Source organism: Lytechinus variegatus, chromosome 16, assembly GCF_018143015.1.
Source record: "Lytechinus variegatus isolate NC3 chromosome 16, Lvar_3.0, whole genome shotgun sequence".
NCBI lineage: Eukaryota > Metazoa > Echinodermata > Echinoidea > Temnopleuroida > Toxopneustidae > Lytechinus > Lytechinus variegatus.
Genome location: NC_054755.1, coordinates 13921127 through 13993215, shown reverse-complemented (window position 1 = coordinate 13993215; position 72089 = coordinate 13921127). Strand labels below are relative to the sequence as shown.

At 35.6% G+C, this 72089-nt stretch overlaps 2 protein-coding genes across 2 annotated transcripts; one reads left to right on the top strand and one right to left on the bottom strand.

Moving 5' to 3' along the window:
• Nucleotides 1-26473: 26473 nt before the first annotated feature.
• On the bottom strand, nucleotides 26474-27106 carry LOC121430241. The gene is made up of 2 exons (XM_041627518.1): nucleotides 26871-27106; nucleotides 26474-26657 (listed from the first exon to the last, which is right to left on the bottom strand). Exons 1-2 carry the CDS (start codon nucleotides 27104-27106, stop codon nucleotides 26474-26476), a joined length of 420 nt encoding a protein of 139 aa, XP_041483452.1.
• An 8511-nt stretch (nucleotides 27107-35617) lies between these two features.
• LOC121430027 (L-ascorbate oxidase-like) lies at nucleotides 35618-60838 on the top strand. Its single transcript, XM_041627298.1, has 2 exons — nucleotides 35618-35883; nucleotides 60170-60838. Exons 1-2 carry the CDS (start codon nucleotides 35656-35658, stop codon nucleotides 60425-60427), a joined length of 486 nt encoding a protein of 161 aa, XP_041483232.1. The 5' UTR covers nucleotides 35618-35655; the 3' UTR covers nucleotides 60428-60838.
• Nucleotides 60839-72089: the final 11251 nt, after the last annotated feature.

The following is a 72089-nucleotide window of genomic DNA, read 5'->3' as shown; positions in this document are numbered from 1 at the left end:
TCACTGGAAAAGTATGGTTGCACAGAAATAAAAAAGGGATCAAAACTCCCGAAATCATAGCCCAAACCTTGAATGGTTTAATTCTAAAGTAAGCGGTTAATGAAGAAATCTATCAACCATCTGACCATCTTAGACATGACTTGACCTCAAACTAAAAATGGAGTGATTAAAAGAAATGAATCATTCTCACTGAAATCCCCTTACATGAGCTCCAATACATAACAACAACCTTATTAGGGACAGCACTTCTTCAAGGTTCAATAGTCTCGGAAGTAGTTTTTTTTTCTTAATATGGCGTTTAGTGGTCATGTTGGATTATTTTGACCTGGAGATGATCCTACATTGCAAAATTATGAACAGAAATTGAATAAACATACCAAATAACTCACGAAAAGAGGGATATTATTCATGATTCTGGGACAAAAATTTGAGAATTGATAAAAGAAATGAGTATCTTACTGAAATCCCTTTACATTAGTTCTAACACGTATAAGCCTCAGACAGTAATTTTTCAAGATGGCGGTTGGCGGCCATCTTGGATTTTATCTGAAGATTATCCTTTGTGCAAAATAACTACATGAATTGAATCAACATACCTAATGACTCATGAATCGAGTTATTATGCATGATTCTGGGGCAAAGGGTTCAAAAATTGATATTTAAAGATGGTGTCATATGGCGGCCATCTTGGATTTGACCTGAAGATGACATTATATTGCAAAATAGAAAGCAGAAATGGATTCTGCACACCCCAAAACCCCTAAGTAGAGGTAGTACTCGTCATTCTTGGGCAAGGGGAACAAAAGTCAATTTTTCAAGATTGCATATGGTGGCCATCTTGGATTTGACCTGAAGATGACCTTATATTGCAAAAATGATTACAGAAATCAGTTCTACACATCTCTAAACCCCTAAAACGAGTCATTACTCATCATTTTGTGGACAGGGGTTCAAAAGTTAGGTTTTCAAGATGGCATCTGGCGGCCATTTTGGATTTATGCAAATTAGCAAAATTGCCCAAACGGCAACTTTTGGCAACCAAGCTGAATTTGTTCTAGGACCCCTTAGGAACACGAATCAAGAAAAAAACTTCATCGGAAAGAACATTTCTAGGTTGGTGTATTGAGCCTATGAGACTGTCAAATCGACTATACGCTGTCTAAAACGCCAAGGTGTGACAGCGCCATTAGCATCTCATCATGCAGTTGTGATCCTTTGATCCACATTTAGCGCCACACTGATGACATTCTTCGGATGTCAATCCTTTGTTCAGGAGGTGGAATGTCATTCAAAGTGGACTGATCGTTGGGCGGTGACGACACGTCATCTTCGATATCTTCGGCAACTTTGGTAACATGTCGGATAAGGGAAAAATGCCTACAAATTATAGAGTTTAATAGAGGATAAATATGTGTAAGTTCATCATGTAAAATATCAATGGGGACATGGCTTTCAGTCTCTCTTTTACGTGCACAATCAAATCCAGTGCGAGTGTAATGCATTTCACTGTCAGTATTTTCGGTAATTTTTATTTCAAGGAACTTGAGCCGGGCTGTCCCTTATATTTGTTCGTTCTCACTCCAGGAGCCATTGGTGGGAGTGCAGTGACATTGAATGTAGAACTGCACAAGTGACCTTATGTTCAAGCATGGACCTATCCATGGTTCAAGAGTACTAAAAAAAATCACAATATTTAGTCTTTAGAACTCACCAGAGATTCTGCACAAGAATGTAGACTTCTTCTTAAAAAGTTACTTTCTTTGAAAAAAATTATGTAATCCAATGAAAAAATCCGTGAGAAAAGTCAAAGCCCAAGTCCGTGTCGACAATATAGTTTATTTTGAACTGTGTACTGTACAGTGCATATAAAAAACTGAACAGGTTTGAAAAGTCTGTAAAAAATTGTTTCAAAATATTATATCTATATTTTGATGTTAATAGATTCTCTTAGATCTTATCTTTTAAATGCCAATTAAAAAAATAAATTTTGTTCATGCTGAGCGAACACCGGACGTTTTTGTCGGGGGTTCAAAATGAGGCTTGCGCCAAAATGGCAGAAATTAGAAACTAAACTTTTGGCTAATCAGCAGACTTTCAATCTTTTCATTATCTTTGCCATAATTTTCGAATTTTGCTGTTAAATTTCTTTTTACAAATTTATTTATTTACCTGAATTATTTTATTTCTCGTTTAAACTTTTTTTTTACCTTTGAATTTTCCTTCATAAGTAAGATAAGAAGACTTTTTGGCAACCCAAGTAAGAAGATTATTAATTGGGAGAATTTGTAATTATTCACATCCTTTTATTATGTGAAACAAATTATGTTATGGTACCTATAAGACATGAATCCTATTTTCAAGGGGTTACTGACTCCTTCACCAAATTTAATTATAATCTAGGTGATTAGTGAAAAATGTACAGAAAATGGTACAAGCATGAAAATTGGGACAAAGGTAGAGTAAGTTATCCCATGGACCTATTCTCGTAATAGGTCCATGGTTATCCCAAACATTTTTAGCAGGGGGTGCTAACGTGAGTTTCCCAAATATAGCAACGGTTACTAGGTAACATATTTACCTTAGTAACCTAGCTTTATTGGGCTTGAGCAACAGTTTTACAAGCAATATGTCACATATTTTTTTATCTAAAGCATATTTCTTGGTATCACAGCAGTTTTGATCCATTTATTCATAGCAACGGTTTCTAAGGGACCCTTTTCGACAGCAACAATAGTTTATCATAGTCCAGATCATTATAATTTACTCAGAAGAGTTCAGAAATTAATTTTGGCCCATAGATTCCTTATGTGATGATTGTTTCCATAGGTAGACCCAATGAGCACCAAAGCAACGGTTGCTAGGTAACATATTTCCTCAATAATCAATACTTATAATGTGTTTTTATAATTATAATTTTGTGAGCCATGTACACCACATCTTTTCTATTTAAGCAATAATATATTAATCACAACAACACAACATAATTATGTAAAAGATCAATCATTGTTTATTTTTTTTGGTGTCTTTCATAGTAAAGGGTTATTTGTTAATGTTTGTTATTACTATATAGTTAGGCTTATGCCGAAAGGGTGGGTGATGTCGCGTTAGGGTGTGTTGACATTAACGCGAAGTTTCGTCCAAAGCCCCCCCCGGCTTGGCCGAAAGGGTGCGCTTGGAGCGTTACGTCACGTCGCGTTCACTGGAACGCATCCATTCGTCCAAAGCCCCTCCCCCCCCCCCCGAAGTGCCGAAAGGGTGCGTTTTATTTTGTTTTTAATAATAATAATAATAATACTAACAATGATAATAATAATAATTACAACAATAATGATGATAATAATAATGGTAATATTATTAATAATTATAATAATAATTAGAATAACAAGAAGAAAAAGAAGCAGAAGAAGAAGGAGGAGGAGGAGAAGGAGAATGAGAATAAGATAATGATGAACGAAAGCAACAACAATAACAAGACAAATATTATCACCAACAACAATGATTAATAATGATAGTAAAAAAATAATTATAATATGAAGGAGACGAAGAGGGAAGAAGAAGAAGAAAAAGGAGAAGTAGAAGTAGTAGTAGTAGTAGAAGAAAATGATGTAGAAGAAAAAGAAGGAGTATACGATAATGATGAAGAACAACAATAACAAAAAAATATCACAGACAACGATAATTGTAAAAATACAAATTTAGTAATAATTATAATGATAGTAATTATAATAATATGAAGGAGAGGAAGAGGGATGCAGAGGAAGAAGAAAAAGAAGAAGAAGAAGAAAAACCGAAGGAATTATTTTAATTACAATAATAATAATAATTAATCCAAATAATGACATGCTACTACTCCTATGGATCATAATTATAATAATAAAAAAATAATAATAAAAATGATGAAAAAAATACTTAATGATAATAATAATAATGATAATGGTTATAATAATGATAATGATAATAACAATAATAATAATAATAATAAAAATGATAATACTAATAATAATATTATGAAGGAGATGAAGAGGGGTGCAGAGGAAGAAGAAGCAGAAGAGGAAGAAGAAGAAGAGGAGGAGGAAAAAGTAGAAGCAGACGAATAAGAATAAAAATAAGAGGAAGAAGAAGAAGAGGAGAAATAGAAGAAGAAGAAGAAGAAAAAGAAAAAGATGAAGAAGTTCGAGGAAGAAGAAGAGGTGGAGGAGGAGGAGGAGGAAGAAGAAGAAGAAAATAAAAAACGAAGGAATTATTTTAACTACAATAATAATAATCTAAATAATAGCATGCTCCTTCTCCTATGGTTCATAATAATACAAATAAAAATAATAATAATTATAATGATAATTATAATAATAATGATAAAAAATGCTTAATGATAATAATGATAATAATTATATTAATAATAATAATTATAATAATAATGATAATAAGAAGCAGAGGAGGAATAAGAAGAGGAAGAAGAAGAAGAAAAGAAAAAAAAACGAAGGAATTATTTTAATTACAATAATTATAATAATTAATCCAATTAATAACATGTTACTAGTCATATGGATCATAATAATAATAATAAAAAATGATGATAATGATAATTATAATAATAATAATAAAAATAATACTTAATGATGAAGATAATAATAATAACAATAATGATAAGAATAATAATGATAATAATAATAATATTAATAATAATAGTAGTAATAATGATAGTGATAATAACAATAATAATAATAATAATAATAAAGATAAGAACGATGATAATAATGATTATTATAATAATAAAATATCAGATGATTATCATCATCATAATCTTCATAATCAACATAATATAAAATAATGACAATAATAATAATAATAATGAATAATAGTAATAAATAAAAATAAAAAGCAAAATCATCGATTGAAGTGAGAGAGTTCGAACATGCAACCACCGGTTTCGAGGCGCCGCTTTCAACCAATTGAGCTATTCGTGCATTGCAGCCATGTCGTGGTCTTTTCTTCTCTAAGTATATATCCCCTGGTATTGCGCAATGCCCGAACGCACGCCGCGCTACATTGTCTCTGGTGACGATAATGTCGAAACGGTGATACGACGAAATAGAGTTCCTTTTCCGCAGAATCATGCATTTTTCAAGAAAGAGTGATGCAAGTACTTGCTTGAAAATATTCTTAAGACATTTCAACGATTCATTTTGATTCGAGGTAAGTTAAGCTTCTTTAAACTCGGATCATTTCTGTCGCCACTGTTCAGATATGCTTCTACAGCGATGAGCGGATCGTGCCGTCGCCCTGCCGCCCGTGGCTAGCCGTCCGGCCGCACTGTACTAGGCCGTACGCCTTCACAATTAGCCGCTGAGTGTACTGAACGCGAAGGTTCGGGAAAAGGCCCCCCCCCCGGTTGCGCCATTTGGCGGCGTTGTCGACACTGACGCGCCCTAACGCTCCCAACATACCCTTTCGGCCAAACCGGGGGGGGGGGGGCTTTGGACGAATCTTCGCGTTAGTGTCAACACCCCCTAACGCGACAGCACCCACCCTTTCGGCATAAGCCACATAGTTACATGCTTATCAATGAATGATAATGGACCACATGACTATTTATCTGAGCTATACAATAAAGGTAGAATTGATCGACACTTGTATCATCAAGAATCATAAGTCTAGATACCGTTGACATTAATGTACAAATTTCATGTACTTTCAACACATCAATTCTAAGCATGTATTTCGTCGCTTTATTAACATAGATAACATCCATCTGGCTAAAAAAAAAGAAACAAAATTCGTAGGTGTATTAAATGACTCTATTTTTACTCGGAATAGCCACATTCGTTATATTAGCACACTTGTTGCCAGAGGTATTGGCATACTATTCAAACTGAAATATTGTCTTTCCCAAAGATCACTATTCATGCCTTACAATTCTTTTATTTTGTCACATACATGTATGTTATATTGCAACATATTGTGGGGGTAATTGCAACAAAACGAAACTAGACTCAATTCTACGCCTCCAAAAGAAAGCACTCCGCATTTGCACCCACTCGTAATTTTTAGCACATGCTGATCCTATTTTTCGGAACCAGGAAACATAAAAAATTTATGACATTCAGACTTTCCAAACTGCCATTTTCATGTACAAGTTCTCAACTAAATCTATACCTACACCCCTTCAAGATATTTTTGTTTACAACATCAACATTCGTTCATATCCTACACGCCTCTCATTCGCACATAAAACGATCAGACATCACGGCCAAGACATCTGGAATGATTTGCCCAATGATATTAAACTCACTGCATCTATATTTTCTTTTAAAGCTTCATTGAAAAAATATCATTTATCGAAGTATTCTTAATATCACACCTGCACGTTCACCCACATACACACACACGCACACTTGATTTCTTCATTTTTCTTCTTTCTCCTTTTCTGATGATTTGTGACGTAAGATTGTCTTCCAGATCTAGACCTATAGAATAACTGATTTCCATGTAGCCCCTTTCCCCCTTTGACTGCTATTACTCAAGCATTTATTTTGCTTATATAGTTTACCACTGCATTTTGTTTTTTCATTCTGTAAATTTTCCAAGGAGGCCCTATCACTTTCAAGACCCTGTATACCTACAAATGACCTTTGAAAAATTCCACAAAATAAACATTTAGCGAGAGGTCACTCTTGTTGAAGAACAATTACATGAGCTAACCGGGGGGTCATGGGTTCTTACAACCTAAACATCTCTGATCTTGGAGAGGTGAAAGAATGACTGCCAAGAATTGATTCAGTCAACTAAGTTCAAAATCATTTCCAATACCAAAATATCGCCAGAGTGTAATTTCCAAATGAGTGCTTGCATGGATACCATTTTATACCTTGCTAACAGTAATCGGTCGTTTGAAAGGCTTTGGTTTTACCCCTCCCTTCCGTAGCCTGCAATGAAGATATTAGTTCTCCATGCTGTTCCATGCAGGAGTTGACTTTGACTTGTCATTTCCGTCTCCAGGTGTTTTGACTTGGATCAATCCTGTGCAGCTCCGGGATCTATCATGTAGTGCAAGATCTGCTAGAGTTGATTTGGATCATTGAGTTCCGTTTCCTGCTGCTACATGATCTATGGTGTCTTCTGCAGAAGTTAATTTTGACCTGTTAGTTCTGATTCCAAGTTTTTTTTTTACCTGGATCAATCCTGCAGCTCTGGTATCTATCATGACATGAAAGATCTTGCCAGAGTTGATTTAGACCGATCAGTTCCATTTCGAGGCATGTTGGCCTGGATTCTGCAGCTATATGATTCATCTATCTCGACTCATCATGCAGAAGTTGATAAGGATCTGTCTATTCTATTTCCAAGTGTTTTAGCCTGGATTATTCCTGAAGCTCCAGAATTTATCATCAAGTCAAAGATCTTGCCAGAGTTGATTTGGAGCGGTCATGTATATTTCAGGCGTGTTGGCCTGGACCCTGCAGCTATATGATTAAACTATCACGACGAAATCCTGCAGAAGTTGATTTGGAACTGTTTATTTTGTTTCCAGGTGTTTTGACCTGGATCAATCCTGCATCTCCAGGATTTATCATCACATCAAAGGTCTCACAAGAGTTGATTTGGACCGGTCAGTTCTGTTTCAGGCGTGTTGGCCTGGATCCAGCAGCTCCGTGATCTATCATGACTTGAAATCTCTTGCAAAAGTTGATTTTAACCTGCCAGTTCCGATTGCAGGTGTTTTGACTTAGATCCTGCAGCTTCAAGATCTGTCATGATTTTAAAGATTTTGCAGGACTATTCGCAGCTGTCTTTGTCACATACATGTGAAGCGCTTGTAATATCAGGTTGTCTGGACGTGATTCATACTCGGCCACAGAACAGTAGCATTTAGTTATGATATGCTTTTTCTTTTCATATACCCCCAATACTTCTTAGCCAAATGATTCTGCTGGTGGCACTATCACTTTGTCTCGCAATATAATGTCCTTATGGGGAGAAATGTTTCTTACTCTTCGATTGATGAAAAAAAAAATCATTTTCCCGTCGAATAGGATGATGACTGTAACTTTCTTGATGTATTCCTGTGTTGCCTCTAATATACTTTGTCGAGCACAATGCATGATTCACAGTGGCTTTGCTTTCCCGTACTTATGATTAACCAAGAAAGTCTTAACTTAATTTTTGACAAAATATATGCCCAAATCTTAGAAGGCATGTGCAGCACAACTAATGTACACTCGATTCATTCGCTATAATCGTACTCGAAGTCCCAAGCTATTGGAAAATGTGCAGTTGTACATTATTTATCTTCAGCATCTAGAAAATATTGTAAAATATCTGTAAATTATGCATATGACTCTACTGCCCAGCATTATAATCAAATAAAACAATACGTACAGTGGCAATTGCTTCTAAATCTGAAGTATACTAGATGCTGAAATATAATGGGCAATGTAAGAAGTAATCTCAAGTAGGTTTGAAGCTAAACCAACACCTTAACACTGAGCTTTCCAATCATACGTTTTGATTACCTGATAAGTAACACAATGTATTGCAGTCTATTGCTTCAGCTACATGATTTGTAAGGATGCGGCGTTAGTAATTAGTGTCAATAAGGCCTACAGAGATCTTCATTTCTCTTAAAAGATTTTGTTGTATAATCACCAAATGTATCCCTTCGTTACATATTTACAAGTCAATGATGCCTGGGCTGTTTCAGGTCCGCTGACAATGCTTCAATGCTATACAGGGGATATACAGTCAATGATGCTTGAGGCTGTTTCAGGTTTACTGTACATGATATTTAAGTCATTCAATAATATCAAAACCTTACTGACAAGTAAGTATGTGAATATTACTCGACAGTACATCCCAATGAAGCGATTAGTTCATATGAATCAAATTTCAGCTTCCTTTTTCCCTCAAAGGTCGGTGTCTTTCCCTGTGTCCCATGCCACATCCACTACAATACCCTCTGTCATTTTCATAGCAGGAGAGATCTGATATAACTTTTTAATAGTAAGCACATTTAATGACACAGTAATCATTTTTTTCTGTGTGTTAGTTGTGTCATGTATGAGTAAAAAAAGTATGAAGAAAAATAATGAAATTATGTACACCGAAATTAGGTTTGTTACCTATTATATACAGATATTATGCAGATATTTTTTTGGACTGCCTCTGAACTCTTTTGTATATATGAGATATCTATTTTAATTAAGTTTTATACTTTGACCAATGTTCTAATCATATTCTCATTAAAACACTATGTCCAAATTTTGTATTCAGGAATATCATCCATAGTTTATATGGAAGATATGTTGCTAAGCAACTTTTGCTATACATGGTTGGAATGTTGCTTGATATGCGATTGTGAAATTGGCGCTTAGGAGTCAAAATATAGTTTTTTAATTAAGATAACACCCCCAAATTGGCTGAGGTAAAGAAGTTACCTAGCAACTGTTGCTATACCAAGAGAGATGAGGTTGGCACCCCCTGCTAAACATTTTCAGCACTATTTACTCTACCCGCCAGCCAATTGTCATCCTTGTACCATAATCTGAACAATTCTTGCTATTTTTTGCACCAATCATCTAGACTATTATGTTCTTGACAGGAAAAACAGGAAAGGATTCATGTCTTTCAATGCAATGGTGCATTGAGTCAATTTTGAAGGAGCAAGATATGGCAGATCGGGTAAAATGTATTAAAAAGTTGTGAAGCGAGCAAGTAAAAACTTTCACTTTAAATTTATTAAAATATCAAATTTTGTGATTTTGACATAATATTCAGAAAATGATATCATATTTCGTTCTCTATGTTCTCTGTTATTTTTCTCTCCACTTTTTTTTCTTGGTCATGATTTTTTTTATTTGGTGGGGGGGGCACCCAAGCCCCCACCCATCCGTATGCCACTGTTCAAAGGAACCATAACCTTTGTAGCACAAAATGAAAGGATTTGGAAAAAACACGCTCTCCCATACTTTGATTTAGTATAAATTGTTCTTGCCCAAAGAAGAAATATTCAAAGCTAAAAGAGAACATATAAAAAAGAACAACAACAGAAATATTCAAGCAAATAAGTAGATTTGGAAATGAAGTTTGACCGGATAATTCGAAAATTATGGCAAAGATAATGAAACGGTTAAGAGGAAGTCTGCTGATTAGCAAGAAGTCCGACCATCATTTTTATCATTTTATGCCATTTTAACGCAAGCCTCCTTTTTAACCCTAGACAAAAACATTCCGTGTTCGCTCAAGCATGAACAAAACTAAATTATTTTAATGGCATTTGATGAATAAGACTTCAGAGCACCTATTGACACCAAAATATAGATATCATAATTTCAAACAAAAATTTTACAGACTTTTCAAATCTGTCCGGTTTTTTTTTTATATACGCACTGTATACTTGGCTGAATTCTTTCATGTTAACGTCTATTAATAATATATCTTATTACTCATTTGTTCACACATGTCGTGATTCCAAGACTGGTGGGGGTATTAAATTTCGGAAAACGTCGAATTTCTTGAAAAACCAGACCTGACTGTAAATAATTTATTTCTTCAAACAATTTGTATTGAAATTGTCAATGTTAAATTGCTGGGAATGTCTATAGACCTCCCAATACAGAAATTGACTCGTTTTTTACATGATATGGATTCTCTGCTTTCTAAAAAAAAATACTATACTTAATGGAAGATTACAATATCAATTTGTTAAATACTGATAGCCACACTAAAAGCAAAGAGTTTGGTGATATTATGTTCTCATGCAATTTATTCCCAGTAATCATCAAGCCTACACGCATACCATATAAATCTGGTACCTTAAGAGATAATACTTTTACTAATGCAATCCAATTTGAATATGATAGTGGGCTACTATATCCTGACATTTCAAATCATTCCCAATATTTTATGTTGCAAATAAGTCTAATAATAATTCAATTTCAAGGGAACTCCGCCTGAAGAGAATAATAAATGATGCTGGAATCGATTGTTTAAAAAAGAAATTGAGCTGTCTAGACTGGAAACCAATCTATGCATCCAACGATGTCAACCATGCCTATGATCTGTTTTACTCATTTTTATGATGCCTATAATGAATGTCTTCCTAATGTTATAAAAACACGGTTCCACAAACCATTGATTTCTTCTCTCCTCATGGAATCTATAAACAAAAATAACATCCTAAATAATTTTTTTTACAGATACTCTGGACCAGAAAAGATTAAAAAAAGGAAAGAAGAAAAATACAAAAGCTATTAAAACTGTTTGGTAAAAGTAATTCGGTTTGCAAAAAGAGAATATTACAATAAAAAAAACAACACCTTAAGAGGTAACATGAAGAAAACATGGCAAGACATTAATAACATGTTGGGGAAACAGATCAAATTTTTCTACCAACCAAAATGTTTTACAATAAAGAATCTTTTGATACCAATCAAATGAAATCTAATTATTTCAACAGATATTTCGCAAATTTGGGCAAAAATCTTGCTCAAGTCATCCTCGACTCCCACACAGAGTTCATTTCATTTTTTAGGAGACAACAATATTAATTCAATGTTTTTTAAACCAACCAATATAAATGAAATACTAAAGATTACTAATTATTTCGACAGATATTTCGTAAATTTGGGCAAAAATCTTGCTCAAGTCATCCCCGATTCCCACACAGAGTTCATGTCTTTTTTAGGAGACAGCAATATTTATTCAATATTTTTTAAACCAACCAATATAAATGAAATACTAAAGATCTGCTCCTCCTTGAAATCAACGTTTCCCTGTGGCTCTGATGATATTATCCCATCTATTGTGCAAAATTTTGTTTATCAATGTATCCATCCACTGTGTCATATATATAATATTTCTCTTGAATATGGTGAAGTTCCTAATGTATTTTAAGTAGCTAAAATTGTTCCAATTTTCAAAAAGGGTAATCGTAAATACATTGTTAACTATAGACCAATTTCTGCTTTACCCATCTCAAAGATACTAGAAAAAAATCATTTTTCATCGTTTGTACAGCTTTTTGAATCATAACAATATGTATATTAATCTAACAACAATTTTGTTTTCGTAAAAGATATTCAACGTACATGCCAATATTTCACATGTATGATCGTATAATGCAAGAAATAGATAAGGGTAATCTCACAATTGGTATATTTTTGGATCTCTCGAAAACATTTGACACCGTTGACCATGACATACGTCTTAAAAATGAAACATTATGGGATAAGAGGTCTCGATCTTGATTGGTATGATAATTATTTATCAAATCGCATGGAGTATGTTGTGGTCAACGGTGTCAGGTCAACTTTCAGTCATGTATCACACGGCGTTCCGCAAGGGTCCGTCCTCGGCCCCTTGCGTTTCCTTTTGTATATCAATGACCTTGTAAATTGTTCTTCAATTCTTAATTTCATACTCTTTGCTGATGATACCAGTATTACTCTTTCTAAAAAAAAAATATTCCTGTCATTAACACCTTAAATATTGAACCTCGTAAGGTCGTTGTCTGACTTCAACGCAATAAACTGTCACTGAACCTTGAAAAACTAACTTTGTACTAATAAATCACAAACTTCAAAAATAGTACTGACATTCCTCCAGTTATTATGGATGGCAAGATTATTTTCCAGGTATCAAATATAATTTTTTAGGTATCAAAATCAATATATTTCTATCCTGGAAACCTCATATTGATGAATTATGCACTCGTTTATCAAAAAATACTGGTGACCTCCGCAAACTGAAGTTTATTTTACCCAGACATATTATTAATTTCACTTTATAATACTTTGGTTTTACCCCATCACATTTATTGCTGTATGCTATGGGGAATGGATTCAAAACACATTTACATAGATTATTATTAAACAATTGATTATTAATCATCAATATGATACATAATATTGATGATTGAACTTCATAAATTATTAGTTTGTTGCTCAAACCCTTCACTCGAGTCAATGCACAGCCTACAATTCGTCGGCATTCATCCGAAACGCGTATCATTCAATTAAAAAAATATCGATTTTGAGATTTTTGCAGAAAATGAAAGTACAAGTCCTATTCTATTCATAACTAAATTTCTAGGCAGTAATATATTTTAGTTTCTGAGATGTGGAGGGATTTTCACGGCGATGCCGTATAAATTTTTAATAAAATGCGCAAATCTCATTGGAAACGTGTTAGTAGACCGGCCAATCCTCAAAAAGTGCTCTAGATAAGGATTCGACGGCAAAATTTGTTAATGTTTGGCATCCCAACTAAAAGTCTTGCAAAAATACCCAGGAATAGCGTACGGCCGGATGCCAAGCGCAATTTTGCGTGAAAATGTCATTTTTAGCGTAAAATCTGAAAGACTGTCGAAAATCACGCATTTTGATATTTTGACGGATTATCAGTTTCAAATTATAAGTCTACTAAATATGCATTTCAAATTTGAATATTACACACACAAATATGGCACAGGGAAACATAAAACCGCGATTTCCTCGAAATAAAAGTTTGTGAAAACTATCAATAGTTTGAAGTTTTTTTACGCAACATAAATTCTTCGATTTAAATGCGTTTATCCATCGAATGTATAGTAAATGTTCTAGTACCACAAATATTAAAAGAATTTTCAAGTAAGATGGTAGATATCTCATTTTATGTTATCCGAAAGGAGACAATGTGCATTTTACCAGGTGCGCATTTTGAAAGAAAAATTGAAAATACCGTACATTATGTACATGTAAAGTACATACTAAAGCGAGTTTTTATTTAAATGTATAAGTCCATAATAAAGCGAGTTTTAATTGGATAGCACAATTTGTCAATTCCTTGCATCCCAGCTAAAAGTCTTTCGGAAATACTGAGGAATAGCGTACGGGCGGATGCCAAGTGCACTTTTGCGTGAAAGTATCATTTTTAGCGTAAAATCTGAAAGACTGTCGAAAATCACGCATTTGGTATTTTTACGGATTATCATCATATTTTAAATTATATTTGATATGGAATTGTTTTCATTCAGAGTTTCAAATTATTAGCCTACTAAATATGGATTTCAATTTGGAATATTACACACACATATATGGCAATATGACACAAAAAATAGTGATTTACTCGAAATAAAAGTTTGTGAACACTATCAATAGCTCTTAGTTTTTTACAACCCAAATTCTTCGATTTAAATTGGTTCATCTATTGAATATCGATCGTTTCTAATGTCACAAATATCAAAATAATTTTTAAGAAAGGTGGAAGAGACAATTTCCGAAATGGCACATGCAAAATTTATCGGGGAGGGGGGGAATTTTGAGTGTAAAATTGAAGATACTGTAAATTATAAACATAATTGCATGAATAAGTACTTAAAAACGAATTACAAAATTTCTGGCCGCAACTGCCTCTGCCCCTCCCTCCCCCGCTGTCTAAGGTCATGTATTGTGTCCGAAAGGATTACATGGAGCTGAATATCCCGCTTTTGCGCTAACGGTTTTGTTTAGTAAGATATTCATCTTTTTCCACATTGAAAACATGTTCAAAATCATTCATTCAATTCGAAATTTTCAGTTCACGCTTCGCGCTCGCATCAAATGCTATAATTTAATACTAATCACTGTTCATGATTTGATGATTTTTATTTTACCTCATTTGCTAAGAAAGCGTGAATGCTTCTAAGCTAGCAACTAGAAGAGCGATAGCTTAAGGTACTCTCCGAGGGACCTATAATGAGGATTAAAATGCCTTACTACCATTACTAGTATAAGGCATTTAAATGCTTTACTTGGCACTAGCGCACTAAGTGGGAATCGAACCCAGGCCACCGGAATTCGAAACCCCCTCACTACCGATTGAGCTATCGCGCCTTAGAATGTTTCGTTTCTAATAAAAAAAAAACGACTCGGCTTGTACTGGATTCTTTTTAAACAGATTATAATATTGTTTATTTCAAAACTTCATCAAAATGTCCAGTTCACGAATTGGAATATAAATATCAGATTGCGTTTCGCGCTCACATCAAAAGCCTATAGATTTTTTTTAAAAAATGTATTAAATGCTCCGTTTTAATGTCAGAATATCAAAAATATTAACATTTCAATTAAATATGAATCATGTTCATGATTACACTAACGAATTGTGTAACTTTCTAACTTTCAGCTATTCATTTCATGGCATGTTAAAAAAATGCTCGCATTATTCAAATAGGACTTGTCAGATACTTAATTGTGCTTGTGAGAATCTATTTTGGCACCCCCTGCAAAATACCAAGCCCCGCCCCCGTACTTCTCTGTTGATAAAATCCTAGCTACGCTGCTTGTGAGTGCAGCTGACTGACCAATCGTTTTAAACAAGGGAAGAATTTGTGTTTATTAAGAAAAAAAATGTTTGAAATTACAATAATTACATTCAATTGAGGCAATAATGAATAAATATATATTGATGTATAAATAACAGATAAAAATTAATGAATAAGTAAATGGCCCCCTCCCCACCAAGCTTTCGATTATTTTGCTTCAATTGTTTATGCCTTTTCTTGATTTTTTTTTTGTTTGGGGGAGGGGGGCAAGTTTCTCCCATCACCTCCATGCATCCTCTATCAAAGGGCTTATGTCAGTGTCCGTAGCTCATTTCCCCAGTTTTGGAATGTAGAAGGCATTATTTCATGCAACTGAGGTCTCTTTAATCAGTTAAATGAACAATTCATTAGAGCAGAAATTAAAATAGATCGGCCAATAACCATTTGCATGAGCTAAGAGTTTTCATCTGTGGAGAATGATGTTTGAAATACCAAAAGAGTAGTTTCTCAAAGGTCAAATCCACCCCAGGAAAATGCTGACTTGAATAAATAGAGAAAAATCAAACTAGCATAGTGCTGAAAATTTCATCAAAATCGGATGCATAATATAAGAAAGTTACGACATTTTTAAGTTTTGCTTATATTTTTAACAAAACAGTGATATGCACAACTAGGTGAGTCAGTCGATGATGTCCATCACTCACTATTTCTTTTGTTTCTGTATTGTTTGAATTATACAATATTTCATTTTCTATCTATATGACAATTAGGACCAACCTGACTGAACCATATATTATAAAACAATGCTAATTCCACAAGCTCAGGGAGGAATTAATCGTTGTATCACTTGACAATGAGGAGAAACTTAGAATAATTCATATTTCATATATTAAAATATACAAAAAATAGTGAGTGGATGACGTCATAGTACCCTCATTTGCTTACCAGCCAGGATGTGTATAACTGTTTTGTGAAATTAAGCAAAACTTTAAAATGTCATAACTTTCTTATTTTACATCCGATTTTAATGAAATTTTCAGTGTAATGCTTATTGGATTTTTTTTTCTCTTTTCAATCAAATCAATTTTATGTTGGGGTGAACTTGTCCTTTGAACTTCACATTTCAATTCTTAAAATAATTTCATCACAGTGTATTGCCATTTTGGGAAATGCCATCGCACGACCATTATGACAAACAAATCTAAAGGCTATAATGACCAGCGTCCAGCGCATATATTGTATGGTCGTACATTTCCCAAAAGGGCATTGGTATGTCAAGGGCTGCAGGGTCGGGCTGTCCGGCCCCCGTCTTAGACTACGATGTATAACAACATGGACCTGTGATAATAGCAAATGCAAAAACTTTGATGAAGTAAAATGAATTGAATGAAAATTATAATTTGCAATGCAAAAGACCAAATAACATTTATTATTCATATTTTAACATAATAATTATAGCAGCAGGACATTGGAAACAACTGAAATTAATAATTATTCAGAAAAACGCCATCCATAGCTCATCGAACCTAAATAACGTATGACCTTGATCATGTGAACTGAAATTTGTGCAAAATAATCGATGATACTTTAATACCCTTATGTTCAAGTGTAATCTTTAACTGGATCAATAAAAATAATTAGTTATGATGACATTTAAAAAAATACCCCCATATGGCCTAAGTTCATTGATGTCATTAATTTTTTTTCTATACGTTCAAAGTTATAATGAAATTTTGAAAAATGTAACTTTGGTTAAGATTTCAAGCTTGATATGACGCTGTTATATCAAAACTACCGTCACCTCCACCGGAGAAGTGGCTCCTTTAGTCCTGCTCTGCTAGTATGCCGGCGAGACAAAAAAATAGGTACTGCCGTGCAACGGCCATTTTTTTTAATATAAACCCCTCAAAAAAAGTTCTGCAACTCAAGTTTGAGTGCTGATAAATTTCTTAGTGTGCCATCATCATATATAAAAGTGGTATCATTGGAAAGTATGAGTATTCCTCTTTACGATCATGCATCATTTGTAATGCTAGTGTTATCATGAAATACACAGACATGATAAATATGCAGCAATGTAAAAAATGAAATTTTGCAAAATTCGTTGCCATGGCATGTTTGAGTTCTGCAACTCAAACTGCAAGTTTGAGTGCTAATAAATTCTTTTATGTGCCATCATCATGTGTAAAAATGATATCTTTAGAAAGCATGATTATTCTTCTTTACAATCATGTGTCATTTGTAATGCTAGTGTTATCATGAAATACACAGACATGATAATACGCAGCAATGTTAGAAATGAAATGTTGCAACATGCGTCGTTTCCAATAGCGAATTTCCAATTGTTTCGAGGATGGACCGAATGCATTCACTGTCACCTGCATGGTGGAAATTCTATAGAAATGGAGACTCTTAGAAATCAATGCATTTTGCAACATTTCACTTCTGACTTTTCTCGATGTTCAGGGTGACTGCATATTCCATGATTTCACAATCACAGCAAATGGCATGTCATTGTAAAGAGGAATAATTCAGCTTTCCAATGTTACCAGTTTCATCTTTTATACTTCATTAACCAAAAAGATATCATCCCCCAAAACTGAGTTGCAAAAATTTTTTTGAGGGGTTTTACTTTGATAATCAAATAAATGAAGTAAAATGTAGATTGACAGAGTGGTTTAAAAATGCTAATTCAATCGCTTTATTCATACATGTATGTTTTCTATGATTTTGGATATAGATATTTCTGTAAAATTAATGCTACCATGGTAACGGCAAATTAAATATCAGACCTATTTCTGAATATCGCCACAGGTAGATTTAAGTTCAGCACCAATTCATTCGCGGATATAGCAAGAACAAACTCTACAAAAGCAAACATAATCCTATATAATATCATGACGAGTATCGCACTGATATAAGCTATGTGCAATATCGATATAATATTGTGCGCTGTTTATTTTTATCAGAAATGTGCATCTGATAAAATAATGTGCATTGTTATATTTCGCATATATAACATAAAGTGATATATATCTTGTATCTTATTTCAATATTTGTTTTCACCATATGTGTCATGACAACAATTATTAAGTATCTATTCGGTTAGCACTAAATCTTGACGAAATTGAGATGCGGAACACAAACATTATACCATTAATAGTTTTTACAAACCTTTATTTTGAGTAAATCACGATTTTATATTTCATATTGCCATATATGTGTGTGTAATATTCAAATTTGAAATGCATATTTAGTAGACTTATAATTTGAAACTCTGAATAAAAACAATTCCATATCAAAGATAATCAAAAATATGATGATAATCCGTAAAAATATCAAAATGCGTGATTTTCGACAGTCTTTCAGATTTTACGCTAAAAATGATACTTTCACGCAAAAGTGCACTTGGCATCCGCCCGTACGCTATTCCTCAGTATTTCCGCAAGACTTTTAGCTGGGATGCAAGGAATTGACAAATTGTGCTATCCAATTAAAAACTCGCTTTGGTATGTACTTATACATGTAATTATGTACATAATGTACGGTATTTTCAATTTTTCTTTCAAAATGCGCACCTGGTAAAATGCACATTGTCTCCTTTCGGATAAAATAAAATGAGATATCTTCCATCTTACTTGAAAATTCTTTTAATATTTGTGGCACTAGAACATTTACTATACATTCGATGGATAAACGCATTTAAATCGAAGAATTTATGTTGCGTAAAAAAACTTCAAACTATTGATAGTTTTCACAAACTTTTATTTCGAGGAAATCACGGTTTTATGTTTCCCTGTGCCATATGTGTGTGTGTAATATTCAAATTTGAAATGCATATTTAGTAGACTTATAATTTGAAACTCTGAATAAAAATAGTTCCATATCAAAGATAATTGAAAATATTATGATCATCCGTCAAAATATCAAAATGCGTGATTTTCGACAGTCTTTATTATTATTATTATTATTTTATTTGGCATTCAAAAGACAAAGAATACAACAGATCAAAGACAAGATCAATCAAACTTGTACATGATAGAGAAAATAAGACCTGGATGAGAGTTGGAGAGGCTGCCTGGGTATGGAAAAGGCTAACTTAATAGCCATAACCCACAGGTCTTCCTCCCCAAACCTCCCAACCCCATCCAGGTCATGACAGTAATGGTGAACATAAAAATAAGATGAAGATATTTAGAATCGGCAAAATACAATGGTCATTCATGTGACTTTGTCACCTCAAGTCAACCCCCACAATACCTCCCCAATCACATCATTATGTATCTACAAGCATTAGAATGATAAGCATCAAACATTAAAGCAATCGTAAATTTAAAATTGTAAATAATATTGCATCTACCATAAATAATGGGATATAGGACAATAAGAATTGATAAAACCATATAAGAGAGATCAAATGACATGATGTTGAGGCTGAAATAGGCCGGATTAAATTTAGTGTATAAATTATGAATAAACTTGCTCTTTAGTTGAAATTTGTCAATGGGAAAATAATAAATTAAACATTATAGAAAGAAATATTTATAAATCAGACATCTAATTATTAAAAAAAAACACAAAGAATTTCACGACGAAGGAGGTTCAGAACTTTTGAGATGTTTCCGGATACAATTTCATCTTTGATATGTGAGGGCATACTTTCCCATATAATTGGAAATCTATGTATTGCAGTTTGATGCAAACGTTCGGTTCTGGCTTTCATGTGGTGGAATAGGATTTCAGATTTTACGCTAAAAATGACATTTTCACGCAAAATTGCGCTTGGCATCCGGCCATACGCTATTCCTGGGTATTTTTGCAAAACTTTTAGCTGGGATGCCGAGCATTAGCAAGCATTAACAAATTTTGCCGTCCAAAGTAAAAAAAATCGTTTTGGCCGGTCTACTATGTACAGTAGCAAAGCAATACGACGTTTTGACCGCCTGCGATTTCAATGCGCGCGGTCAGTCAAACTGTCGTATCGGCCATCTGCACTGGCAGTGGCGTAACTACGGGGGGGGGGGGCACGTGCCCCCCCCCCATCGGCTGACCAAAAACGCGGGGAAAATGAGAAAAAGAGGGAGAAAGGAAGAGAAACGTGGGAAAGAATAAATTGTTTATTATAATGTTACATTATTATGTTATGTTATATTACATAAGAAACATTTTTTTCATAACTTAATTTTCTCAGGGCCTATATGTCTTTAATTTTTCCTGGTGCTCGCATTGTCTGTTTAACGAGATATATAATCCGGTTGTACCAAAACCTCCCGTTTTCAAGTATTGTTGTATATGTACAATAGTATGCTTCTTTTTCATGACTGCTTAAAATGATTGCCCCATTTTAGGTCTTAATATAAAACATTTTCTGACCGTGCTTACGTTAGCATCTGTGGATTGGTGAGATATGTCAGCTCTCCATGAATTCCTAGAATCAGTTCTTAAAATGTCCCGTTTTCTGATATGAATATAAAAAAATGCAGCTCGCGCTTGGCGCTCGCACCATTTTTAGTGAATTAAGTACACTGTTAGAAAAAATAGAAGAAGTTCCTGCAGCAGAGTCTCGAGAACACCTGTAATCTTACCGAATTGCGTAATAATCATTCTGTAAATTCATAAAACAAGAATTTTTCTGCAATTTAACAGAACAGGTCTGTTTAAAAAGGGGGAAAAGGGTGTTTTATTCAAGGAAATTTGTAAGATTCCATACATCAAATACCAATTTCCTGTAAGATTACGCAATTCGGTAAGATTACAGGTGTTCTCGAGACTCTGCTGCAGGAACTTCTTTTATTTTTTCTAACAGTGTATGGTCTTAGTGAATTCCTAAAAACAAGCCTTATAATGCCCCACTTCAGATCTGAATTTCCTAAAATCGCATTGTTTACATAGATTATTTCTTATTCCAAAAAGGTTAATCAGAACAGTTTGTAATGCACATTTCAATAGTCACACAAACAGGTTTTTTCTTGATTGTAAAATATTGAAAATTTGTGACTTGGCTCTTATGTATACTTTTACATTTATGTACAATTACCACTCAAATCTCTTGCCAAATATTTTAAATAATCTCTTTAACACAAATACCTCTTTCCATTAATACTTTACGCGTCATTCAGCAGATCTTCACCAATATTTTCCAAAAACTAAAATCACCCAAATTCTCTACGTTGTAGAGGAATTAAGCTGTGGAATAAAAAATAGATAATGATATTAAACAAAATAAGTTTAAAAAACTCTTGAAAGCTGAATTTTTTGCTCTGTATAAAAACTCCTGCCAATAGCACAATATAGGTCACTATGCTATATAATGGTTACTTTTAGTTTGCTTGTTTGTTTATTTCCCCTATATTAGCCCATTGTTTCTTTTTTTTAATCTCTCTCTTTTATAAACTGTATATCAATGATATTTGTTGTTTACTCTTTATGTATGTATTATATTAATTTGTATTTAATTGTACGATGGTGGTGCCCCATCCACATTTAAAAAAATGAAAACTTTCAGGGGCTCCCAATCCCATGTTTTTACCTAATTTGTATTTACCTGTATTTCTATGATTGATTGAAATAAATTTAGAATTGAATTGAATCATTATTATAACATCGAATTTGATGATTTTGGTATCATTGTAAAGAAGAAGAATCATTCTTTCATATCATGTGATTGAATTAACTTAAAGATCTTATAAGGTGAAACATTTGATCTGAAATATGCTACAAAATAATTATTTTCACCTGGCAAAAGGTGCTATTTTTTAGACTTTACTTCTGTTCGAGCCAAAATGATTTTTAGATCAAAAGAGAGCTGAATATGTATGCTCTAAAATGCGTAAAGGTTTCAAAATTTTCATTGGCCAAGTGCATAAGCAACCTGAAAACAAGAATACTGCATATGGCAGAGGTAAAAACGACAGAGGTAAAATGGCAGAAATATGGCAGAGGTAAAAATGGCAGAGGTAATAATGGCAGAGGTAAAAATGGCAGAGGTAAAAACGGCAGAGATCAAAATAATCATAGGTGTTTCTTAGCTACCATTCTATCCACCTGTTTTGAAGGAGAAGTTCACTCTAACAAATGGATTACTGTAAAAATAGCAAAAAATGTATTGGTGACGGTTTAAGGAACACTCATCAAAGATTAAGAAAGTTATGATGAATGTTTTTTTTTTCTGTGACGTCATATACAAGCACCTGCCCCGTATTTTATGTACCAAAATGTATACTTTCCAATTGTTTAATCAGTGGGTCATGATTGCTAAAATAAATCTTTCAGGAGCGGATGTGAAATGATTCGTATGTTGATATACTTAAAAAATAAAAACCATTTTCATTTTTTTGGGGAAATGACATTTCATTGATTTTTTATTGCACCGTCTATGGGGAAAAATTACTCGCAAAAGACGTCACCATTAAAATGTAAAATTATGATAGCTTTTTAAATCTTTGATGGATTCGCTAAAACCCTCATCAATATTGTCTTTAACTATTTTTAACTAGTTTCACAATACACTTAAGTTTGTGTCAGAGTGAATTTCCCCTTTTGTGAATTAAGTACAATACTTGGGATCCAAAAGGCACTTCAAATATGAATATCAGAGGAGTGATTTGACATGAGAAGGCCGTGCATGTAAGTCTAGGGAAAAAATACCAACTCAAGTGTTATCAATTTGGTGCAGAAGATATACAGTGTGGTTTAAAAATGTTACCCTTTTCATTAGTTCAACATTATAATTCTAATTTTCTTCTCAGAGCATTTCTTATGTAATGATCTACTGTACATGGCTTTGGGATTTTCTTTTGCATGGGGTTTAAGACTGGCGGGTCATTTATACCTTTGCCATTTTGATCTCTGCCATTTTTACTTTTGCCATTTTCACCTCTGTCATTTTTACCTCTGCCATTCTTACCTCTGCCATTTTTACCTTTGCCGTTCTTACCTCTGCCATTTTTACCTCTGCCATTCTTATCTCTGTCATTTTTACCTCTGCTATTTTTACCTCTGCCATTATTACCTCTGCCGTTTTACCTCTGCCATTTTTACCTCTGCCTTTTTTTACACTGAGCCGTATGAAAGAGAAACAAGTTGTGCAAAAATATTGAATTTGACTTGAGGATAAAGTAGATAAATTCTGAGGGAAAGAAAATCTCAATTTTTACGAGATTTTGCAGGGAGGAGGATTCAGCCATGAGAGGATTTGGATGAATCTGGCCTATTTGCTCATTAGCATGAGCAAACCCGCGCACTACAAAAACTCTGGAGTTGATTTAACAACAGCCCGGAATGATCTATATCGAGGAGGTGGGGATGGCGGTGGCTTATTTCATAAATAACTGTAAAGAACGAATTAAAGTATGACCTGCTTCTCTCATTGTACCATGAACGAATGAGGCGATATTCCCGCGCATAAGCTCTTCCAGGGTAGCATTTTTTTGCCTCCCCGCGTTGATCATGGTCACATTCCACTTTTAAGTCCAACCCACTTGGACATTGCTGACCACCCCTCCCTCGACGTGTCTTGCCTCCAGTAACTCGCCTTAACACGGTGCGTTAAGATTTTTACTGTTGACAAGGCAAACAAAAAATCACACGGTACAACGAGATAATATGCGGTTTATCTTGGTATGATATTATATGCAAATTCTGAAGCAAGTCATGGTGTAAAATCTAGGCCAATGCAACGACCATCAACGTTATATAGCAAACATGAAACCATTCACTGATTAGTGATCTCTTAATGTCTCTTTTAAGAATTAACATTAAACAAAAGCAAAACGATCAATCTGATCAAATGTCCATCCATTAGTTCATGACGTAATTATTTACATATGAACTAAACTCTTACATACTACAATATTGACATGATTGAAATGCAATGACCTACTTCCTGAGTCTTAAGGACTCAACAAAAGCAAAACGATCAATCTGATCAAATGTCCATCCATTAGTTCATGACGTAATTATTTACATATGAACTAAACTCTTACATACTACAATATTGACATGATTGAAATGCAATGACCTACTTCCTGAGTCTTAAGGGGAACCCGGGTATAACATTATTTTGTGAAAATAATTTTTCTGCGCTAGCATGCATTCCACAGTCACGACTTCTCAACTGCCTTGAACTAATTCATCCGCAAATGCGGGAACATAAATATCAACCATCCATCCAGGGTCCCGGTCAGCGACACTGGACAGCAACTTTTAGATTTCTAGGCACCCCGTCACACGATCCAGGCATCACAGTACTGGCTGGATAGATGATCCCAGCAAAGCGTGCGTGGCTAGAGGACAAACATTGACCCCCTGGTTCCAGCCAGAAACCAAAGAGGGGCATGGAAAATTGTATAACATTGATAACGAGCAGCACTTCGCCGTTTTGATCTGAGCATCAAACTGACCGGATAATGATCTCAGCCAAGCAAACGTGCTCCGTGAAACATTATTAAGAACAGTAGTATTGATGAAGGGCGGCGAATGCTAATTGCCGATATTCGAAAGTAAATCTCATTATGAAATCCCCAGACTCAGGAAGCAGAAGAAAATATTATAAATACGCACATAAACATATATTATACAAAATATATTTAAACGATATCAATAGGTATCAATAAATTTCATGTGCTGTGGTAAAAAATGTCAATTCCGCCAAACGAGATGTCCATTCAGGGTATCACGCCGCCACAGAACGGGAAAGTCATGGTTAAAGCGATCACATCGCATCTTCCATTGCAAGTAATGTCTTGAGCAATGGTGAAAGTGGATGCAGGAGGGGAAGGATAATTATTAAAAAAGTAAACATAGTAAAATGGGTAATTCAGAGAAAATGCTTAACTGTGCCTTTAACTCGCCCCGACTAGGAACATTTTACAATATTGTTACTTTAATTATATGTTATTATTATCATATTTAACTGTTTACTTTGACTGCGTGACTCTGCACCAAACTTTTTCTGAATCAGGCAGGGAAGTACCTAAGGTGGGTACTGGCTACCAACTTCACGTCCATTACACTACTAATACACATGATATATACATAGAGCTATTAGCTCCATGATATATATTCACAAACAACATAATAGATAGTCCGACCATACGGTCTCCTATAATGCTCGTATGTATATGTGCGAGCTCCCCGCATACACTGTTAGAAAATTTATCCTTAAAATAAAAGAAGTTCCTGCAGCAGAGTCTCGAGAACACCTGTAATCTTACCAGATTGCGTAATCTTACAGGAAATTGGTATTTGGTATATGGAACCTTACAAATTTCCTTTAATAAAACAGCCTTTTTCCCTTTTTAAACAGACCCTTTCTGTTAAATTGCAGAAAAATTCCTATTTTATGAATTTACAGAATGATTCTGTTATTGCAAAATCTTCTGGGTTTTTTTCTGTAAAATCAGGGTTTTTTTAACAGTGTAAGGGGCAATGAATCTGGGAATGGGGGGGGGGGGGTGCTAACTACAAATGGAGTGGATTAAAAACAATCATTTTATATAGGTCTAATTATCAAGTTTTCCGAGGGCTTCGCGAAAGTTCAGAAGTAACAGGTTATTTCCCGCGTCAGACAAGTGTACCCCGTCTGGACGGAATAAATGTTTCTGTGTATGAATGACGCCGTCATGACGCACCGACTGTCCTCCAAAACGTAATATACGCGATCGGGCATATCTGTTTATGTCTCTCCTTGTTTTATCCACCTTGGACTGTAAAAGTAGAGGCGTATTACTGTAGGAAATTCGGGGGATGATATCCGACCATACCAGTCTCGTGTGTGGAAGAGCAAATTTTACTGCTCTACAGCATATATCAACATATTTTGCTAAGTCCTTCTTCGTGAGTTGACCCAAGTCATTGCTCCCTAAATGCAAAATGATGATCGAAGGGGGCGGGATATTCTGGCTCAAAAATTTTTTGAAAATATTCCTGGAACTTTCGTCAGGCCTTGACTACCTAACCAGAGGATGGCTTTGCTTAAACCTAAATTTGGGCAGCTCAGGTGCCTTGCGTACTCCCTCCCCCAATATACATGAGAGTCCCCCACGATCCATATGGATGTATCTGCATTATAAAAAAGGAGAAAACAAAGAAGAAAAACAGTGGACAGCCATATCTACATACATTATAAAATAAACTTAAAATATATAACTCATTAGGTCTGGCGACAACGTAAGGAAGACGAATCACTCATTCTTATTACTGCCACTGAACCCGAATGTATCGCTTATGAGAATTAGACGCCCATCTTCCCATGGCTTGAATCCTTGCATCAGGCACACCCGAAACAGCAGCAGATGTAGCTACACCAATTCTAAAGGAGTGAGATGTATAAAATTCGATAGGCAATCCACAGAAACTAATTGCCCGTTTCAAAACTAAACTGAATTACTGCCTCCTAAGTGGAGTCCCATCAAAATTACAAAAGAATGCTCCGCTACCATGTGATCTCGCCTCCAGATAGCGCTCTACCGCATTCACAGGGCACAAGGCAGCCCGGTTGTGAGATGGGACGATTATAGTGCAACCGTTTGATTCTTGATCAGTTTTAGATTTTTGTATAAAGATTTGAACGACCCGATTATCATTTCTTAACTGAATTGATACACCATTCTTGCTTAATGTAACTGGACCTTGCTTAGAAGAGGTAGTAAACTCGCTTATTCTGAGAAAACCGAAAAAGGCAACCAAGAAGGCAGCTCGAAATAAAACCACGTCATATGTATGGTTGCAAACATGTGGTAGAAATTCCAGGAGTGAAGTTAGAATTGGTAAGGTTATTGGGCATCGTGCGTCTTGTCGGGTGTGCCTGCGCCTGCAGCCATCTAACATTCGCCTGATAACGAAATTTTCTGTTATATTTTCAAAATTTTCGGCCCGAAGCATAAAAGTCACTCCCGCTACATAAGTATTAAAAGTGGAACCTGCATAATCACAATATGATAAATACGCAATGAATTGGGCAATTTGCTCAATATTGGGAGCCTCCTGCAAATTATATGAATATAGCCGTCGAAATTGCTGAAATGCTGCCCAAGCTTGATTATATGTTCGATGCGTGCTGTCCGTCCTCGAGGCTACAAGAAGACGCTCTTGCTCTAGATGAAGTTCACCCAGAGACGGTCTGGGAGGGGGTGACCTTCCGGGGCGGCCTCCGGTGCTAGAAGACGAAACCTGGACATCTGGAAACGAGAAAGCGAATCAGCAATTTCATTCCGGACACCTGGCACATAACGTGCTCTAAAGTGTATGTTATGTTTTAAGCATATAACAACTAACCGCCTTACTAGTTTCATAATGTTGGGGCATTTGGAAGTCTGCCTGTTCACTATGCTTACAACCGCCTGGTTATGTGACCAAAAAAGGACTTTGCTGTTAGACAATTTGGCGCCCCATATTTCTAATCCTACAACAATTGGCAACAACTTAAGCCAAGCAATTGAATAGCCACGGGCCGCGCGTTTCCGTTTTACACCCTGGCGAAGGCAATCTCCGCAAAACTAGCTAAAAAGCGACTAGTGAAGAGTCTACGCTTGTGGACATTATCAACTGGGCGCGAGATGTAAATGTCCGCACCACGCTATCTGCAGAACATGAAGCGCAAAATGCATGTTCAACACGAATTTGCCCTCTCACGTCATGGAAGAATATTATATTCTGTAACCGTTGTTGGTATGACATTGCATTCTCATATGAGTAGGATGGGGTAGGATGTAGAATAGACCTTTGTTTATTTTTAGATGAAAGAAAAGTAATCAGAGTATTATATATCATAACCATTATAAAATAAAATTCTGAGAAAATGGAGATATCCGCTAAAAGCAGTGTTATCAGGTCTGTCTGTCTTACCGTAAATGTTACTGCAATAACAGTGATTGGATCTTTTACCACAGTGAATCTTTTTAAAAGTTTTATTGGGTTTTCATAATTTTGTGTGACAAATCACATATAATTATTAAAAGTAATTTAAAATATAACAGAATGAATAAAATAAGAGAAGAAAAAAGGCAGCTAACACATTATTAGTTTAAAGAAAGTACAGCTTATCTAAAGATAATTCTTGATAGACATGTAGTAAGCAGTCACTTTGTCTCTTTGTATTCTTCATCCCCTTTTATTAAAGTTAAAATTCCCTCCTGAGAAGGCATATTCCCGACCTTTCGTTTGAGGACGCGGACGCTTATTTACAACGGTCGTTGACTTTGGAAGGGACTTTTTGGGCCCGTCATCATGGTCGTAAAACTCAGTCCTGCAATGCAAATTGTGTGACATGAGATTTTTTTTCGTTTCGCATCTGCGACGGAAACATTCAATATGCGTTTCGTGTGCAAAATTCTGGTTGCTACTATGGTAACAGCGATTTATCCGATTGAGGACGACTTTCCAAAGCCACATTTGACTCCTCCTAGAGCTCGAGAGGCCGCCCGGGGGGCCCACTTCCATTGATTAGTGGATACCAGTAGCGACCACCCGTAAAAGGGGACAGAGTGGGCAGGTACGTTACGTATATAGGCCTATTAGTTATAAGGGTGTCAAAACGATGTTTAAAATGCTGAAATAAGGGATATATATTCAAAACTTGTAGGGATTCACAAGTCAAATACTTGTTAAGAGATGCATTTTCATAATCTGGAAAAGAATTGCTTCCCTTGTTTAGCATGTTTAGGGTACTTTTCGAAACCCCATGGTCGTGCCTGGTATCCACTCATCAATGGAAGTGGTCCCCCCGGAATTTGAATCTAATCCCATTTCTGGGGAATGTAAAACTTAATGCCCCTCACATCGTGTGCGAGAGGCATATCGTTTGTGTATAAGGAGTAAACAAAAGAAACAAAGAAACAAAAGAAACAAAAGGAAACGAGTTCAAAGGTATCGCATATGATGTGTACATATCAACGCATGCGAAATGTTCGGCTGGAGAGGTTGATCTTATCCATGAAATCAATTGCCAGTGATCCACCAATAATCCACATTAAATGTAATATCGATTCGATGGACTGTAATGATCTATATTTAAGCCTTCATTCATTAAGTTTTTTCTCACTCAATATGTTCTCGATTTGTTTGAAAAACCACTTTCTTCTCCATGTCATAAATCTATTTTAGGTTCTGCATTTTGAATATCTCCAGCCATCAGTCGTAATATACATGCATGTATGCGGTACGGGTGTCGCGGAAAGGGATTTTGCACACGAAAAGCAGATCTGTAGGGCATGTAACCCCCTGTTACACAAAGCTTAGCATTGATCGTAGAGCAGTTTTCTACGTTTGATTCTATTGACTGTAATGCACAATCAATCTTAAAAATCAAGTGTATGATTAAGCGTTAACTTTTGTGTTAGGGGACCCTAATACTAGCGTCCGTGATGATTGCGAAAGGTCCCAATTAAGATGTTCTTCAGTTATCTTACAACTTAAATCTCTATTTCCGAAAATGGCTTGTAAGTTTATTATTTTTCTTGGCAATACGATATTCAATATCCTTGCTATTGTGACCACAGTGAATTAAGTTTGTAAACCGTTTGTCTGTCCGTCTGTTACCAGTTCTCATTATCGCGACAACAGCTATATTACTGAAACTATAGGAACTTCGTTATTTGTTATCTGATTTTGAGAAAATGTTCAGCGTTTTGCTCTGTAAATATTACTATATTTATTAAAATAAAAATATTTTCAGCCTGGACGTTCCGTTTAAAGGGAAACTAACTGGACAATACTTTGTTGATTATAAATTGCTACAAGTAGTTTTTTACTTTGTTTTGTAGTGGTGATAATATTATTGGTAGTTTAGTACTTTATTATCATTAGCATCATTGTTATATGATTATGAATTACTTAGTTTGTTGTCAATATTATCATGATTACTTTTTTTTATCACTATCATTTACTATCATTACTATTGTTATTATTATCATCATTATTATTAGCGTCATTGTTATGAACAGTATAGTAGTAGTAGTAGTTGTAAATTATTTATATAACTCCGGCTTTCTTCTTCTATGAGTCTTCTTCTTATCATTATTATCCTAATTACATATAAGATTACTAATGTTATTATTATTATTATTATCATTAGTAGTAGTAGTAGTAGAAGAGTAGTAGTAGTAGTAGTAGTAGTAGTAGTAGTAATAGAAGTATAGGCCTATGCTTATACTTTAATTCATCGTTTAGAATCATTTTGAAACACTGGACTTCTGCTACTGTAGATTCTCCTTCGTTTTGTACTATTGTTATCATTCTTGTCTTATCATTATTATTAATGCTTGCTAAATTATTTTAGGATATCAATTACCCGAATTGTGGATTTTTCACCTCCTTGTGTATCGGGATACAAACGCCACTGCAATATATGTCCGGATTTAATTCATATGACTGCTCTCTGTACATGAAATGGAACTCTGTGCTATCACAGTGGCTGTGTGCAGAATAAACCAAGCTCCAATGTGGCTAAAAACTTCTGCTATGGTGAATAAACCAAACTTATTTCATAAATAACTGTAAAGAACGAATTAAAGTATGACCTGCTTCTCTCGTTGTACCATGAACGAATGAGGCGATATTCCCGCGCATAAGCTATTCCAGGGTAGCATTTTTTGCCTCCCCCGCGTTGATCATGGTCACATTCCACTTTTAAGTGCTGACCACCCCTCCCTAGACGTGTCTTGCCTCCAGTAACTCGCCTTAACACGGTGCGTTAAGACTATTAAACAACGGAACAACGCCAGAAAGGTGCTTATACAATATCGATTAGTATTAAAACGGTATCGGTTTTATTCCAAACTAGCGTTGTTTCAATACTTCTTTTGTGTCTTTTGGTGTGGACATACAGTATATAGATTCCGGGCTGGTGTTAAATCAGCATCGGACTTTTTGCAGTGCGGTCTAAGTTTCACGGTATTTCTCTAAAACTTATGAGCATTTACACAAATCAAATTCACATTTCATGAAGTCTCTCTTGTAGATAAGTTTGACAATATCCGGTATTATCCAGGGATTGACCCGATTCTTTACCCTAGTTTCCCTAATGCCCTGCAAAAACTCTGGTGTTGATTTAACACCAGCCCAGAATCTATATATATCCACACCAGAAAAGTGTTAAAGAACACCATCTTCGTCTAACACCAAATAGGTGTTTATACAACACCAATTTGTATTGAAACAGCATGGGTTTAATTCCAAACTGAGGTTGTTTCAATACTTCTCTGGTGTGGACATTATAGATTCCGGACATTTTGCAGTGTGGGAGCAAATTCTTGACATATTGCTAGAAAGGTATTTTTCCGTTGGTTCCATAATGTATTTATTTTTTGAAAACAGACAATTTTTAACTTTTCGATGAACTTCAGACTGTCAACATTTTTGTAATCAAGAAAACTTTGTATATGATGGTCTTTTCGTTTCTTTGACAAATTAAAAACTTTGGAAAGTAGGTAATGATTACCAAGATAAACTTTTGCAATTTGAATGTTCCGTTGGAATGGAACTTGAAATTCGATCAATACATTTTGTAAGTTCATCAGTATGCTGACGAAGGATGAATAGGTTTTCAATATTACTGGTATCAGAAAATCTGATTTGTAATCAAAGTCCATATAATAATACAATTGATTCAATATTTTAATTTTTGATCTTCATCAATACATCAAGCATGGCCTCGAAATACTCCGAATTAGCATCAGGTGCTTTGTGTAAACTCACGACTAGAAGTCTCTGACTTTTATGTTGAAATAACTTTATCCAAACTTTTTTTAAAGTATAGCGAGATCATTTCTATCACTATGATGAATTTAGACCATACAACGTACCAAAAAGCGGACATTTGGGATGGGGGCTTGGGGCGCTTGCCCCCATCCCCCCAAAAAAAATCACGACCTAGAAAAAAAAGGAAAGATAAGAGAAAAATGTTTCTGAATATTTTATATTAAATTTTATTTAACTCTGTCACAAAATTGGCTTTTGTAAAAAAAATATGTCGACATTTTTGCTCGCTAGCTTCACTTGCTCGATATGTCATATCTCCCCCCCCATTCCTTTGGCTCATTGCGCAACTGCATCCTGGGGATATATTTTTCTCATTACATTTTTCGGGTTGGGGGCTCGACTAGGAGATGAAAGTACAATATTTTACACAGTGTTAACGCTTGAGTCAGCTCTGTCCATTTTTTGTAAACCTTGTAGGGATCTCTTTACGAAAAAATGCTAATTTTCACGCTGCATCGTGTTACTTTTTTTTCATTTTAATTTAAGCTAATTTGAAACATCTCTGCTACCCAAATTAACATTTTGATCCTAAGTAAGCATAACCCTTTTTTTCGTGCCAGCTGGATCAGAGGGCTAGCATTAAAAAAAATGATTGTGTTCATTTTAGACATATGCAGCATTTTTTGTATTAGTTTTGCCATTTAAAGGTTTTTTTTACATTTTATCACTGCTTCATGTAAAGCAGACATACTCACGATGGTCTGTATGTGTGGGGAGGAAGGTGTAGCGCATTGTCGCTCGAGGCAATGTTTTCGGGAAAGGAAACAAGTAAAAAAGGTGCAAGATATCTTCAAATAAATCTTGTTTGCTAAAATTAATGATTAGCGTCTACATTATATCCATACTTGTTTCCACTTTCTTGCGCATTTTTTGACGAACTTGTTAAAAGTAAGAAAATGCTCGCCCACGTGGAAATATTTGTCACAAGTCATATCCCCATTCGCTTAAAGATGCATATAATAATAAAGGAATGTGGACAAAAACCTGCGGGATATTACAAAATATACACAACAAAAAAAGTAAGTCCCCCTAAATCAAATTGCTGTAACTTTTGAACCGAATTGTTTTAGGATATGATATTTCATGGGTGGTTTTATACACTCATTAAACAACTCCTGGGGAAAAATGAGATTGATCGGTTGAGTCATGCATGAGTAATTAAAGATTGAATTAAAAATGACCATTTTTGAAAGTCACAAGAGTCGTTTTTCAGATTGTGCAAGTACAAAGTTGGGCAAAAATTGTTTAGGTGAATTTTATGGTGTTATGCTGTTTTATTATCCATCATTTAACCACTTCAGACCAAATTTTGACATCGTATGTTCATGGTTGAGTGAGCACGATGTATTGCAGGGGCCGCGGAAGCGGGGGGGGGGGGCTGGGGGGCTTCAGCCCCCACTTTTTTCCATGAGCAAGACAGTACAAAAATGTAATACGATTGTGATTTTTGGCATGGTCAGCCCCCCTCCCCCCACTTTGAAAACTCTGTGACCCCTGTATTGTGACGTATCATCATAGGGTTTTGGGGGTAGTATCTTCTACAACTTGCTAGATCGTGTTAAAATTTGAAAATGTTGATGGCTCCCCCGATCATGCCGATTATATGCCCCTCCCCATTTAAAATTCTGGATACACCACTGATCTGTCCATTCATTCAACTGATCCTGAGAAATTGTTAGGAAAAGATTACATTTATGCAGTATAAAGAGTGTTTATTTCTAAATTTTCGAATGTGCTCGCTCAACCATGAAATGATTAAAGTTCGGAAAGTGTTTGGTGATAGAAATGATGGATGATAAAAAACAACAGCAATTAAAGACACATTTTAAACCAAATTTGTCCCCAATATTCACTTTATCACCCTTTAAAATGAGTCTGTGGCACTGAAAATACCAATTTTCTCACTTTGATGCGTGCTCACTCACTCATCCATAAATAAACAAATCGATTTCAGTTTTGCACAGAATTCTGCCCATAGGTTGATAAACATTACTGCCAAACGACATTGCTAAAGACAGCCTTGAAAAAAAAGTTCCACCATATTGAATACGTATGCTTAACAAAAGCACCCATAATGTACGCAAGTCTATGAGAGAGGAAGTCAAAATTTGAACAAATATGATATGAGGGTTTGTTTCATGGACGGTTCTTGTTACTTCTGCCAACAGTTATTTCATGAAACTTCGCACGTGGCTTCAAAGTAACACTATCCAAGAGGTGCGCACACCAAAATAACCATTCGATACGATACAGAGTGGGGCCAAGGCCTTGAACATTCTTCTCATTTGCATAATTTTCGAATATTGTGTGCTCACTGATGCATTAAACATCGGGATTTTCATAAAAATCAAATCAAATGAACTGTGCAAGGAGTTGTGTGACAGATATCCATAGTTACAAATCGCATTTTTTCAAATAACGTAAAAAGGAGCTAATCACATTCCACATGTTCATTCAAGCGTAAATGTTTAACTTGACACCTTTGAATCATTGAAGCATGTTAATTGGTCATGAACATAACGAAAAAGTTGAGAAAAGATCATTTTCAGTTACCAAAGTGAAGCAATACTTGCATACGATATTTGAAAATCGCATTTTTTGTTTCCAATAAATGCTCATTGAACCGTGAAACGGTGAATATTGTTGGAGATAGTCTTCCCCAAAATAACTGTCATCATATTCTAGCATTTTTATTGAAAGAAATGAGTAAAAATCCAATTATAGCAAATTTGGACTTGAGTTTATTCAACCGTGAAGTTTAGCTAAAAAAGTTGTATCGTCTTTTAGAAAGTACCTTTTACAAGCCTTCTGACTATTTTTCATGACGATAATGTGGAATTAGTTCCAATAAAATGGAATCAAAGTCATGATATTTTGCTTGTGACTTTTGAAAAGTGACATTTTTGCCTTCTGACGGTGCTCACTGAAGCATGACGTAAGATACGTCCACAAAATTTACTCAGAGGATAGCTTATAAAATTACCCACACGCTCATGTAAAAATATATCAAAAACTCGCATTGGTTCGGAAATTATTGATGTTTGTTTAGGGGGGGGGACTTACTTTTTTTGTTGTGTATATATTATTTCAAAGTGAAAGCTTTTTTTATACTTACTGTATAGTTCCTGTACAAAGATGAGAAAATTTCGCACCGCGCAGAAGAATGCCTTAAAGTTAATTGTAAAATGCCCTCATGACAAAGAGCAACCAAGAAATCTTTGTCGAAATTAATGATAGGGTAGCAGTTTCGTTCTTGACTCCGGACAAATGAAATATTTACAGTTTTCATTCAGCTACGAAACTTAGGATGAAAATGTTGTTCTACCGGTTCATCCATTTTCAACAACGACCTCCCAGCTGTTCATTGTCATTTGACGAACATTTTCAACACATTAACTGCGTTCTGGAATTTGTTCCGCATTTCAAATACTTCTGCCTATGAGAATAACACATTTATGTAGTTAAGGAGTTTACGTTATCACTTTTATTTTCCAAGTATTACTTTGATCATGTTGATATATTTTGATACGCACAATGTTTTTTTTTCTTGATTTTGATCATTGTTTTGTTAAATACAGGTTTGCAATGGAGACACCATCTCTGTGTTGGTTAAGAATTATATGAAGAACGGCGAAGGGACGTCCATCCATTGGCATGGTTTGCCCCAGAAAAACTCGCCCTATATGGACGGTGTCTCGATGGTAACGCAGTGTCCTATCAGCGAATTCACGAACTTCAGATACGAATTCATCGCAGAGCATCCTGGGACGCACTGGTGGCACGCGCATTCTGGCATGCATCGCGCAGATGGTGTGTATGGTGCACTCATCATTCGAGAGTCTCGTGAGGTAAGTTGACATATGTTCGCATTGGATGATTTTTTTTTCAATGAACGTATGCACATATATGTTTTTTTTCGAGCAATGTCTAGAGCATGTTCATTTATTTGATTTAAGTCAAGTTAACAGATGACAAGTAGCAGCACTTGCAACAAGTTTGCAGTGTACAAGAAATTCATGAAATTATTCATCAAATGGTATTATTAAACAATTGATTATTAATCATCAATATGATACATAATATTGATGATTGAACTTCATAAATTATTAGATTGTTGCTCAAACCCTTCACTCGAGTCAATGCACAGCCTACAATTCGTCGGCATTCATCCGAAACGCGTATCATTCAATTAAAAAAAAATATCGATTTTGAGATTTTTGCAGAAAATGAAAGTACAAGTCCTATTCTATTCATAACTAAATTTCTAGGTAGCAATATATTTTAGTTTCTGAGATATGGAGGGATTTTCACGGCGATGCCGTATAAATTTTTAATAAAATGCGCAAATCTCATTGGAAACGTATACAGTAGCAAAGCGATACGACGTTTTGACCGCCTGCGATTTCAATGCGCGCGGTCAGTCAAACTGTCGTATCGGCCATCTGCACTGGCAGTGGCGTCACTACGGGGGTGGGGGGGGGGGGGGCTGTTGCACCCACAAATGTAATAGCACTTTACCCACAAATGTAAATTTTTTAATCAACCGGGTCTGGAAAAAAGACTTTGGACTTATATTATAATTTTTGAAATGACCGGGTCTGGAAAAAAGACTTTCGACGTATATTATAATTTTTGAAACAACCGGGTCTGGAAAAAAGACTTTGGACTTATATTGTAATTGTTGAAACAACCGGGTCTGAAAAAAGACTTTAGACTTGCATTATAATTTTTGAATTAACCGGGTGTGGAAAAAAAGACTTTGGACATATATTATAATTTTTAAACAACCGGGTCTGGAAAAAGACTTTGGACTTGTACTATAATGTTAACCGGGTCTGGAAAAAAGACTTTGCACTTTTATGCTATATGAACGAATTACTATAGGATTTCTGTTCAGAACGGATTCGCCAAAAATCCCTTCAAATTTATTCAATTTGTGGGGAAAAGTCATTATTACATTTGTGGGTGAAATTATTACATTTGTGGGCAAAGTGTTTTTACATTTGTGGGCGTTATTACATTTGTGGGCGATTATTACATTTGTGGGTGTAACAGGGCCACGTGCCCCCCCCCCCATCGGCTGACCAAAAACCGGGGGAAATGAGAAAAAGAGGGAGAAAGGAAGAGAAACGTGGGAAAGAAGAAATTATTGTTTATTATTTTACATTATTATGTTATGTTATATTACATAAGAAACATTTTTTTCATAACTTAATTTTCTCAGGGCCTATGTCTTTAATTTTTCATGGTGCTCGCATTGTCTGTTTAACGAGATATATAATCCGGTTGTACCAAAACCTCCCGTTTCAAAGTTAATGTACACCAGACATATTTCCTCGCTATTCGAGATATAATTGTTATATATGTACAATAGTATGCTTCTTTTTCATGACTGCGTAAAGTGATTTCCCAATTTTAGGTCTTAATATAAAACATTTTCTGACCGTGCTTACGTTAGCATCTGTGGATTGGTGAGATATGTCTGCTCTCCATGAATTCCTAGAATCAGTCCTTAAAATGTCCCGTTTTCTGATATGAATATAAAAAAATTCAGCTCGCGCTTGGCGCTCGCATCATTTTTAGTAAATTACGTATGGTCATAGTGAATTCCTAAAAAGAAGCCTTATAATGCCCCACTTCAGATCTGAATTTCCTAAAATCGCATTGTTTAGCGAGACAGGTACTTATAATGATTACAAAAATTTGATAAATTTTATCAAATTTTTGTATATTCCTTTTCAGGTATGAATTAAAAGAAATTCAGCTCGCCCTTCACGCTCGCATCATTTGCTCGTGAAATACCAATGGTCTTAGTGAATTCCTACAAACAGGTCTTAGAATGTCCCTCTTCAGGTCTGAATTTCCTAAATTTTCAGTTCGCACTTCGCGCTCACAGTACTTGATAAGTGAGATGCGTATAATAATCATGATTGCAATGACTACAAATGCTCAATGTGTTTAGATGTAATTCTAACAAAATCAGCAAGAGCTTGGCACTTTATTAGATGACTATGGTGACATATGTATATTCTTAATGGATTCCTGAAATAAAGTCCTTAAATAAGAATGAAACCTTTGGAACAAGATAGCTTGTGTGAAAATAGACAAATCAAAGAAACAGATAAACGAAAGTTTGAGAAAATTCGGACAAATACTGAGAAAGTTATGAGCATTTGAATATTGCGATCACTAATGCTATGGAGATCCTCAAATTGGCAATGCGATAAAGATGTGTGATGTCACTTGTGAACAACTCTCTCCAATACTTTAGTATATATTTCACTAAAATTGCCCCTTTTATCACATCTATCAGTAGATCATGTGTTCTTTCTATAGGAGGGCATGTAATACAGATTTTTAAAGAATACATCATGGATAAAGAATTTGTATCACCACATTAAAGAAAATGCAAAAAGAGACATTAATTTTTGAGGGTATTTTATAGTCTTTCAAAGGGAAAGTTGTTCACATGTGACATCACGCATCCTTGTCGCATTGCCAATAGGAGGATCTCCATAGCATTAGTGATTGCAATATTCAAATGATCATAACTTTCTCATTATTTGTCCGATTTTTATCTTTCTTTCTAACTTTCTTTGTTCTTATTCTTTGATTTTTCTGTTTCGACACAAGCCTACTTGTTCCAAAGGTTTCATTTCCCTTTAAAATTTCCCCGTTTGAGGTCAATATATACAAAAATTCAGCTCGCGCTTCGCGCTCGCAGTGTTTAGCAAGACAGGCACGTATAATTTATACAAAAATTTTGATAACAATAATGTCCCTTTTCAGGTCTGAATGTTATTGAACTCAATCATTACAGAACCCAATGGTTTTTTTTTATCTTTTATGTATATATTGTTATTTTCATGTTAACAGGACCAGGCTGAAAAACAGTTAATCTGAGCCTGCTATCCTTTATAAAGATATTTCAATAAATAAATAAATAAATAATAAATAAATGTAAAAAAAATCAGCTCGCGCTTCGCGCTCGCATTGAATGACTACAAGTGCCCAATGTGTTTATCCTGTATAAAGATATTTTAATAAATAAATAGAATAAATAAATGTAAAAAAAATCAGCTCGCGCTTCGCGCTCGCATTGAATGACTAAAAGTGCCCAATGTGTTTAGATGTAATTCTAACAAAATCACCAAGAGCTTGGCACTTTATTACATGACTATGGTGAGATGTGTATTTTATTAATGGATTCCTGAAATATAGTCCTTAAAATCTCCCCATTTGAGGTCAATATAGATAAAATATCAGCTCGCGCTTCGCGCTCGCATTATTTGATCTGTGAGATAATATCCGTTTAATGGTACTGTCCTTAAAACGTCTCTATTAGGTCAGTACACTTGGCAACTGAGCGATCTTCGCACGCTCACCTAATGACTCATTTTTTTGCTGGTACCCCCTGTTACACCCACAAATGTAATAATCGCCCACAAATGTAATAACGCCCACAAATGTAATAACACTTTACCCACAAATGTAATAATTTTTGATCGCCCACAAATGTAATAACACTTTACCCACAAATGTAATAACGCCCACAAATGTAATAACACTTTACCCACAAATGTAATAATGCACTTTACCCACAAATGTAATAATGACTTAACCTATAAATGTAATAAATTTGAAGTGATTTTTGGCGAATTCGTTCTAAACTAATATCCTATAGTAATGCGTTCATATAGCACAAAAGTTCAAAGTCTTTTTTCCAGACCCGGTTAATGAAATATTACAGTACAAGTCCAAGTCTTTTTCCAGACCCGGTTTTTCAAAATTATGATATACGTCCAAAGTCTTTTTACCAGACCCGGTTGTTTCAAAATTATAATATACGTCCAAAGTCTTTTTTCCAGACCTGGTTAATTCAAAAATTATAATGCAAGTCCAAAGTCTTTCTTTCAGACCCGGTCGTTTCAAAAGTTATAATATACGTCGGTGAGGGGTAAAGACAACACTCTAAGCCCAAGCATTTTAAGTGGGTTTAATTTTGAAGATTGAACTCAGCTGTCATTTTTTTCGATATTTCTTTATCTTTTAAATAACAGGGTCCAGACGAAAGACTAAGCATAATACTCGTGTTATTTCACAAGAATAAGAATATAAGTCTTTTGTTTTTAGGATTGTTTAATTCATTTTTAAATTACCGGGTCTGGAATAAAGACAACGCTCTAAACGTGTGCTTTTCTACATGCATGGTCTTAATTTGGAGGATTGTCGGTTCTTAGATTCGTTGTTGGGGGTTGAGTTTTATAGATTTTTTATTCCTGAAATAATTGTGTCTGGAGGAAAGTCGATCTTCGACAATCGGTCTTCATTGGGTATTCGTTTTAGAATATTTGTAAAAACTATTTTATTTTTCAAATAGTAACCAAGTCTGGAGAAAGGATGTCTGCTTTACCCACGCGTTATTACAATGCTGTGTAGGGGTAGTAGTATTATTTTAAAAAAGACATATTTTTACTGGATGAAACTTTGGAAATTTGGTCTTAGATTCGAAGTTTTTCAGTTACTTTTTTTTAATAGCCGGGTCTGGAGGAAAGAGTACGTTTTAAAACTCGTGTAATTCCACGAGAATAAGAATATAAGGTCTTATGTTAGAAGATTTTTTTTCGTAACTGTTTTAGGTCTGGAATAAAGACAACACTCTAAACCTCTTTTAAAACAGGTTCTTAGGTTGAAGGTTTGTTTGGTCTTAAACTTTGATTTTTTTAATTGTTACTATTAGCGTTTTTTTAAAGAAAAAAATGGTCGGGCTGAAAGACTACGCTACATATCCAGCATTAATAAGATTATGGGGTCTTTATACTGTTTTTAAACTGTTATTTATAATGTTTAAATAACAGGTAACCTGGTCTGGAGAAAAGACTACGCTTGATTACCAATTTACTCTTAGTGCATATATTCACAATATACACCGTATAAGTTGAAACAACAGCAAAGACATTAATTCCACCAGTTTTAATTAACCTGGTCTGGAGAAAAAACTAAGCTCGATTCCCATTTTTCATTTATCATTATCGTATCTTAGTTTGGACTTATATTATAAATTTTGAAATAACTGGGTCAGGAAAAAGATTTTGGACTTATTAAAATTCTTGAAACAACCGGGTCTGGAAAAAAGACTTTGGATTTATATTATAATTTTTTAAACAACCGGGTCTGGAAAAAAGACTTTGGATTTAAATTATAATTTTTGAAACAACCGGGTCTGGAAAAAAAGACTTTGGACTTATATCACAATTTTTGAAACAACCGGGTCTGGAAAAAAAGACTTTGGACTTTTATTATATTTTTTTAAACAACCGGGTCTGGAAAAAAGACTTTGGATTTATATTATAATTTTTGAAACAACCGGGTCTGGAAAAAAGACTTTGGATTTATATTATAATTTTTGAAACAACCGGGTCTGGAAAAAAGACTTTGGATTTAAATTATAATTTTTGAAACAACCGGGTCTGGAAAAAAAGACTTTGGACTTATATCACAATTTTTGAAACAACCGGGTCTGGAAAAAAAGACTTTGGACTTTTATTATATTTTTTTAAACAACCGGGTCTGGAAAAAAGACTTTGGATTTATATTATAATTTTTGAAACAACCGGGTCTGGAAAAAAGACTTTGGATTTATATTATAATTTTTGAAACAACCGGGTCTGGAAAAAAAGACTTTGGACTTATATCACAATTTTTTAAACAACCGGATCTGGAAAAAAAGACTTTGGACTTTAATTATATTTTTTTAAACAACCGGGTCTGGAAAAAAAGACTTTGGACTTTAATTATATTTTTTTTAAACAACCGGGTCTGGAAAAAAGACTTTGGACTTGTACTTTGATGTTTTATTGACCCGGTCTGAAAAAAAGACTTTGCACTTTTGTGCATTATGAACGCATTACTATAGGATATCAGTTTAGAACGGATTCGCCAAAAATCCCTTCAAATTTATTACATTTGTGGGTAAAGTCATTATTACATTTGTGGGCGATCAAAAATTATTACATTTGTGGGTAAAGTGTTATTACATTTGTGGGCGTTATTACATTTGTGGGTAAAGTGTTATTACATTTGTGGGCGTTATTACATTTTTGGGTGTTATTACATTTGTGGGTGCAACACCCCCCCTGCCGTGACCCACGGTACGCCACTGTGCAATGCTTTGACTTTGCACGTGAAAAAGCGATACGAAGTGTGTGTTTGAGTTTTGTCAGACGTGTATCAATCATAAATGATTATTTACGTCTGGACCGACCTTTAACGTCACCATCCGAAAGACGTGACAAGGGCTCGAACCTCGAATCTCTGCATCAATTTGTAACTTCCCCACAGCTTGGATTACAGGCGCACGCCACAACGCCCAGCGATACGACGTTTATAGAGCTATATAGCTCCTTGGTTTGACTGACCGCGAGCAGTGAAATCGATGTCATGGTTGATGTATTTCCGATGGCGTTTTTGCTTTTGTGTAAAAAAAAGGATACCATTGTCAAGCATTTGTCTTGGTCTTTCCAACCATGTACTTTTCTAGCCAGTGGCGTACCGTGGGTCACAGCATTGGGGGGGGGGCACCATCAAAAACTTTGAGTCACTTAGTGTGTGCGCGAAGCGCACTCACTAAGTGACTAAGTGACAGGTATACTGAATAGTGACATTTCAAGGACAGTGCCATTAAACGGATATGTATCTCACTGATCACATAATGCGAGCAGGGATATTTTAAGGACTATTTTTTAAAAGAAATCCATTAAGAGTAGACATATCTGACCATAGTCATCTAATGCAAGTGCCAAGTGCATGCTGATGTTACAAGAATTACATCTAAACACATGAAGCACTTTTTGTATTCATTGTAATCATGATTATCATATGCATCTCACTAATCAAATTTTGCGAGCTCGAAGCGCAAGCTGGAAATTTACTTAATTCAGAACTGAAGAGGGGAATTCTAAGGCCTTTTTGTAAGAATTCACAAAGACTAGGCGCATTTCGCTAACCAAATGATGCGAGCGCGAAGTGTAAGCTGAAATTTTGATATTCAGATCAGAAAAGTTACATTCTAAAAATTGTTTTTAGGAATTCATGAAGAGCAGACATATATCAGCAATCCACTAATGCGAACGTAAGCACGGACAGGAAGTGTTTTATATCAAGGTCTTAAAACGGGGCAACTACTTTAAAGGTCAAGTCCACCTCAGAAAAATGGTGATTTGAATCAATAGAGAAAAATCAGACAAGCACAATGCTGAAAATTTCATCAAAATCGGATGTAAAATAAGAAAGTTATGACATTTCAAAGTTTCGCTTATTTTCAACAAAATAGTTATACGAACGAACCAGTTACATCCAAATGAGAGAGTTGATGATGTCATTCACTCACTATTTCTTTTGTTTTTTATTGTTTGAATTAGACATGCTTGCCTGAAGCACAAAATGTTAAAATAATGGAATTCCACGTGTTCAGGGAGGAATGAAACTTCATTTCACATGACAATGGCGAGAAAATCAAAATATTTCATATTTCATATAATAAAATATAAAAGAAATAGTGAGTGAGTGATGTCATTAACTCTTTCATTTGGATGTAACTGGCTCGTTCAAATAACTGTTTTGCTGAAAATAAGCGAAACTTTAAAATGCTATAACTTTCTTATTTTACATCCGATTTTGATGAAATTTTCAGTGTTATGCTTGTTGAATTTTTCTCTTTTTATTCAAATCAAGTTTTTGTTGGCGTGGACTTGTCCTTTAAGTAGTCATGAAAAAGAAGCATATGTAGCTACATAAAACAATAATAATTCGAAGTGCGAGGAAATATATTTGGTGTATATTGACTTGTAAACGGGAGGTTTTAGTACAACAGGATTATATATCTTGTTAAACAGACAATGCGAGCGCCAGGAACAATGAAGACATATAGGCTCTGAACAAATTATGTTTCATAAAGTTATGATTTTTAAAGTTATATCACAACATAATTGTAATATAACTTTATAATGAACAATAATTTCTTCTTTCCCACTACGTTTCTTTCCCTTTCCCCCTCTTTTTCTCATTTTCTCCGTTTATTTTTTATTTTTTGGCCAGCCGATGGGGGGGGGGGGCACGTGCCCCCCATGCCCCCCCGTAGTTACGCCACTGTTTCTAGCAATGAATATGTTGTAAGGCTGGAGAACTAAGTGAAAATTTTTAGTAAACTTTGAAGCGGATTTTCTCTTATATCGGTTTGCACCGTCGTATGTGTGATACGACGGTTCGGATGACCGCCGACGAATTACTCGTGTACAGAATGCTGTTACGGCGCATTTTGGTAAATTACCAAAATGTATGTTACTTGCTTTTCAGAAATCTATAATGATTGTGCGTTTACGGCTTATTTTTCCTTAAAGGATTTGTGAGATTAAAAATGCCTTTAAATTGATTGAAATTGGTATTTATCCGTGCAGGATATATTTGTCAATAAATTCAAGTCATTTTCAGAGCCATATGACATCAGCAGTTGGAGAATTTCAAGTTCAATCATGGGGTAATTTTGGCATCAAAACACGACCCTTGCTAAACTAACGAGTACATCTAAGAGATTCTATGACGTTAATCCGTAGAGATCAATCGCGAGCGAGCAGTGTATTATGAGCGCGCACTATTTTTGAACCCTACATTGAATGTATTTATTACGATTCACGAATGAGAACGCCGAAATTTGTGATAGCAAAATGTCTTCAGATGATGAAATTACCCTCGATCTTGACTTTGAAATTCTGCATGAAGATAGCAGTGGTAGTGATAGTGACAAAAGCGACGGTGATATCAACAACGATGGGGGCGAAATCGGAGACGTTGAAAATGGAGATGCGAGAGATCAACAAGCTGCTGTAGTTGATGTTGATATACGCACGTACCAGCACGAACCGGAGCCGCGCCAGCCGGCGGGCGATCAAGACATGCCAGACATGCCAGATGCCGCTCTGATTTTCTTTATTTCTGTCTTTCATTCTTTCCTTTATTTTCCATCCATCCTTTCTATTCTTCCTTATTTTTTCGTTTTGCCTTCCTTCATTCCTCCCGTCATTTCTTTCTGTCTTTTCATTCTATCTTTCTTTTCTTTCTATCCCTTTTCCCTTCCTTCCATCTATCCTTTTACGTTTTCTTTCTTCCTTTCTCTCGTTTTTTTCCTTATCCTTTCTCTTCCTTCATCCGTCCTTAACCTTCTCTTTTCTTCCTTTCTTTCTTTCTTCCTTCCTTCCTTTCTTTCTTTCTTTCTTTCTTTCTTTCCTTCTTTCTTTCTTCTTTTTCATTCCATCTTTCTCTTTCCCGCAACCATTCTCTCTTTCTTTCTTTATTTTTTCTTGATTTCTTCCTTCCTTTATTTCTTCCTCCTTTCTGTCTTCTTATTTTTTTCTTTCATTTTTCCCCTCATTTTCCCCTCTGGTTATTTTCGGTGATTTCCCCCCTTTTAATGTGTGTCCTAGTCCCCTCCAAGGAAAATATACGAGATTAGGAAATTCATTAATTAGCCTATTTCCCATATATTTTGTACAAGATAAAATCATTCAAACTGCAAGGTACATCAGTAGTCATGTTGAAAAATATATTACTAAAGCCCTCAATGGTATGGTATGTAAAACCCTCGAAGCCTATGACTTGTTTTGAAGCAATTAAACTTTTTTAAGGGATTTTTTCGGGCAGGTGAAATTAAGTATTTTCCTACTATTTGGAACTATTGGATAAGAGCACTCAATATCGCACGAAAATTATGTATGTTCACGCGTAGAATTGTGGGGTACGTTTAGGATGTCGTCTACAGATTTTTTGGGGTGGGGGGTCTGGATGTGGTAACATGGTGTAAATGAAATTGCATGACATTTGCGAAATATTCAAGATTCATAGATGTGAAACTTACATGAATTTACGATTTCAATAATTTTTCATTTCACAGATTCTTTAAAGTGCTGATTTGTAAGGTGTCATTTTTTTTTTTACTCACTCGTTTGAAGCATATTGAGATAAGAGTGGGGAACCAGACTATTTCACACAATTCGAATATGCTAAATCTGATTAGACCGGTTTCCTAGCGGATTTCTTATAATATCACGACCTAGTTAGCATAACAACATGGCTGTTAAATTGACCATTTAGAATCTTATTTCTGCAAGATTCTTTTATAATTTTTATAATAGTTAAGCAACTACACAAAACCATTTCTTGATACAGTCAGTCGGCAAGCCCAGAAAAAACGAGCTTCTTTTATCCAAGTGATATTCATGAATGGAGGCTTTTTGCATTGTTAATGAGGTTTGTCAGTTAATGAGTTAATGTGCGGACGGAAAGACCCCGTTTTATTCAGCCATTGCTGCTCTAATTATTGACCAAATTTAATGGTTTGTATCTTATAAATAATAAGAGTCATTCTTTCAAGTCATGTGTTTGGATTTTTTTAAAGATTGTTTAATATAGGTGAAACTTTTGATTTAAAACATGAAAGAAACTAATTATTTTCATGCCAAAAAAGTCGTTATTTTTTAACTTAATTTCTGTTTGAGCACATATGATTTTTAAATCATGATAAAGCTGAATATCTAAACTTTATTATATATTTTCTTATAAGAAGGGGTATTTTAGATGGGTCAGCAGCCAGCTTTTCATAGGCCAAGTACATTTAGCAGCTCAAAAACAAGAACACTGCGCTCTGATTGGTCATAGAGACCACACACCCACGCAAATTCCGATTTTCCCCAACACTGTGCCTCTGTTGTAATCTCTTCAAATTACCCGCCCCTGTTGTTTTGAAAACATTATTCAGCAAATCAGAACTCTAGATTTTATGCTACCTAGAAATTTCAGAGATCTCGTCTCGCATCTTGATGGAAAAGACTGGCTGCTGACCCATCTACAATGTGTAACATATCAAAAGTAACATTGTATGAAAGTAGAGAGTTTGAGCTTTCTGATGATATAAATAATGTTTGTGCCCAAAACACAAAATTTTGCACAATTTGCAAGTGAAGACAGAGTAAGAAAATTCTGATTGATGCATCTTGATGGAAAAGACTGGCTGCTGACCCATCTACAATGTGTAACATATCAAAAGTAACATTGTATGAAAGTAGAGAGTTTGAGCTTTCTGATGATATAAATAATGTTTGTGCCCAAAACACAAAATTTTGCACAATTTGCAAGTGAAGACAGAGTAAGAAAATTCTGATTGATGCATCTTTTCATGTCAAAAATTAACTTATTTATCAAAATAATATTGAAGGAAACCTTCGATAACAAGCTTTGCTTTCCAGAAGGTTCCTATTTCATTTCAAAATGTTATATTATATTTTGCTTTACTTTGTAACTTTTGGAATGAATAAATTCGTTATCAATCAATCAAAATATTATTCAAAAGAAATAACCAATATAAAAAGAGTAACATTTACTTTTTCATATGGTTTAAAAAATACCATTAAGGAGATAGTGGTTGAATTCTTTTTGAAAGAAAGTCTCACAATTCACGAGATTTTGCGAGGACATGAATTCAGCCAAGAGAGAACTTGAATAAATCTTTCTCATTTGCTCATTAACACAGGGGCTTGCAGACTGACTAGATATCGGGAATTCGATTTCTGGATATCAAGAATTCATTTCTTGGGGGCACTAAAATATATGTTGATGGGGTGTGCCTCACGAAACCCTGAAATGGGGATCTAAGGAGCTGATCACAATGGTAAAATACGGGGTCTTGAGATTTAAATGATATACCGGGCGGTGTGAAAAACAGGGTCTACGGAACGGGATCGCGGTAAAGTAGGTACGGTGCACGCTAGCGCTGTGCATGTATTATGTGGGCGCTAGCGGTGCACGGAGCTGCTTGCCGAGGGAGTTGTGAAGCCGTGCGTGCAGCTCTCACATGCGGTGCTTGCGCTTGACAATCTTGGGAACGGAGATGTTTCGTAACGAGGGTCTTGCGAGTTTTTGAACGGAATTTATGTCATTCGGAGTATCTAGAAAACTGAAAATTAGGTCTGAAAGGGGTGTCATCGAAGAGGCATGTTCCCGTACCACCATTACGAGTGCCCCCTCCCTCCCCAAGTAGCAAGAATACATGAAGCCCACGTGGATCTCATATTTTGCGTAACACGGGCCCCATATGGGCAAACCATCTGTGGCCCAAAGCATCTGCACCCAAGAAGAATATGGGTAAACCCATATAAGACAGATGGGACCCATATGGGACCCATATCCCCAATTTCTTAACTGGGTACAATTTGGGTTAATTCACATGGGCAACATATGGGGTCTATTTGACGCATGGGTCCCATATGGGCAATCCATCTTGGGCCCTAAGGCATCTGAACCCAAGAAGCATATGGGCTTTGCACCGTCCAAACCCTCCGAGGCCCATATGGGCCATGTGGGTTTTATGTGAGTAAAATCGGGCAAGCCCACATAAAACCCATGTAAACCCCACATGGTCCATCTGGGCCCCATATGAAAATAATACTGTGTTTTTATATGGGTCCCATGTGTGCCCCATGTCTGCTCACGATGTTTAAGGCAATTAAAAAAATGTATTAATTTGTGTCATTAAGGTGACTTTACAATCCAATACCCCTAATCCTTATCATTTTATCATATCCTATAATCCGGCACACATTCGTAATTCCGAAGCTTCGTTATTCCGAAGGTTCGTTAATCCGAAAACGAAATAAGGTTCGTAATTCCGAAGGTTCGTTAGTCCGAAAACAAAATGAGGTTCGTAGTTTGCGATTACTATGATCATCATTAGTACTATTTCTATTTTTATTAGCAGAAGCTCTTATTAAAATGACATCCCCTCCATACAAATCCTCTTATCTGGAGGTTACTCACAAACGACCAACACACTTAATCCCCTAGCTGCATCTTTAAACCATTTGCTTGGGAAGCATTTGCTCAGATAAAATCGAAATTAAGCGTATGTTTGATCCGGGCGCCTATTCTTAAATCAATATATGCTTTGGCCACAACACACACATAACATCGTTCGTTAGTTTTTCATTGCATAATATCCTGTTATCTTGCAAGAACAGCACCGTTCTTGCTATCAAAATGAATTAATTCCATTTTCGGAAATACGAACCTTATTTAATTTTCGGATTAACGAACCTTCGGATTGATGACCCTTAATTCGTTTTCGGACTAACGAACCTTCGGAATTACGAACCTCATTTCGTTTTCGGATTAACGAGCCTTCGGAATAACGAACCCTATTTCGTTTTCGGATGAACGAACCTTATATAGTTTTCGGGTTATCGAACCTTCGGAACAACGAATCTCATTTCATTTTCAGATTAACGAACCTTCGGAACAACGAACCTTATTTTGTTTTCGGAATAACGCCACAAATGTTCAAATTAACTAACGCTTTTTCTTTTTCAGATTAACAAACATCGAGGTATAGGCAATTTACGTGTTTCGGAATTACGAACCTTCGGAATTACGAAGTGTAACCTATAATCCTACATTCTAACTCTAAATCCTAATCCTATCCTACACCTAACCACTGAATCTTGTTATTAACTTCTATATATAGCGAGTTTGCTATACTTGACAGGCAATGGTTAATAGCAATTTTCAATATTTAACCTTGAAAATTTTCTCCTGAAATTAAATGTTTCGATTTTTAATTTTATGGTGATAAATTACATTTCTGAAACTTTTCATGGTGGAATCCTTGCATAAACATATTAATTGATGGAGCTGTATTAGCTAAAACTTTTGTCATTTACTGTTGTAATGAATATTCATGAGTGCAGTCCAGATTGATCCAGTGATATGACCCAGACACATTCCAGATGGGTCCCATATATTTTTACCCATCTGGGTCCCACTTGAAAATGCCCATCTCCAGCCCAGATGACCCATGAGCATGAAATTCTGGATAGGATATGGGTCCCACTTGGAAATGCCCATCTCCAGCCCAGATGATATTCATCTAGTACATAATATGGGCGCAGATATAACCCAGAAGGGCCCCATATATCTATATATCTTCTAGCCCATATGGTATCCATATGGGCCATATGGGTCCCATATATTTTGCTATCTGGAAAGTTTATCTCATGGGTCCCATATTTGCTTGAACACATCCCAATCAGACTGGCGCCGCGATGTCCATGTTAATCCCATATGGGTCCCATATATGTTGGAACATATTCTAACCACTATGGCAAGTCCATGTTGATCCCATATAGGTCCCATATTTGCTTCAACATATCCTACCCAGAATTTCAAGCCCACGTTTATCCCATATGGGTCCCATATTTGCTTGAACATATCCTACCCAGAATTTCAAGCCCACGTTTATCGCAAATGGGTCCCATATTTGTTGGAACATATTCTAACCACTTTGGCAAGCCCGTGTTAATCCCGTATGGGTCCCTTATTTGCTTGAACATATCCTACCCAGAATTTCATGCCCATGTTAATCCCATATCGGTCCCATATTTGCTTGAACATATCCTACCCAGAATTTCAAACCCATCATGCCCATGTTATTCCCATATGGGTCCCATATTTGCTTGAACATATCCCACCCCGAATGGCATGCCCATGTTAATCCCATATGGGTCCCATATTTGATTGGACATATCTTACCCAGAATGGCAAGCCCATGCTAATCCCATGTGGGTCCCATATGGGTTCTTACGTACCTTAACTATGAATGGTATGCCCATGCTAATCCCATATGGGTCCCATAGGGGCAGGCTAGCAAAAAACCCATATGTCAAAATTCATATGGTCACCATATGGGACACGTATGGGAAAACCCACATCCAGCGTCCCACATTTTTCCCATATGGGTCCCACATGGACTTGCTACCTGCCCCCCCCCCCCCTCCGCCCATACTCTCTACCAACGAATGCAATATTTGACAGTTCCTCGCATTTCATAGGAACGGAAGATGGCTGGCTGCCTCTAAGTTCGATGAAGCGGCAGTCCTTGAGAGGAAAGGTGCAGTACTGCATTCTCAGGACCAACATCCAGTTAAAACCAATAAGAGAAAACCAATTGAAACCAGTTAGCCAACTAGTTTCAATAAGGAAATTGATTTCAAATAAAACCAGTTGCCAATTGGTTAGGCAACTCGAACCAGTTGCCAATTGGTATCAATTGGTTCGAGTTGAAACCAATTAGGCATAAAAGAACCAACTGAACCAACTGAGATGCACAATGATTGTGCACCTCAGTTGGTTCCAGTTGTTCCAATATCCCTTTTAAAACCAGTTGAATCCAATTGGGGGCAACTGGTTTCAATCGGTTCCAGTTGAAACCGATTCGAGGCAATCGGTTCCAGTTGAAACCAATTGGTTTCAACTGGATTAAATTAGAACTTCCAGTTGAAATGTCCTTAATTAGTTACAATTTGATTCAGCATTTGTACTAACTATTGCTCATGCCACCACAGGAGCACAGTTATATGTCTATAAATACCAACGTGAAGGGCATTGATAAAATTTAGACTCTCATATATATGTTTTTATGGAGGAGCATTGAATATATATATTTGATGTAATTTTTTAACTGTAAGTGGTGTACTAATTATATGTTAATTTATTGTAATTATAATATATATCTATGGTCATGGTTTTCACTGCTAAGTATTCTAAACATTTATCAATAAAAGGTGTGGCACTTTAGAATGAAAAGAAAAGAATAGATACATTGTAAATGATGATGAATCATTTAAAACATTAATCTGTACACATTGGCACATAATATGAAAATCAACTGATTTCAATTGGATCCAGTTGGGTATTAATGGAAACCAGTTGGAGGTCATTTCCAGTTACCCAACTGGACCCAGTTAGGATTTTCAGTTACCAACCTGGTTCTAGTTAGGATTCCAGTTACCCAACTGGTTCCAATTAGAAGTCATTTACAGTTACACAAATTTCCAGTTAGAAGTCGTTTCAATTTACCCAACAGTTGAGAATGTGTTCCTACATGAATCTCATCCTAAACAGCTAGCTGATGAATTGAACACTTTCTATAGTACATTCGAAAATGATATTTATCGTGACCATCTCGTCAAGTTAGAATCTGAACTTCGGGAATGCTTGGATTAGCCTATCGCAATAAACGAACGAAGTGCGTAAATGCATCAACTCGAAGAAATCCCCAGGACCAGATAGTATTGGTGGCTAAGTTCTCAGAAAATGCGCTTCTGAACTTGTTATCCCGTTCCCAACACTTTTACAACGCTCAATGAACGAACAAATTATTCCGGGATGCTGGAAATCTTTGATTATATTGCTGATACAAAAGACCGCGCATCCTACATCGAACAGGGACTTTCGACCAATCGCATTAAACTCTCTGGTGATGAAGTGCCTTGAACGAATCGTCTTGCAGTTTTTCATCCCACCAATCAGAAACCAACTTGACCAGTCCCAATTTACATATCAATCGAACCGATCCGTGCATGACGCTGTCCTTACACTGACCGATGCGATGTATAGGTTTTCCAGGTCAAATGTCCGCCGTGTCAGAGCAAGTGTCCGATTAGGTAATTCAAATGTCAATAGGGAATTCAAATGTCCCATTAGCAAAAATTGTATCCCAATAATGAATAAAATGTCCTTAGAGAAGTCAAATGTCCGCACAATAGAATTTATTTTCGTTAGGTAAATCAAATGTCCATCTTGCAAATCAAAATTAATAAATAAACTTCATAAATTAAGACATCAAGTCGTACATAGGTAAATTAAATGTCGTTTAGGTAATTCAAATGTCCATTTGCTAATGATGCTGAAAAGAGATTGCATTCTTCTTATAATGTATGAAAAATGTACACATTAAGTATCGAAATTCTGTCGAGCAGTAAAGATTATTCTAACAATAGGGTAAAAACCAATTACAATTAAGTTTATTGAAAGAAAAAGGGGGAAAATACTTGAAAATTCATTGAAAGCTTAAGAGAAATAAACATGCTTCATAACGAGAGTGTAACATAAATAACATTTATTTAAAGGAAAATGCGTTGAAATTGATTGGTTTGTCGTCCATATATGGTCCAAAACAAGGTAATTAACCAATTATTTTTTTTTTATTTTTTAACAACAAGAATTGGAAATGGCTACCCTGCCTGAGTGAGCCTATCAGAATAATTACTTCTTATAGAATTAGATGCACCCTACACACACTATCTAATCGAATCGACTTAAAGTAATTAAAATCAAATCCAACATTAAAAATTATATCGTCTAAGACGTTTATCTGAATTACCAAAATATAATAATAAGAGGATTTCTAACAGCATTCAAGATTGTTGCACGTTATGCCTCAGGTAATGCAAATGGGTGTATGAAATGTAACCGTTTTGAATTAATATGCATTTTCATGAAGAGATGATTTAACATTTGGTACAAAAAATAAGGGTGTATATATTTTCATGCTAAAAATACAGACATAAATAGAAAAAAATTCATTTGTGCTTGTAAGAAGATGAATTACAGGTTTGGGAAGGGTGAGATTCTGAGGAAATGTATTTATGTATAGGTTTTCCAGGTCAAATATCCGCCGTGTCAGAGCAAGTGTCCGATTAGGTAATTCAAATGTCAATAGGGAATTCAAATGTCCCATTAGCCAGACTTGTATGCCAATAGATGAATAAAATGTCCTTAGAGAAGTCAAATGTCCGCATAATAGAATTTATTTTCAATAGGTAAATCAAACGTCCATCTTGCAAACCAAATGTCCTAATAGGGAAATAATAATAATAATAATATAGGATATTTATATTGCGCACATTTCCACCTTGTTAGGTGCTCAAGGCGCTCCTATATTACCCGGCTAAGCTAGGCGTTCATAGCGTACACAGCTTCTTAAGGAATTACTTCCTACCGGTACCCATTTACCTCACCTGGGTCGAGTGCAGCACATCGTGGATCAGTTTCTTGCTGAAGGAAATTACGCCATGGCTGGGATTCGAACCAACGACCCTCTGTTCCAAAGTCCGAAGACTAATCCACTGGGCCACAACGCTAATAGGGAAATAAGATGTCCATAGGGAATTCAAATATCCGTTCAATAGCAAATGTTACATAATCATGCATAAATCAAGACATCAAGTCGTACATTGGCAAATCAAATGTCGTTTAGGTAATTCAAATGTCCATTTGCTTATGATGCAACAGCTGAAAAGAGATTGAATCTTTCTTAAAATGTATGACGAATGTACATATTAAGTATCGAAATTCTGTCCAGCAGTAAAGATTATTCAAACAATAGGGTAAAAACCAATTACAACTTAGTTTATTGACAAAAAAGGGGGAAAATACTTGAAAATTTATTGAAAGCTTAACAGAAACAAACATGCTTCATACCGAGAGTGTAACATAAATAACATTTATTCAAAGGAAAATGCGTTGAAATTGATTGTTATGTCAAAATATCTGTTCTCATTAAACATTGACAATGTAGGCATCACTCTGCTAGTCTTCCATATAGGGTCCAAAACAAGGTAATTAACCAATGATGAAAAAGTTATAAAAAATGAATAATCGTTAATAAATATGACAGAAGTATTGTTTGAATTAATTAAGGAATAGGAAGTACTTTTATTAAATCAAGGTTAGTTGCATAATGATGATTTTTTTTAACAACAAGAATTGGAAATGGCTACCCTGCCTGAGTGTGCCTATCAAAATAATTACTTCTTATAGAATTAGATACACCCTACACACCCCATCTAATCAAATCGACTTAAAGTAATTAAAATCAAATCCAACATTGAAAATTATATCGTCTAAGACGTTTATCTGAATTACCAAAATATAATTAAGAGGATTTCTAACAGCATTCAAGATTGTTGCACGCCATGCCTCCGGTATTGCAAATGAGTGTATGAAATATATAACCGTTTTGAATTAATATCATGTATTTTCATTAAGAGATGATTTAGCATTTGACACAAAAAATAAGGTTGTAGATATATTCATCATAAAAATACAGACAAAAATAGAAATAATTTTCATTTGTGCCTGCAAGAAGATGAATTACATGTTTGGGATGGGGTGAGAGACTGAGAAAATTTATTATATATAAACTGATACTTTACAAGAAGAATTAAACAATAATTATCTGTATGAGTTAAATATGTTTCATAAATGTAAGGAACAAACTTTTTCACAAATAATGAGTTTTTCATATGAATTATGAAATTAAATGCCATGTTAAAATTTATATATTCTGGGTTGGAGTAAAAAATATTGTAAGTAATATCCGTAGGTTGTAGATCATGTTGTGTGGCGTTGGATATGTAGTGGAAGGAATTAAGTTATTTGATAAATAAACAACAGAATATGCAAGAAACTTAAAATTTTACACCCATATAGAGACTATTGAAATCACTATATGACATTTGTTTGTTTGCCTAACTGTACTCAGTTAGGCAAACAAAGGTTGAAGGAAAGGTTGAAAAGGTGGAATGAATGGAGGGAAGAAAAAAGAGCCTGATACAAAAAGGCGCTCCATTCATCAAGACATAAACGGCTCCAAAACAGGGGCAGGGTAGAATGAAAAGGGAAGAAAGATATAAATGTGTACAAAAATAAAGAAATAAGACGATGAAAACATACTGGGCCAAGACCCCCTCCCCTCCCAAAAAAAAAAAGAGTAGATAAAAAATGAATAAATAAATAAATCAAAATAACGATAAAAATCAAGAAGGTTAGCAAATTTGTGAAACGAGGGGGCGAATCCCTTGCCCAACAAATGGATAGATCGAGCAGGAAGAAAAAGGGAAAGCTGAGTGATAGAAAATGATGAAGCGAAAGATGAAAAAATTAAGTTATCACGTTCGAGTCATCATTATTACAAACCGTGGACAATTGAAATCCCTATACGACATTTGTTTTCCCCAAGTGGGATATTTCACTCTCTAATTAGGTGGTCTGTCATGAATATGACAGATCACCTATTATATTCGTCAGAATTTTCTTTATTTTTATTGCCAAAGCTAGTAACCACTTTATCTCAATATCGGGCATGTCAATTTTCTTGATTTTCATGTCATGTATGGCAATCATTATGGACATGCGAAACGAAACTTTTCAAGGTTATCAAATCATGATGACGTCATCTAGGCGCCATTTTGTAAAATTAAATGATTGATCATATCATCGCAGCTAATCATCAAAAATCATCCATATTTGCATCATATCACGTTCAGGTGACAAGTCATCAGGACATGTCAACAGAGGTCATGCAAAGGTCACGATGCGCACGTACGTGCGCGTCAAAATTTAAAAATTTTCCAAATCAACCGTGGTCAAGTTTGGGTACGTTTCAGGCCATTTTGAGCATGTCAAGAATTTGCGCGCGCACAGGTATGCGTGCGCGTTCTTGCTCCTACCATCGCCATGCCTCTTCGAGTCGACATTTATTTTGTGTCTGTCCATCGTCCATGATCTTCTGAATAATTTGATACCTCATTAAGCCTCTTACGACCAATAATACGCAAATGCGCGTCCATTCAAATTTGCATTACACGCGCGTGCAAACTCGCAAAATAAGTCATAAGTGGGCAAAAATATGCCTATATAAAATTCACTTTAGCTCTTCAAGGAGTCCGTTGACCCCCAATTTTTCCTCACTCTTGGATTTAGTCAATATATCATCTTGAGTTTGCGTAAATACCACAAAATTATGTTAAAAATAAAAATTACACATTTTCGAAACATACTTGAACGTATTTATGTATATTTGACCGTATCTTCGTTATTAGTGGTCAGTTTTTTCTCAGATTTTGATATGATGTAGTCGAAAAAATTCTCTACAAATAACGTGGAATATTTTTCACTTTTGACCACAGCATCAATGTGTTGTGACCTGTTTAAATTTTCGCAAATTTTTTCTGGGCCTAATTTTTGCAAATTTTTTAAGAAAATGTTTTAATAATCAATTTTACGGTCTTCCTGTAAATTTCAAGCCAACTGGTTTTGCGGTTTTTCACGTAGGACATTTTTCGTAGTTTTTCCGGAACTTTTTAAGAGGTAATTCTAACATTGTAAAACATCATTTATGTATTGTCTTAGGAAACGCTACAATATTGAAACGCTATTGTGTTGAAAAATTTCATTCCGGACATATTGTGGAAATTTCCGGATTTTTGCCGGATAAATATAACATAAAACAAATTTTCAGATACCTTCTGTGAAATTAAAAATCATGCAATTTACTTAAATACACATTTTCCGAAATTTTGCGGGAAAATTGCCTGTATTTGAATCTTTCATCTGACTTTTTTTTGAAAGTCTTTAAGAAAGAATTTTCAAGTTAATGTTAAAGCAATACACAATTATTAAATGGATATTGAAAATTCTTGACGGAAAAAATAATGTTAAATGTTTAAGAATTTCAGACATTTTGCAAACATTTCCCCCCCCCCCAAAAAAAATCTACTTAATTCTTTCATCAGATACATCACTGATCAGTTTTGAAGTGAATGCTGTGAAATTGTAGCATTGTGAAATTTCTCATTAAAAATAAGTCAAATTTACCAGAAGTTTTGAACATTGTGAAAATTCTTGTTTGAAAGCTTAAAAGAAAAACTGTTGACAGAATAAAAAATTTTTAAAAAGATTTTGCATACAAAACATGAAACTGTAGATTAAAATTAGCTGCTCTTAAAATAAAGGCTCGATCCTTTCATAGCGCAATTTTGGAAAGCCAATTTCGGTAAATCGTATCAAATTTTTGAGGAATTTTTAAGGCATTTTACGTGCTCCAAACTTCATGTCGTATTTACCGTATTGCATTATCATTGTAATCATGACGGTTGTCATCACCACATTAATAATCACATTTAGCAATGGTAAAAAATTATTGCTATGATGTCTATGATCAAGATTATCAATCATATCTAAAAAAATCATTTCATACAACATCAGCCGACACTGAATGAAAATCATGACAGACCACCTAATTCGTCCTCATGACGAATTAAAATCTAGTTGGACATTTAGTTCCCTATGTGACTTTTGATTTCCCTAATCGGATACTTGATTTGGCTATATGGACACTTTGAACCTACGTGGACATTTGAAATCCCTAATCGGACATCCATATTCTTATTCGGACATTTGCTCATGAACACGGACATTTGAAATACCTATACGGACGATTGGTTCCAATCTGCGGACATTTTACCTGGAAAACCTGTACATGTATTATAGCATATGGACTCTCCGCCGAACTACGCACGAGTGACTTTCATTGACTTTCATCAGCGTTTAATACGATCCAACCGTACTGTCTCATGAGTAAGCTGAAAAACTTGGCGGTCAAACCTTCCCTGATCTTATGAATTAATAATTTTTTAAAGCAAGAACCCAGAGGGTTAGAGTATCTGATTTTCTATCTGATGTACTTACTACCAATACAGGTACAGCTCAAGGTTGTGTTCTATCTCCTTTTTATTCTGTACACAAACGAATGTAATGTGTTTTAATAGTAACATGGTTAAAATAATCAAGTATGCCGATGACACACCAATTCTTGGCTTAATTAAGGAAGATGAAAGAGGATAGAACGGGTATTCAACGTTTTGTGCAATGATGTAAAGATAATCATCTCGAGCTAAACACATCGAAAATTCAAGAAATGGTTGTGGATTTCTGAACGAGGAAAAGTTCGAATCCTCTCGATAAAACGATTCGCATTAATAATGAAGAGATCGAAATGGTTTCAAACTATTATTACCTAAGTACGACTATAGATAGCAAATTAACTTGGGAAAATCAAATCAATTATGTATCTAAAAAGGAAGCAAAAGGATGTACTTTCTTCGGAAGCTATTAGGCTTTCGAGTGGATAGGAGAATCGTGAATATGTTTTATAAATCAGTGCTTAAAAGCGTAATGATCTTTGGGTGTTCAGTGTGGTATAATAGTTCTAGAATTCAAGATAAGCGGAAACTAACACTAAGTGAAGCGAGCTGGTAAAATCTTGAAGATTTGACCTGGACATGATATGCAAAGAAATAACTTTGGATAAGGCAATCAAAGTATCTAGAAATAAATCACATCATCTGAATATTAATTATGCTATGTTAAGAAGTGGAAAACGATGGCGGTCTGTTAAGGCATATACCACCTGTTATCTTAACTTGTTTCTCCGTCTCTTAACCTCAATGGCTTGAGTATACCTTTCCGTCTCCACCTTCCTTTTCTCACTTTCTTTATTTTATACCATCTTTCTTTCCATCTTTGTCTTCCTTTCTGTCTTTCTCTTTTTCTCTCTCTCTCTCTTTCTTTTTTTTCTTCTCTCTCTTTTTCCTTCCCTTTTCATTTCTCTTTCCTTTTCTGCCTCCCTCTTCCGATCTGTTTATGATCCATGTTAGCAAGTATACTGAATACATTACCCAATTACATAAGTAGTGCTCACCTGAAATGTAAATTACATTTAACCAAATTTTCCACCCTTTATTACAATTTAATCAATCCAATAATTGGTTTTTATGTTATTTTCCAAATTGAAAATTTCAGTGAACTCATAATGCCTTTCATGTTATTTCAATACTCTGTTATGAATTATTATGTAAGATATATTATGTTTATTGTCATGTTCCAAATGTACATTCCATTTTTCATGTTAAATTTGTATAATTTGTTATATATCATTTTGCCCGGCATGTAAACAACAAGCATTTCCAACTATGGACAATAAATAAAAACTTATACTTACTTATACTTATAATATTGCACAATATGCTTAAATTTGCATAATTAATCAACCGCACACGGAAATAACATTTTCCCAAATGGTACATGTTAAAAGTCAGAAGAGGGACAGACATTTCACTGAAACATGTTGTAAAAACCACTGATGACACCAATACCTTTACAAGTGTTAGTTTTATACAGGTATATAAAGAACAAAAACTTTTAAAAAAGGTAGGTGTTTGTACTCTTCACCTTCGAATAACTATAACTCTGTGAAAAGTGACCAGTTTGACGCAAGCAAGGTGTCAAATGAGAGTTGACGAGTCATCAATAATGCAAAAAATGCAAAAATAAGCAATGTATTTTTTTTTCCATAGCTAACATTTGAACTGTTTTTAGAACACCATGTAAACGTTTTTTTTTATTGCGTAGGTCGACAAACAAAGCGCCCTCTTCGATTATGACCTGTCAGAACACGTGATCCTCACACACGATTGGCTCGATCAGACGACACTCGACAAGTTTGCCGCGCACCATTTCGATAACGGTAACAACAGACCTGAGTCAGTGTTGATCAATGGAAAGGGACGTCGGCAATCGTTTTATAATGAAATGGGTCAAAATGACACCGTTCCTGAGGCATTGTATACTGCTCGAGAAGTCTTCCATGTCAAACAGGTAAGGAGCTAATAATACTGACCAGCTATAATTCAAGCATGTTTTGAGATTATTAGATTACATAACGTGTAAAACTCTTCATTAGAACATTATTCGATAGACCGCCCCCCCCCCCGAAAAAATCTAAATAACAAAATTGATGGTTCCATGAAATTTTCTCGAGCGATAATTTCTCCTATGAAAAATACTGTTCTGAACAGAAACTCTGTCAAAATCCTAATTCTAAGCCTATATGCCATAGGCAGATCCAGGGGATGGGTTGTGTGCAAGGGGCCGCCCCCTATTGCAGAAGCAAATATATGACAAAAAGATGAAAGGAAGAAAAAAGGGAAAAGGGAGGTAATGGGAAAGTAAAAGCGAGGAAAAATAAGAGCTGGAAGACGACTAAATAAAGGAAGGTAGGGGGAAAGACTTGGGGGTAAAAATGTCAAAACCAAGTTTTTGCTCATCCTTTGCGCTCATACTGTCTGTTCGATGGGCTTCATAATGTTCAATGGAGTTAAATGAAAATAAAATGAAGCTAAAATATCGAGTTTTCAGTCAATATACAAAACATATTTTAGTGCGGACATCAAGCTTTCATTAGTCTGTTGATTTAGAATTTTATTTTTTTTTAAGTGTTTTGTAAAATGTTTCGTTTCACGGTCTAAATTCGAAAGTTTTCAGGACTACAATTGTACGCTCGCATTTGATTTATGAATTACCCTTTCTCGCTGAGTATTACATAAGATCTCAGCACATTCCTTTTAAAGTTACCTTTATATAATAGCTAATAAAAAATGGCTCTCGCTTTGCGCTAGCATTAATCTTATAAACAAAAATGTTAACGCATGCATTTTTTCATAATTACGAATTTGCTTATATATAATATGTCCGGTTTTTCAGAATTTTTTCTTTTTTTCATGAATTTCTAATCATTTAATTTTAATTTCTTTTAGATCTGTATAAATCAAAAATTTTCATCTCGCGCTTAGGAAGATGAATACGAAGAAAATCGTCCTTTTCATACGCCCAGAGAGTTCAGATGGTAACCATAGACTGCCCCAGTTAACAAATACTACTGGATACCTTCGAGGTTGGGGTATCAAAACACCCACAATTAAAGAAGAAGGCGCCAACCTCAATCCTTATGGATGAAGGTCTAACAGGCAGCATGAATCCTGACATCGTAGCAGTAGCTACATCCTCAAAAAAGGGAAAAAGGGTTCGTTCACTCACTTTCAAAATTACAAACAAAACTGGCTGATCGATAATTTTGGATGTGGCAACCTCGAATGTACCCATGTTAGTATTTGTTACCTGTGGCAGCCTATGGTTACCTTTTGCGCTACGGCCCGCTTCGCAGGTCGGATCTCTCTTGGTTAACTTTTATATGATGACAACGTACTTAAAATGTCCAGTTATCGAGTCAATGTAGATAGTCCAGGATATAGTAGGGGAGAGAGATAGGGTTCACATGCACCCGAATGATATATCTTTTAACCTACATTTTTGTAATCCTTAAGATGTATTGACAATGAAATTTGATGTTCCCAAAACAAATGTTTTCCCATGCACGTACGTGAACCACCTATAGGCTATGTATCAACTCAGTGGAGCCCGCCATTATAAAAGCCCTCTCGCGGTAGGTTGCCAAGCAATCTTGTTAGCGACGCATACCCTAACCCTAACCCTAACCAAAATGTATGCGATATTAAAATCCTAAAAACTAATGGAATCGTTAAAATTTAGTAAGGCTATGAATACTTATCATTTACATTGACTATCAGTGTATCAACCTATATCAGATTTACAAGCAAGTGTGGATAAGATTTCGAATTACCAGTAATTTTGATGAGTGATACAATATGCCAAAATTTATGAAAATATAGCGTAAATTTCATATAGCATTTCAAAATCGTTATTTTCAATATCTTCACAATTTTTCATTGTTTTAAAAAACATCTTATTACTTTAACAATAATTTTCCCGAACTGATAACGTTGGTAGGCTATTTTCTCCATCGCTTAAAATGGAATGTCGGGCTTTCGAAATCAGGTTAATTTTTGTTATATTTCTAAAAGAAAATCGTTAGATTCGAGCTACTATACCATTGTTCTCCCGAAGAAGGGTTATCATCTCATAATGTTGTGTAAATGATACATAACAATAAAACTTACGAGTGTAGCAATCCATGTTGGATAACATTTTTCAGTATGAGTTTCGTAATGAAGAGAAAAAATAGGTTCATTCTTAGCACGCGAGCCGCAGAATAATAAATTTTAGCGTGTGCAGACATCAGGGCTGATCGCCTTTGACTGTCCGTTCGGATTATCCAGTCCGATACCGCGTCGGGTTGTATATTCCACGTACCTTTTCCCCTTGCGATGACACTGTGCAGTTTTAGTGTTTAATTTTGATACCCAATCTGTGAAATTGATAGTTTACCGAAATTTATCTAAAAATGCTTGGAATATACCTGACACATAAATTATTTCATTTTCGGTAATTATTATTTCTTTCCTGAATTACAAAAAAGTCAAACTGCCTAGTGTCAAGAATGTGTAACATTGACTGTATAAAATTACAACATTATCAAGGTTTGGGAAATATCTTGTTAAGTTTGCCCAATGTCATCAGTATCTCACGGTATATGTTAAACAGAAAATATAGAACAAGTGTATATTTTGTAAATTCCACGGCCACCTATACCATCATGCGACATATATGAAACCGACGTGCATGGCCGCCGGGGGGGGGGGGGTACTCAAATTATTTTAAAATCAAAGTAATAGCAATTTTATAGATCTGCAATATTCCTATCCATGCTCTCGTGATAATGACTTAAAATCATGGTGAGTTGCAATGGGGAGGGGTCGATGAGGGATACTGAAAAGGACCAAAATGAGATTGCAGGCCGGTAGAAATAAGAGGGGCAAATATTAATAGGTTAGTTTTATTGGAGGAGAGCTTGACCATAACAGAAGGGAAGGAATAATATGAGACGGTTGAAATTTAGATTGGGAGAGCTGATCTTTGAGATATAAAATGTCACCAAAAAAAAGAGAGAACAGGGAGATAGGAGGAAAAGAGAAGCTCTTGCAATAAAATATATCAAACAGGCACTTGTCTGGGGCGAAAGTGAGTGATGATAACTTATGCCCGCTCACCCCCCCCCCCCCCCCCCCTCCCTCCACTCCCTAGTCAATCTTGGTAGCAGAGACACCGAGAAGATGATTGATGAAAAAGGGGCTAATGGGACCCGCAGAAAAAAATCAGTAATCTTGAACAGGACAGCTTGAAAACTTATAGTAGGATCTTATTGTATAGAATTATAATTATGACAAAAGGTAAAATTCCACGATAAACAACAGGAATTAATATTAGAAAATAAGGTAATTTGAGAGTGGGAAAAGGACCCCCCCCCCACCCTTTTCTCCCGATCCGCTTGAGACACCTGAACCCGGCTCCCGGCCCTTCCTCTTCTTCTGTATATACCATCTCTTTAAGTTCGTGAGGCGGCCGTGGAATTTACAAAAAATACAGTTGTTCTATATTTTCTGTTTAACATACAGTGAGATACTGATGACATTGGGCAAACTTAACATGATATTTTCCAAATCTTGACAATTTCTATCATGATTCTTGACCTATAAGATTGACGTTTTGTAATTCATGCAGGAAAGAAATAATAATTCTCGAAAATGAAATCATTAATATGTGTCAGGTATATTCCGAGCATTTTTCGATATCGGTATTTCACAGATTGAGTATCAAAATGAAGCACTATATAACTCTACAGTGGTCACTGCAAGGGGACAAGGTACGTGGAATATACCACCCGACACCAGTATGGGACTAGATAATCCCGCGCGACACACCAGGGGATCAGCCATGTCTGCGCGCGCTAAAAATTATCGTTCTGCGGCTCGCGTGCTAAGAATGAACTTGATTTTTTCTCTTCGTTACGAAACTCATCCTAAAAAATGTTATCTAACATGGATTACTACACTCCTAAAATATATTGTAATGTATCATTTACACAACATTATGAGATGATAACCCTCCTTCTGACAAACAGTTGGTATAGTAGTTCGAATCTAACAATTTTCTTTTAGAAATATAACAAAAAATAACCTGATTTTGAAGGCCTGCCATTTCCTCATAAAGCCGAGAAACAGTAATCTATCAACGTTATCAGTTCATGAAAATTATACTAAATGTGATAAGATGTTTTTTAAAGCAATGAAAAATTATGAAAATATTTAAATTAAGGATTTTGAAATGCTATACAATATTTACACTATATTCTCATAAATTTTGGCACTTTGTATCACTCATTAAAATTGCTGATAATTCGTAATATAACCGTCACTTGCTGGTAAATTCGGTATGAGTTTGTACACCGATAGTCAATGTAAATGATAAACATTCATAGCCTTACTAAATTTTAACGATTCTATTGGTTTTTAGGATTTTAATATCGCAGACATTATGGAGAGTGAGCAGAACGATGCTTACATGCGTTCCTAACGGGGTTGCTAGGCGCGAAAATCCGATTTAGCTCCGCCCACTTTTTACACTGAGTTGGAGGGATTCACGTACGTGCATGGGGTTCAAATTCAAGATGGCGTCCAAAATGGCCGCCATATTCATGGAATTTGGATTTTCGTACTTAGATTCCGACACAAACATTCATTTGCCACAAAATTAGTGTCATATGAAAGATAAATAAATTTCCTACAAGTTGATACTATTCATGGGTGATGAAAAGGTAATTCGGCTGAGATTTTATTAAGCAAGGTGAAATTTTGAGATTTTTTTCCAAAAAATTAAAAATTTGTTAAATACATGATTTATCATAAAACTAAAGAGAATAGGGAGATTGCTTAGGAAATTTTTAGAAAACTTTCCTAATATACAACTATTAAGTGGACAAAATTCAAAATTCCAAATCGATACTATTTTTAGTCACAAACTTATAATGTCTCACACTTGAAAATTCAATTTTCAGAAATTTAGCTTTTTTTACACATATCGGAGACTTGGATATACTAATGTATGTTGTCACATTTTCAACCCAGAAAATGATAGGCCTTAATAAAATGCGAAATCATCTAATATTTTGTTTGTAGAATTTACTACAATCCCTTAATTCTTCAATTTATAGTCGGTTGATATAGTTTTGGAAAGAATTAAGACTTTTGGGAAAAATTTGTATGTTTTTTTGTAAAAAAATGCACATGCACTGTTATTGATCAGATTTATTATGAATAGCAGAAATAAATGCACAATCTCAACATTTGATATGAAAGAAGAATTACCAACGAGAATATTGGCAGGCTTCATGCCACCATAATTGTCTTCATTTGCTTCAGATAAAAGGAAAATATGCTAAATGTATTAAACGATTTTGCGCAAAAAGCAACCTCAGTGTGGCAGTCACACCCATGAAAACGATTGCAAAGTGATTAATGGTATGTCATTCAAATAATACAATAGCTTTGATCAGTCACTTGCATCGATTGTGTTGGTATGACTAAACACCGTAATGTACAGATAGAACGTACATGGTAACAGAAATGTATCTGATTCAGAAGGATGCAAAGACAAAAATGTGTTTCTGTTACATCATAAAGAAATTTATATAATGAAGTCTCTTGGAAAGATTTATAAGATACACTTGCACTGCAGGTAATAGAGATGAAGTTCTAGATCAATACACAACTCAAAGGAATATGTCGAAGCTACCCCCACTTTATCTGTATTTTGAACCTATGGCCTTTATTAAATCAGGTACATGTATATCTTCGAACACAAATAGTGTCATATGAAAGATAAATTTTCTACAAGTTGATATTATTCATAGGTGATGAAAAGGTAATTCGGCTGAGATCTTAATAAGAAAAGTGCATTTTTTAAAATTGTTTCCCCCCAAAACGAAAATTTGCAAAATACTTGATTCACCATATACCTGAGGAAAATAAAGGAATGCCTTGGAACTTTCTTAAAAAAAAGGTTTCCTAATATACAATTATCAAGAAATTGAGTTTTTTTTACTGCATTTTACAGACTTAAATGCACCATATTGGCATTATCTTTACAACCCCTTTTCACCATATTGATAAGTTTTTCTAACCTACACCTTTTTAATCCTGGAGTTGTATACTGAATGAATATTGTCCCTTGGCCGGCACCTTGACGGCCATCTTGGATTCTGACGAAAAACCCTTAAAAGAACTTTGCAATTCGACATCATAGGAAAACAAATAAGAAATGTTTTGAGGGTATTCTGAGTATGAGAAATTAATTGAGCGGGTTATCTTTATTTTTTATGATTTAAATTAATCAATTCTGATACATTCAAGTGCCAAATATGACAAAGCCTCTATCTGTTGACCAAAGTAAAGAAGGGGAAGGTCTTTTTGGTACATTGAGATGTGTTTGATTGTGTTATTAATCTATCTACTATTTTCAAAAGTAGAAAATGTGGTGACGAATCAGTACTGCGGAAAAAGGCCTCCTGTAAATTGCATTTTACAACTAGCAACAATTAACTGATATCATGTCAAAATGTAAGCATTATGGTTTTTAGGGAGGACTTAGCCAAAATTTAACATAGAAGTCATTAGCAGGCTCATGTGCTAGATTTAGGCGATCTTTTTGAGCTAAAACCTTGTACCAATGTGATCTTGAAAGATATATTCCTGATCCAGAAGCTGTAAACTTTGGATTGGAAAAGCATTTTTGCTTGCTGCAAAATTCAGGAGATTATTTTTTTCTCTTTGGTAATTTTCTTGGTTGCTGTCTGGGCCAACATGATGGCAGTTTTTGTTGCCAACGTCACCCGGGCAACCGCTAATTTCAAGCCCTGCTTTGAAGTGGGGATGGGGGATGGATTTGTGGACGGTGGATTTCCCTCACGTATGATCTTTTCTCAAGATTCCTCCGTTTGGCTTTGATACTTCGTAAGACCTGGGTTCCTCTCAGACCTTTGATGCTTTAGCTGGTATCTAAGTGTGGTATCTTGGATGTATAACTCTCACTGGCTGTCCTACATGCAGAGGTGGTAGATCAGAACCTGCATGTTGATAATGCACTTTCTTCATCTTGTCTTGCCTATTTAAGAGAAAATCAGTGGTAGTAGAATCTCTCGAGAAATAGTGACTTAATAAAGTGGTTCTGATGGGTTTACCTAATAACATTTCTGCTGGTGATCTCAAGTTACTTTCGACTGGTATTGCTCTCAGGTTCATCATTGCTAGTCGACTGTCTTGGCCAGTCTGAGAACATTTTGTAAACTGATTCTTGGCTGTACGAACCATCCTCTGAGGTAATCCGTTTGATCTAGGATAGTGTGGAGAAGAAGTAATGTGCTTGATATTCCACTTCTTTTCTTCTGCTGCCTTGCTTGACGTTTCTGGCATGTTTCACACTGCTCTATCAACTGGTCGCTGTCCTCGTTGATGTTTGACAAGAACACTGTCTCACGAGCAAGTCGCCTGGTACATTTGATTCCCATGTGTCCGAAGTGAAGCTGTCCAAGGATATAATTCCACAGTGATTTCGGTTAGATGACTACATGTGATAATCTGATGTTATCTCTGTTCGACCAATACTGCCTAAGGGATTTCGGTAACTCTTGGATTGTTTCAGGCAAACCCTGAGTAACTATCTGCCATAATGATCTGTGAATTGGATCATTAGCTGTTTCTCTCTGAAGTTCTGTCCTCTTGTGTTGTCCGAAGAGTAATAAATCGATCGCATATGCGAATCTTTATCCTCAGAGCCGATGGATATAACTCTGACACCTAACGGTACATCGCATGCTTCCTTGGGATAAGGAAGTCGACTCAACGTATCGGAAAGAATCTTGTCGTTTCCAGGTCGATAATTGACTTGACACCTGTCTCCTTGGACTTTGATAAGCGATCGCTTTAGATGCGGCGGTGCACTTGTAAGAGTTGGTCTGTGATGGTTATAACTGTGAATTCCTTCCCGAACAGATTTATAGAAGCGTTTGATACCAAACATTAGGACTAAGATTTCCCTCTATGTTTGAGTAATAATAATAATAATAAAGGTATATTTACCCAGGGTAGCCACTTCAGTTCTGAAAACTGTTCTCCCAGCGGCCCTGTTATTACTACCCGGCTAAGCTAGGCTACCTACTCAGTGCACACAGCTTTTTTGAGGAATTATTTCCTGACGGTACCCATTTACCTCACCTGGGTCGAGTGCAGCACACTGTGGATGAAATCCTTGCTAAAGGAAATTACGCCATGGCTGGGATTTGAACCCACGACCCTCTGTTTCAAAGTTGGGAGACTAATCCACTGAGCCACGACGCTCCTGAGTAGTTGGACTGTGCAGTGGAAAGACTTTGGATGCAACGCAGATGCATATATCTTGACAGTTCTCTCTCTCTCTCTCTGGGTCATAGAATTGTAGACATGCACCTGATGATAACGCACATTTCAGGCTGTTCAAGGATTGTTCATGATCATCCCAGATGAACGGCACTTCCTTGTGGAGAAGTTATCGAAGTGGTGCTGACTTTAAAGTAGGAATGTATGCTACTAGGTATTTGAACAATATTAGGCATTTCTGAACATTTTCTTTGTCCTTGGGTAATAGTACTTGGGTAATGTGTTGACTTCTACCTTGCTAGGATATGGGTAGATATCTGATCTAGTGCACTTGGAGCCAAAGAAGTTGATATCTTCTTTCTTGATTATGTACTTGGAGCTGTTGAACACCAAGCCTTCTTGCTTTGCTGTCTCCATGAATAAGTACAGATTCTTGTCGTGTTCCTACACGTCATCTTGATCTTGTCCTTCAATTAGTGCGCTGCACTTGCGTGGTGCGTCTATGGTAGGTTTAGCGATGTCCTTGACGTGAAGCATCGCTTTTCCTTTGAAACTACAAATAGCATCGAAGTGCTCTGGAAATACTTGTTCGAGATCCTTATCACTTGTGACAGGCGTTTGTTTATGTTTAGGATTAGGTGTAGGTGTGTCATAATTGTGCATTGAGTGAATTGTGATAATTCCAAGGTCAGTGCAACATAATAACCCAAGGATAGCTGAAACCTTGAGATCTGGTACATAAAAAGTCTGTGTTGACCATTTTTGGACTGTAACATTTTATGTATAGTGTACCTTTACATTTAATTGGAATCTCACCATAAGCTTCAAGTTTTACTAGTGTTTGTTTCATTCCCACTTTGAACTTTATATTTCCTTGGCGTACGTACTATGATAGTGTTAGCAAGGAGATCTCATTGGTGTTAGTATTTGCACTTGAGTCAACTCTTAGGTATAGCCTGTGTTGACCGACTTTGTGGACATATGTCAATGTTAGCAAATGCTACTGTACCTTTTGAATTTACAACTGTGTGTGGCCCATTGGTGTGTATTGTGTCAAATTATGCAAAGTTGGATGGACTGCCTTTAGACTGATAATGATCATGATCTGTGATAGTATCGTGTGCTGTGTCCATTTCGCTGATTGGTTAGTTCTTTTCGACCTTTTGCTTTTGATCGTGATTTATTTTTTTGGTAAATGATCATACCATGTCAGATCTTCGGTCATCTGAACTACGATATGGTTTTTGACTATGATCATTTTTTGATTGACGACATAGTTACCCCCATGACCTCTCACTGTGGAGAGCCAATTCCATTCATATTGACCCCCAAATGGTTCATAGTTGTCTTAGAATGATAATTGAGGGTTTTTCCCCTTCATTATGAAAGCAAAAGGAACAGAGTTGTAAACATAAGAGATCGGTGGCGTAACTACGCGGGACACGTGCCCCCCCCCCCCTCCATCGGCTGGCCAAAAAAAGGGGAGAAAAAGGAAAAAAACAGGGAGAAGAAAGAAACGTAGTGGGAAAGAAGCGCTTGCGCGCTCGAAGAGTGACTCATTTTTTTGCTGGTCCCCCCCATGCCGTGACCCACGGTACGCCACTGTAAGAAATATACAATAAACACAATTTTCAAATTTTGGCTCTTCATAAATTTAGAAAAGAGTTACTAGTCGACCGTATTGGAAAATAAACCTGCTTTCGGAATACAGGCCATAGATTCAAGATACAGATAAGGTAGGGGTAGCTTTGACATGTTCCTTTCAGTTGTGTATTTGGGACCTTTCGCAATCATCACGGACGCTAGTATTAGGGTCCCCTAACACAAAAGTTAACGCTTAATCATACACTTGATTTTTAAGATTGATTGTGCATTACAGTCAATAGAATCAAACGTAGAAAACTGCTCTACGATCAATGCTAAGCTTTGTGTAACAGGGGGGTTACAGGCCCTACAAATCTACTTTTCGTGTGCAAAATCCCTTTCCGCGACACCCGTACCGCATACATGCATGTATATTACAACTGATGGCTGGAGATATTCAAAATGCAGGACCTAAAATAGATTTATGACATGGAGAAGAAAGTGGTTTTTCAAACAAATCGAGAACATATTGAGTGAGGAAAAACTTACTGAATGAAGGCTTAAATATAGATCATTACAGTCCATCGAATCGATATTACATTTAATGTGGATTATTGGTGGATCACTGGCAATTGATTTCATGGATAAGATCAACCTCTCCAGCCGAACATTTCGCATGCGTTGATATGTACTCATCATATGCGATACCTTTGAACTCGTTTCCTTTTGTTTCTTTTGTTTCTTTGTTTCTTTTGTTTACTCCTTATACACAAACGATATGCCTCTCGCACACGATGTGAGGGGCATTATGTTTTACATTCCCCAGAAATGGGGATTAGATTCAAATTCCGGGGGACCACTTCCATTGATGAGTGGATACCAGGCACGACCATGGGGTTTCGAAAAGTACCCTAAACATGCTAAACAAGGGAAGCAATTCTTTTCCAGGTTATGATAATGCATCTCTTAACAAGTATTTGGCTTGTGAAACCCTACAAGTATTGAATATATATCCCTTATTTTAGCATTTTAAACATCGTTTTGACACCCTTATAACGTTACATAGGCCTATATACGTAACGTACCTGCCCACTCTGTCCCCTTTTACGGGTGGTCGCTACTGGTATCCACTAATCAATGGAAGTGGGCCCCCGGGCGGCCTCTCGAGCTCTAGGAGGAGTCAAATGTGGCTTTGGAAAGTCGTCCTCAATCGGATAAATCGCTGTTACCATAGTAGCAACCAGAATTTTGCACACGAAACGCATATTGAATGTTTCCGTCGCAGATGCGAAACGAAAAAAAAAATCTCATGTCACACAATTTGTATTGCAGGACTGAGTTTTACGACCATGATGACGGGCCCAAAAAGTCCCTCAAACGAAAGGTCGGGATTGATGTGTCAGAAACTCATCCCTATTACCTGCACTGCTGGTGTATCTTATAAATGTTTCCAAGAAACTTCATTAAATAAATTTATTCTGTAACAGAAACACCTTTTTTTCTTTGCATCCTTCTGAATCAGATACATTTCTATTACTGTGCACATTCTATACTGTACATTACAGTGTGTTAGTCATACCAACAAAATCGATTCGAGAGGTTGATCAAAGCTATTGTATTATTTGAATGACATACCATTAATCACTTCGCAATAATTTTCATGGGTGTGACTGCCACACTGATGTTGCTTTTTGGCTTCACTTTAGCGCAAAATCGCTTAATACATTCGGCATAATTTTCTT

What these genes read in the sequence shown, in the direction of transcription:
- LOC121430241 (XM_041627518.1), bottom strand. Translation starts at nt 27,106, where the DNA reads ATGTTAGATGGCTGCAGGCGCAGGCACACCCGACAAGACGCACGATGC. An exon ending in AAGAATGGTGTATCAATTCA is followed by an intron (nt 26,658 to 26,870) that starts GTTAAGAAATGA and finishes GCAGTAATTCAG; the next exon opens with TTTAGTTTTGAAACGGGCAA.
- LOC121430027 (XM_041627298.1), top strand. Translation starts at nt 35,656, where the DNA reads ATGAAGAACGGCGAAGGGACGTCCATCCATTGGCATGGTTTGCCCCAG. An exon ending in TCATTCGAGAGTCTCGTGAG is followed by an intron (nt 35,884 to 60,169) that starts GTAAGTTGACAT and finishes TTTATTGCGTAG; the next exon opens with GTCGACAAACAAAGCGCCCT.